General features: G+C 44.4%; 4 protein-coding genes across 12 annotated transcripts in view; 3 read left to right on the top strand and 1 right to left on the bottom strand.

The window, feature by feature from the left end:
• Nucleotides 1-14,168: 14,168 nt before the first annotated feature.
• LOC133126054 (insulin gene enhancer protein isl-2a-like) lies at nucleotides 14,169-18,587 on the bottom strand. Its single transcript, XM_061237855.1, has 5 exons — nucleotides 18,560-18,587; nucleotides 17,596-17,806; nucleotides 16,106-16,348; nucleotides 15,023-15,281; nucleotides 14,169-14,339 (listed from the first exon to the last, which is right to left on the bottom strand). Exons 1-5 carry the CDS (start codon nucleotides 18,585-18,587, stop codon nucleotides 14,169-14,171), a joined length of 912 nt encoding a protein of 303 aa, XP_061093839.1.
• A 6,000-nt stretch (nucleotides 18,588-24,587) lies between these two features.
• Nucleotides 24,588-37,916, top strand: mier2 (mesoderm induction early response 1, family member 2). Of its 3 annotated transcripts, none has more exons than XM_061240017.1 (12): nucleotides 24,588-24,677; nucleotides 26,167-26,315; nucleotides 27,865-27,990; nucleotides 28,735-28,855; nucleotides 30,087-30,181; nucleotides 30,824-30,893; nucleotides 31,420-31,571; nucleotides 32,131-32,212; nucleotides 32,450-32,544; nucleotides 32,941-33,071; nucleotides 33,697-33,833; nucleotides 36,690-37,916. In XM_061240017.1, the coding sequence occupies exons 2-12, from the start codon at nucleotides 26,175-26,177 to the stop codon at nucleotides 37,181-37,183; spliced, it is 1,644 nt and encodes a 547-aa protein (XP_061096001.1). In that variant the 5' UTR covers nucleotides 24,588-24,677; nucleotides 26,167-26,174; the 3' UTR covers nucleotides 37,184-37,916. The 3 variants fall into 3 exon arrangements, with proteins under 3 accessions (XP_061096001.1, XP_061096002.1, XP_061096000.1); XM_061240018.1 differs by lacking the exon at nucleotides 24,588-24,677 and adding an exon at nucleotides 24,937-24,964; XM_061240016.1 differs by lacking the exon at nucleotides 24,588-24,677 and adding an exon at nucleotides 25,015-25,199.
• A 1,680-nt stretch (nucleotides 37,917-39,596) lies between these two features.
• LOC133126442 (interleukin-6 receptor subunit beta) lies at nucleotides 39,597-59,684 on the top strand. 5 transcript variants are annotated; one of them, XM_061238688.1, is made up of 15 exons: nucleotides 39,597-39,702; nucleotides 42,454-42,516; nucleotides 43,487-43,607; nucleotides 45,627-45,784; nucleotides 46,794-46,954; nucleotides 47,572-47,740; nucleotides 50,112-50,194; nucleotides 50,761-50,992; nucleotides 51,237-51,419; nucleotides 52,762-52,863; nucleotides 54,452-54,598; nucleotides 55,528-55,668; nucleotides 56,770-56,863; nucleotides 58,106-58,265; nucleotides 58,604-59,684. In XM_061238688.1, exons 1-15 carry the CDS (start codon nucleotides 39,612-39,614, stop codon nucleotides 58,898-58,900), a joined length of 2,202 nt encoding a protein of 733 aa, XP_061094672.1. In that variant the 5' UTR covers nucleotides 39,597-39,611; the 3' UTR covers nucleotides 58,901-59,684. The 5 variants fall into 5 exon arrangements, with proteins under 5 accessions (XP_061094672.1, XP_061094673.1, XP_061094676.1 ...); XM_061238689.1 differs by having other exon boundaries at nucleotides 58,106-58,205; XM_061238690.1 differs by lacking the exon at nucleotides 39,597-39,702 and adding an exon at nucleotides 39,709-42,340.
• Nucleotides 59,685-63,933: 4,249 nt separating this feature from the next.
• LOC133127563 (phospholipid phosphatase 2-like) overlaps nucleotides 63,934-70,793 on the top strand; it is a 31,784-nt gene continuing 24,924 nt past the window's right edge. For 2 of the 3 annotated variants that reach the window (XR_009708636.1, XM_061240538.1), the window contains exon 1: nucleotides 63,934-64,398. Coding sequence is in view for 1 of the 3 variants with exons in the window: in XM_061240538.1 (XP_061096522.1) it covers nucleotides 64,338-64,398 (61 nt within the window). In the remaining 2 variants the exon portion in view is untranslated. The remainder of the gene's footprint in view (nucleotides 64,399-70,793) is intronic. The other variant, XM_061240539.1, reaches the window with a different exon arrangement.

Here is a 70,793-nt window from a genome sequence, read left to right on the forward strand (position 1 = left end):
CAGGGATGCCCAAACAAAATGGTGGCCTTTCTTTGTGCTAGCCCTGCTATAGTCTCTGGTGTGAAAAGGAACAGCTGACGACAACACATTGTCGCCAAGGTAGACAATAATAACAATGAGGTAGAAACTGAGAGTCTGAAAGCTTGGCAGGCTTATTTCACATCAGAGCGTCCTTCTGGCCGGGCTCATAGTTGCATACGTTTAGGAAACTGAACCTGACAGGCATAGCTAAAGTGAATGGTGACACTGATGGAGTCTGACAGAGAGAATAGAGGGAGAATGGCAACAGGATTAACCCTCTAACTCTTTTCACATTGACACTTATTTATGCATATGCAGTATTTATTATTTGTTTCATTTGTTGAGTTTTGTATTTCAATTGCACAAGTAATTATATGGATTTTTCTTTTTCTTTTTATGTGAACAGAAGCTCGATCCCTCGGTTGAGCTGCCAGTTATAGGGATTTAACAATGGAGATAATCAGGAATACAGTAAAATTGACCCTCTAACGTGTACGTGCGGAAATATGGGATTAGAATGTCCTTAACAAAACATTCTAATGCTGATGTGAAGATCACTGCTGGTAACTGTCTGCAGTGGAGTTCTAGAACACTGGCTTAGAGTTTTGACAAAACATTCCATTCAAAGTGTTGACCAGGAAAACTGGCAGAAATGAAGAAAGTACATCAGAAGAAGTTGGAGAGAGAGCAGAAAAATGGTGCTGAAAGGGAGAGAGAGTGACTGTGGCATTTAGTTGAGGGATGTCTTTGGGATAAGGAACTATTTTTGTAAAGGACAATAAAATTTTATCAGACAAAATTATTAAAGGTCACATTTATTCTGATAACTTCGGAGTGCAGTGCCAATAAAACTACTAAAGTTGTTTTTCTTGTAGAGGGTACTCGATAACAAAAAAATAGACCGTTGTATGCCTTTAATTTATTTTCCTTGTGGTCACTGTTTAATCACTAAATAAAGTTCTAGCCTTTGACTTTCCAAATAACTGAAAAATGTCTTGGATCTCAGTCATGTAAATAGTGCTTTGATTTTTCCAGATTCACTCAGGCTATTTGGCGGACAGCCGAGAGCTTGTATAATCCAGACTCCCATGTGTACTTATGATAATAGAGCCTTATTTGTGTGTTTGTTTGTGTGGGTGTGTGTGTGTGTGTGTGTGTGTGCTCACAGACAAAGGCCATGCATGCTTGTGTTTCTTATGGGTCGTTGAGCTCCTATTGTCTTATCCAAACCGCTGTGAGCTGTTTTCAGTGTGTGTGTGTGTGTGTGTGTGTGTGTGCATGCGTGCCTGTGTGTGTGTGTGTTCCACAGTTTGTGTGTGTTGACAAAAGCAGTGCTTGCTTGCATTTCTTATAGGTCTTTGGGCTGCTTTATCTTACCCAAACCATTATGAGTTGTTTTCACTGTGTGTGTGTGTGTGTGTGTGTCTGTGTGTGTGTGTGTCTGTGTGTGTCTGTGCGTGTGCGTGAGGGCCTGCCAGTGTGTGCTCTACAGTATGTGTGTGTTGACAAAGGCAGTGCATGCTTGCATTTCTTATGGGTCTTTGTGCTGCATTATCTTATCCAAACCATTATGAGTTGTTTTCAGTGTGTGTGTGCACATATGTGTGTGTGGTTGTGTGTGTATATATGCGTGTGTGTGTGCACATATGTGTGTGCATGTGTGTGTGTGTTTGTGTGTGTATATATGTGTGTGTGTGTGTATATATATGTGTGTGTGTGTATATATATGCGTGTGTGTGTTTGTGTGTATATATATGTGTGTGTGTATATATGCGTGTGTGTGTGTGCGTGTGTGTGTTTGTGTGTGTATATATATGCGTGTGTGTGTGTGTTTGTGTGTATATATATGCGTTTGTGTGTGTGTGTGTGTGTATATATATGTGTGTGTGTGTGTGTGCGCGTTTGTGTGTGTGTGTGTGTATATATATATATGCATGTGTGTGTGTGTGTGTGTGTTTGTGTGTGTATATATATGCGTGTGTGTGTGTGTTTGTGTGTGTATATATATGCGTTTGTGTGTGTGTGTGTGTGTGTATATATATGTGTGTGTGTGTGTGTGTGTGTGTGTGTGCGCGTTTGTGTGTGTGTGTGTGTGTATATATATGCGTTTGTGTGTGTGTGTGTGTATATATATGTGTGTGTGTGTGTGTGTGTGTGCGTGTGTGTGCGTGTGTGTGTGTGTGTGTGTGTGCGTTTGTGTGTGTGTGTGTGCGCTCAGGTGGTGATGCCACCTTCCCTCAAACTCGGTTCCCTTCACAGTGAGCACAGCTTCATCGCCCAATAGCACCCTGGGAGAAATGAGCCCAGTCCGAATACATCCGAGCCGGGGGCTGAACATTAGTGTGGAGCGTCCTGAACTGTGAAGTGCTCCTTTGTGCGGGTCCCTGTCTGCTCTCCTTTCTCACGTCTCACCAACCACCACACATCTGGCCACAAGGAGGACCCTCGGAAACATCTGGATTATTTTTTCACGGGCCCGGACCTCCCAGTGTAGACAGACAAGAGAGAGCATCCGCCTACATTCCCCAGCTGCCCCGGGGGCAAGCCCCACCCCCCTGCTCTTCCGCCCCCTACTCAGCGAGCTCCAGCTCTGTGTGATCTGATCAGCCCAGGATCAAAAATGTCATTGCTTTGGATTCAAATATTTTTTCTGCGCTGGATTGATTTTGCCTGGTGCAATTGAGCCAACCAAAAGGACCGGTGTTACACCCCTTGGAGGGAGATGTGGATTTTTGAAGAGTGGCAAAGAAAATCTCCCTGATAGTCCAATAGGGCCTGTGAGTACAGATTTAACACTGAACATTTTACTGTGGCATGTGTGTGTTCTGGTAAAGTTTTTTTATGTCAATTTGCCAAAATGCCAAAAAGGGAGAGAGGTGTTCAGAATAAAGATGGAGTCTTTGTGTCTCTATGATACACAAATTGAAGCTGCCCTCTATGGTACACAAATGGAAGCTGCCCTCTATGGTACACAAATTGAAGCTGCCCTCTATGGTACACAAGTGGAAGCTGGCCTCTATGGTACACAAATGGAAGCTGGCCTCTATGGTACCCAAATGGAAGCTGGCCTCTATAGTACACAAATGGAAGCTGCCCTCTATGGTACACAAATGGAAGCTGCCCTCTATGGTACCCAAATGGAAGCTGGCCTCTATGGTACACATTTAAATGAATGTACAGCTACCAATTTAGACAATAAAGACATTAATTTCAAATGGATTTCTATATGAAAAATCTTTTTTGACATAACCTGACACTGAAGCATAATTAGTATTTCTTACGATCAGGATCTTAAACTGAAATCCCAGAGGCCTGCTGTGCCTGCTGCTTCAGATTTGTTCCTGCACGAAAGTGCTTCATTTAAGTCACTGATTGACTAAAGAGTCTGTATACCTGCTTTCCAAGGCCTACATTGCCTGCTGATTGAATTGAAGTCATAAAACCAGCAGAGACTACAGCCCTCCAGGACTGGTGTTTGACACCCCTGCCTTAAATCAGATCATCATATGCTCCAGCATTATTTTATTTTATTGACCTTTATTTATACAGTGTAGGTTGACTGAGCGTGTATGCTCCCCGCTTGCCTAAACTGCATGTCTTTGGACTGTGGGAGGAAACCGGAGTTTCCAGAGGAAACCCTCACAGACACGGGGAGAACATGCCAACTCCAGCAACTTGGAATAAACCTCGTAATAAGCCATGCACATCACTAGATGTTCAAGACACATGTTACATGACAGTTATTTAGCTCTTTTATCTAAAGTGTCGTACAGTTGTTTTGACGAAACGGGACCAGGAGCAATGTGGGGTTAAGGGCCTTGCTCAAGGGCCCCAACAGCTGCACTGATCTTATTGTGCCTCTACACTGGGGCTTGAACCACCGACCTTCCGGGGCCCAATCGTGCACTTTAGCCTTTAGTGTAGTGAAATGTTCATGATGGAGTGTTCATGACGCTGAATTCCTTCTGGATGTGAGACAAAGTTCTAGTGGGCAGGGGGGGGGCATAGGGGATAGTGGTGGCCAGTAGGAGGGGGGGGGCCATAGGGGATAGTGGTGGCCAGTAGGGGGGGGAGGCATAGGGGATAGTGGTGGCCAGTAGGAGGGGGGGGGCCATAGGGGATAGTGGTGGGCAGTAGGAGGGGGGGGGCCATAGGGGACAGTGGTTGGCAGTAGGAGGGGGGGGGGCATAGGGGATAGTGGTGGGCAGTAGGGGGGGGGGGGGGCATAGGGGATAGTGGTGGCCAGTAGGGGGGGGGGCGGGGGGGCTCACTCTTTCCGGCCCTGTGTCAGTGTCTCCCGCCAGCTGTGCCTCACCTGTGTTCACAGCAGGGGGACGGTGGAAAGTGGGGAGGGGGGGTAATTGTTGAGATTAGAACAGGCTCCTGAGAACCGGGTGGGGGGCATACGCTCCACTGCCGGAGGAGAAAGGGGCGCTCTGAGGCCGGGTTTGTTGACAGAGGCAGAGGCCGGACTCGGAGGGAATGTGCTGTCAAAATAAACGGGCCCCGGGGCCGGAACAATGGGCTTTCACAGCCGGGCCCGTCCTGGCCGGGAGCTCTCTGTAAACAGCTGAATTATCTGTTCCGCTGACTGAACCTCTCCTCCTGCCGGACGACACACACACCAATCCTACGCCCTGCAGCCCTGCGCAGAGAGACTGTCATAGCCCATTAAGGCTGTGAGATCACAATATGTGATTACAGTGTTCTTAACTGCACATTGTAATTATGATGTAACAATCACTACTGGTAACTGAAAGCAACAAAGTCCTATGATGCTGACTTGGGATTCTGGGGATAAAAAAACATTCCAAAAAAACCTACTCTTCCCCGGGTTAAGGTGTGAGATCAGAGTGGCTACTGTACGTTCACACTGTCAGTTCTTGGGGATGATAACAGTATTCATTTTCTAGAATGAATAGCATTGTGCATTGTACACATTGCTGTAGAGCAGCGTGAAATGAGCTCACTGTGTATATATGGTAACAGGAGTCACAATCCTTATCAGATCTTATTAATATCGTCTGTAACCATAACAACGTTTAATTTAACAGAGCACATGAGTCGAATAGGGGCCGGATAGACTCAGTGCTCAGGTCTACCCGCCCCTGGTCTGAGGGGGAAATCAAAAGCAGCAGTACTACTGGCACGGACCAAGGGCCAGATTTGAGTATCCCTGCCCTAAACTGTCGCGATCCCTGTCACTCCAGACACCCCAGTCTAAAAAAGAAAAGGAGGTCGTGGAGTTCCTAAATTCGGCTCCAGAAATGCAGCAGGCGATCAAGGCGATAATGAGACTTCTCTGGGCGTGGGAAACGAACCGACCAGGCCACCATCTCCAGAGTTCACTGTGTCTCATCTTCCAGCGACGGACCAGACCCCTCCACACTGGGATCGTTGGCAGGAATGCCGTGGTTAGTTCGTTTTTTCTGAAGAACTTTCAACTCCGGAGAAGATGATTCATATTCCGGCTTGCCTGGGATAATGTCTGTGCCAAACGTTTACTTGAATAGAGCAGCAGACGTGAGAAAACATGACTAATGATGCTTCTTGAACACTTTTTCAAATGTTTAGCAGACACACTCAACCAGAGCAATGTGCACATATTGCAATTTCATTATTTATTCATTTTCCCACATATACACTCACAGAGCACTTTATTCGGTATTTTTTTGACTTGTTGGTCTTCTGCTGCTGTAGCCTGTCCACTCTTCTAATGTGTGGTTATTTGCGTAACTGCCACCTTCCTGTCAGCTTCAACCAGTTTGGCCCTTCTCCAACCTCTTTCATTAACAACACATTCTTGTGTTGGATGTTTTTTGTTTTTTGCACCATTCTCTGCAAACTCTAGAGACTGCTGTGCGTGAAAATCCCAGGAGATCAGCAGTTTCTGAGATACTCAGACCACCCTGTCTGGTACCAACAATCTTTGGTGTCAAGCTCAAGCTTGGTTTGGAAACAGCTGGTAGCTGGTTGACCAGTTCAGGCCAGCTGCATACTCCCCTGCAGCTGGCCTACATACCTGCCTCTTGGACCCTATGCGTACCCCACTGGTCAAAAACTGCCTGCCAGCTCTATGCCCCCTCCTCGTTCATATTATGAATTTATCTCTTTTTGGTTCTGTTCCTTGCTCACTCAAAACTGCCGCTATCACCCCTGTCCTTAAGAAATCTGGAGTAGCTGTTGATGATCTGAAAAACTATCGACCCATCTCAAATCTCCCATTCATAGCCAAACTCATTGAGCGCATTCATTTCTTCCTAACTCCAAGAACACCTGACACATCACAGCCTATGGGAAGTGTTTCAGTCCGGTTTTAGGGCTAAGCACAGCACTGAGATGGCCCTGGTCAAGGTCGTAAACGACCTGCTCATTGCTGCTGACACAGGCCATGTCAGCATTCTCCTGTTGCTGGACCTCACTGCTGCCTTCGACACGGTCTGTCACAACACACTGCTCACCCAGTTGGAAACACTCTTGGGTATCACTGGCACTCCACTCTCCTGGTTTAGGTCATATCTCACAGCGAGGGAACAGTTTGTCTCCATAGGTAATTTCAGGTCCCCCAGTTCACCCCTCTCACATGGTGTTCCCCAGGGTTCTGTCCTAGGTCCCCTGCTCTTTGTCATTTACATCCTCCCCCTTGGTGACATCTTACGTCAGTATGGTTTAAACTTTCACTGCTATGCTGACGACACACAGATTTATATTCACACTAAGCCCTCCCACACACTCCCTCCCTCCAATCTGGTCACCTGCCTCAATGCCATTAGCACCTGGATGACATAGAATTTTCTCAAACTTAACCATGACAAAACAGAAGCCATGCTCATTGCCACACCAGCTGTATTGAAAAAACTCAAACTATCACATCTATCCATCCCCGGCTATTTCACTACCACTACCTCTGAAGTTAAAAACCTTGGTGTCATTATTGATTCTACCCTCTCATTTGACACTCACATAAAAAACATCACCAAAACCGCTTTCTTCCACCTCAAAAACATTTCCAAACTCCGCCCCTCACTTAACCCCACCGCTGCTGAGACTCTCATCCATGCATTCATAACCTCCAGACTTGATTACTGTAACACCCTTCTCTTTGGTATCTCAGCAAAGAGATTAGACAGACACCAATGCATTCAAAATTCCGCTGCAAGAGTTCTCACTCGCACTAGGCCCTGGCAACACATCACTCCCATCCTCCATCAACTACACTGTGCAATACCGTATTCAATTCAAAATCATTCTACTTGTTTTCAAAGCCCAACATAATCTTGCACCCTCTTATCTTTCAAACCTCCTGACCCCATACCAACCAACCCGCACCCTACGCGCCACCAATACCCACCTCCTGCTCACCCCCACTGCACATCTCCGTTCTATGGGTGACAGGGCGTTTAGTGTAGCTGGCCCCAAACTCTGGAACTCCCTCCCACTTGCACTACGGAAAATCACCTCACTGTCCACCTTCAAATCCAAGCTCAAAACTCACCTTTTCACTCTTGCTTTTCCTCCCTACTCCTAACTGACCCCTCCATCTCACTCTCGCCATGTACCATCCTATTGTTGTTTGTTGTTTTATATACTTTATTTTATTGTCTACATTTTTGTATAGTGTCTTTTAATAAGTGTACAGTGTCTGTCCCTATATGTTGTTTTATGACTGCCACTTGCCACTACTGTACAGTGTCCTTGGGTGACGTGAAAGGCGCTTTAAATAAAATATATTATTATTATTATTATTATACTCAACGTGGTTTGACCAGCTCAAGCTATGTTCTGAAACAGACGGTAGCTGCTAATCTTAAACTGGTTAAAGCTGGATCGTACACCAGGGCAGAGAATAATTAACACCTGCAGGCTCTCTGTATGTTTTGTGATACCTGACTTCTTTTGGGTCTGAGATCGACACATGCTGCCTGGTTCAGAGGCAGTGAAACAAGGGCCTATAACTTAGGAAAGGTCCCAAGAGATTCACGCTGAAGCATGTTCACAGCTCTGATTGTTATTGACTCTGCCGGGATGTTTAATGTAGGCTGTGATCGTTCCCACTTCCTGACGGGCAGAACTTTCTGGTCTGTGAGTTTCGAGGTAACACTGTCAAATAATCGAACATTCTGTTCCTGGCCGGAAAAACTGAATGTGGGTCAGAAGAGATCGAGCAAGGACTCTGACAAGTGAGCGATTGTGTTAAACATGTGTGCTGTGTGCGAATGTATGAGTCCTTTACGTGTGCGTGAAAGCCACGTGTGTCTAAGTTACGGTGTCTTAATGACACTACTTACGGGCTAATTCACACTCGGGTTATGGTGCCAATTTGAAGAAATAACATTGCCATTTTACTAACACAGAATCCGTTGTGTCAAACATGTGGAGGTGAATATTGCATTATGCATGATGAATTTAAGGCTCTTCAACATTCATTAAAATCTTTTTCTCTTCTATAATTTCCTTCTTTTTTTGTGCCACAGGATTACCTTTAACACAACGTGCGTCTTTTTGAAGGATCACAGTTTTACATATTCTTGAAAACATGGCATGCAGCAGACTTTTTATAAAAGAGGAGAAAAACAAGAGAGGGAATAGGGACAGAGAGGCAGAGGATGGCAGGAGGAGGAAGAGGGAGAGAGAGAAGGGAGGAGAGGGAGAACTTAACTGGTCAGGGCTGAACCAGTTTTCTTTTTCCACATGGTTGTTTTTATTTCAGCCGATTGCGGCCACACAGGAAATGCCCAGTAGGATCAGACTTTCCACTGTGGGCTTATAAGGTAAAAGTCCCCTTCCCCTCCAGACCTCCACACCCCACCCCCTCCGTCCCTCCATCCCCCCCCCCATCCCAAACAGTCTATTCATAGATTACTGATATGGAGGAAACAGGCCAGAACCCAACAGAATGTTGCACACCCATTTTAGACCAAGGCCTGGAGATATTGCTACATTCGCCTGTGTTTCTTCTTTCAGTTTCTCAATTCAACAAGGAATGATCTCCCTGAGTCTGTTGTCATTCTGTTCTAGGGCAGCCTGTAGCGTAGTGGTTAAGGTAAATGACTGGGAAACGCAAGGTCTGTGGTTCTAATCCCAGTGTAGCCACCATAAGATCTGCACAGCCGTTGGGCCCTTGAGCAAGGCCCTTAACCCTGCATTGCTCCAGGGGAGGATTGTCTCCTGCTTAGTCTAATCAACAGTACGTCGCTCTGGATAATAGCGTCTGCCAAATGCCAATAATGTAATGTAATAATGTTTGGGATATGCTGCGTGTGTCACACCTGCAAATTAAGGGATTAAAGTCCCGGACAGGGGATGGGGCCTGTCTGGGTGTCTCAGGCCAACACAGTGACCACCCCTACATCCGGGATTCTTTGGCATTGCCTACTGCCTTCATCTTATTCTTTTGCGATCAATTTTTTTGTGTTCTGTTGGACGATGATGGACATACACAGTGCATACACTCAGTGATCACTTTATTAGTTATTTATTAGACTTATTTATTATTAGGTATTTATTAGAAGTACTGCTGTACCCCATCCACTTCAAGGTTCAACATGTGTTGTGTGTTCAGAGATGCTCTTCTGCATACCACTGTTGTAAATCATGGTTATTTCATTTACTGTTGCCTTCCTGTCAGCTTTGACCAGCCTGTCCATTCTCCTTGTGAGTAACAAGGTGTTTTCACCTAAGGAACTACCTCTCACTGGATTTTTTGGGGGGTTTTTTCGCACCATTCTCTGCAAACCCTAGAGACTGTTGTGCATGAAAATCCCAGGAGATATCAGTGTCAGAGATACTCAACCTACCCTCTCTGGCACCGGAAATCATGACTGGGACACGGAAGGTCAGTGGTTCTAATCCCGGTGTAGCCACTATAAGATCTGCACAGCCGTTGGGCCCTTGAGCATGGCCCTTAACCCTGCATTGCTCCAGGGGAGGATTGTCTCCTACTTAGTCTAATCAACTGTACGTTGCTCTGGATAAGAGCGTCTGCCAAATGCCAATAATGTAATGTAATATCTTTGTGTATAATTGCCCTTTCATGTTTCTCACCTGATGTGTATTTGTTAGATCATCCTCACTCGCATGCCCCGCCTAGTTTGTCCTATTCCTGTGTATTTAAACCCCATTCTCAGTAGTTTCCATTGTCAGGATGTTGATCTATATTTTAGAGCCGATTATTTGTGAGCCTGTCATACTAGAGATTCCTGAGACACCCTTTGCCTAATTCTGGGTTTGCCGTACCCTTCTGTTTTGTTTGCCATTCAGATGATGATCTCCTTGCTGCATTGTTCTACTCTCTTGCCCTTCCCCTTTGTACCTCTCCTTTCTGATCATCTGGATTTTTTTTACCCTCACTATTCTTCGGCATTTCGATTTTGGCATTCTGTGTTCGGTATTATCGGACTGAAAACAAACTCTGAATTGTGAATATCCCCTGGTCTGCTTTTGGGTCTCCAGAACAGTACAAAACAACAAGTTTGTCTGCAAAGTTGGTACAGGACTTGGCATTTTGTTTATTGCATTTTGTTTACTAGCCTATTTAAACCCACCAAAATCAGGAAATTAGAAAACTCATACAGTATCAATATGAAAAAAAAGGTTTTTAAGAGAGGCGGCTGGTGCAGTGGGTAGAACTGCTGCCTCACAGCAAGGAGGTCCTGGGTTCGAATCCCCGTCGGCCGGGGCCTCTCTGTGTGGAGTTTGCATGTTCTCCCCGTGTCTGCGTGGGTTTCCTCCGGGTACTCCGGTTTCCTCCCACAGTCCAAAGACATGCAGGTTAGGCTGATTGGAGAGTCTAAATTGCCCATAGGTATGAGTGTGTGAGTGAATGGTGTGTGTGCCCTGCGATGGACTGGCGACCTGTCCAGGGTATATTCCTGCTTTTCGCCCAATGTATGCTGGGATAGGCTCCAGCCCCCCTGCGACCCTGTTCAGGATAAGCTGGTTAAGATAATGGATGGATGGATGGGTTTTTAAGAGATGTCAAACACTGAATGGGGTCAAATATGAAGGTTAAAGGGTTAAGTCTCTCTATGATAAGCATATCTGCTAAATGTAATGCAAATGTAATGTAAGCAATAAGCACAGTATCGTAGTTGATCATATCACATCATAGGTAGGGAAAGTCTTGGCTAGTGGAACATCCCTGGCTTACCACCGCAAACCACAGACAGCTGATCTTACTTGGGGCAGTTATGTCACATGTGGCAAGTGGTTGAAAACAAGGCCTGCCATGTGATTTCTAGTCAGTCAAATGGAGTGATTGCAATGCCATCGTGCCTTGCTGATTGTGGACAATGATGTGCAAAAACATTGGGGTGGTCCTAGGGACCCACATATAGTGCCATTGATGCTGGCTATTTTCCCTGCTGATGAGTTGTAAATAACTGAGTTCGATTGAGCTGAATACCGATTTGAATTCCTATCCGAATTACAACAACGTGCTGACAAACAGACACATAGGTCGAATAAACAACTTTCATGCATTTAAAAAAATTATTTATTCATTTTTCCAGCAGTAAACTTCTGTCACAGAAAGTTACAGCAAATTACATGTTAGTGAGTCAGAATGAATGGGGGAAAAGTTCAGTCAAACCCAGTTATCTAAACTGGAAATAGCTGCGTAAAGGGAATGCTCATTGGATCAGTGCTAGAAACGCTGGCTGAGATTTGACTTCACGGAGCCATTTCCCAGAACTATTTAAATTCTCGCTAACGTGTTTTACTGACGTTACACTCTAACGAAGTCCCAGTCCTCTGTCTTTCCCGGCCCCGCTTCGCATATAGGCTCATTAGGCAATAGCTATGCTTTCTGGGATATAGCATGGAATGTAACATTCAGTGATGCCCGTCAGTTATTTCCGGGGCCGCAGTTTGTTTAGCAAATCCTGGCGTTGGTTACAGTGGCGGGTGCATGAGGTTGGTGCAGAGCCAGTGTGAAAGGGTCGCAGGCCTAAATCATGGGAAACGATTCAGAGGCGGGAGTCTGTAAACGATCTCTCGTGTTGTTTGTAGTTGTTTGGGTGCATGGGCGAGTTTGAAAAGATCAATGCGAAATAGCGCAGGGCAGCAGATCGCTATCTACAGTAAGCTACGCCGTGGCCCCTCGATAGACAGAGCGTACTCCTGCTTCTTCGTCCGTCCCTACACTGTGAGACCATAGCTATGTTTATTTAGCACTGGACAACGTTGGTGTGTTCTTTTAGTTTGTTAAATCGTTGTTAATCGGGTCTGGGCCGGTACGGGGGGGGTTGCGACCTTATCTGATTGTCCGTAAGCTAACGAGGACATAAACATTCTGTTTAAAGGCAAAGAGCAGTAGCGAGTGAGCGAGTTGAGTCGGAACTGAGTGAAAAAAATAGAGGAAATACGACAGAACAGGTGCCATGCCTTTATAATAGGGGTCAGGAAATGTCTCGTTTTATATGGCAGAAAGATCGACCTTTTTACTATCTGTTGCTGAAAGCAAGAGCTTAGGCTGTGTGAAACCTGCTGAACATCTCTCTTTCCTTACAGCCAGAAACCTTTAAAGAGAGGATTGCTGCAACGACGAGTCTGTTCCGGGAATTAATGTCCAGGTGGCTGCGCTCTGGATTTATTCTGAAATCATTGAAGACAACTTGCCGTTTACCTGCTGCTCCCCACAGAACAATGTCGCCTCCTTGTGGGTCACTGTGAATACGGAATGAGTTTCAAAGTATCGGACCCTGCCACCAAGCCTGCTTATCACTGAACACTGAACAATGCTGCCCTATATATTGCTTAATATTCCCACCGAAAAGCACCGTAGAACGTGCAATGAGAAATGATAACAAATAAGGCGAGGAAATATATCAGGGGGATGGATGGCGGAACAGAGAGTGGGTTGTGAAAGAAAAAGGAAATTAATACAGAAAGATTAAATTGAAAACGGGGACGGCTGGTCTGAAGGTAAATGAGAAGCTTAATGATTACACATCATTTCTAGGATTGAATTGAAGTTGATATTTGGGCTTCACTTTCATTCTGATGCAAAATCAATCTCGGGACATGCTGTGACGGGGTAATCATCTGTATTTCTGAATATTATTATTTACAAATAATAACCACAAACCCACAGACCCATGAGTTCCACCAGCCGTCTGATCCCATGTCCTTACATATAATACGGCTCCCGTGACGACCGGTTTCATATGTTCTTTTCCGTGACATGTTTATACTGCTTAGTAAATAGCATTTTTCAAAGGGTTTCCCCCGCTCGGTCATATTATCAGCACTCATTGACGCAACTTCCACTATCGATTCAGAAGCGCGCGGATAAGCATATTATGTGTTCGTTTGTGGCCTCTTGCGCTATTTTTTTCTGTTTATTTATCATATTTTACACCCAGTATAACAATATAGAAAATGAAGAGAATAAGGCCTACATTACAATTAATTTTTCAATTTTACTTCAGATACCAAATCACTTTTGGTTTGAAAACCAAAAGGCTAGGCTAAGTTTGCATGTATGAATTAGCGAGGAAGCGAGTTTATTAAGCTGGTTCATTCCGCTTTCAGTACTTTATAGAGTTTTCAACTGCTTTTCTGCTATGGATGAAAATGCCTGGATCACTGGCCAATGTTTCTCTTCTGTTATTTAAAATTTTAACATTTATCTTATCAATATGAATGCTCTATGATCTGAGAACTTGCATGAACCAAAATGTGCAGTTTGGTTGACGCAACAAAACTGTACCATGACCGTGGACCACTGTGTGCACGAGGGTTAAAAATCCAATATTTCTACATGAATCATTCAGACATAAATATTCAGTGATTAGACATGGCTCCAAGGCCATCTGAGAGGTCAGGGGAGAGGGGATCTTCCTCGTCTGTGGAACACGTGCCCTAAAAGGAAATTAAAGAGCAAGATCACGTAATCATTATGGTTGAAGGCTGAAACCAGTAAGAGGAAATCATGTATCATGCAAAAGTGTTATTATAATGTCATTGCAGCTTTGAAAGTGAAAATATAGAAATATATTAAAAAAGGCATATACAGTGCAGTCCTTAAGTATTTGGACAGTGGTACAAATTTAGTCCAGGACTAGGCCTAATCTGTGTCAGTGAAACCGGCCCATAAAATATAGATACATATTATTATATTATCATGATATTATAATATCATAATTTCATGTGACTCGAAAGTCAAACTCCGGGATCTCTACCGTCTTGGGGAGTGGCCTGTCCTCACGATCTGCTAGTGGTTGCCAAGGCGATTCGAAAATGCAGACCTGAAGGGCGGGGTCGAGTGGCTCGGGGGGCACGACCACCATGGGCCTGGCAGTGGCGTACAGCAGGGTCTGCACACGGAGACAGAGGTGAGCAAAATGTATCTATTTTACTGCATCTGCAGAGCGTGAACACTACATTAGTTATTTTGATGATGCTTTTAGCCAAAGCGACTTACAGTTGATTAGACTAAGATGGGGACAGTCCCCCCCCCCAGGAGCAATGTGGGGTTAAGGGCCTTACTCAAACATAAAGTTCAAGCCAAGTGACAGAATTAAGTTTCAGTACCCAGGTCCATATAGTAACATCCCTTCCACTTCAAACATAAAGAGACAGAAACATTTGTGTTATGAATATGGAACCCGACAATAATTATCAGGTCCATACAGCAACAAAAGCAGTATGATATTGTCATCAAAAGATTCATGATTATAGTCTCTTTCTAAGGAGACCAAACATGAATATTCTAAGAGGTACTCAAGCTCAGTTATTGTATACCTACTAAGAAAGAGTTTCCTTCTTCTAACAATAGAGGTGATACTTGGAGACAAATAATTGTTAAATACAGTCAGTTGCAACCTGCACCTTCAGAAACATGTGTTCCATGTAACAAAACAAAATTGCACCACGGTGGTTTCCACTCAAAGCTGGAATTGCTTCTAAAAATGCAGATTTCAACCAGGATTTAACAACCATTAACAACCTTCACCATAGAGTTGCGTTTCGGGTCCTCACCATCCCCCCCCCCCCTCACCGTGGATCCCAGCTCTCCTGCATTTCGGGTCCTCAGGCTGCTTCTCTTGTCCTTGCAGCGTTTGTTCTGGAACCAGACGCGGATGACGCGCGGGCTGAGGCCGGTCAGCTGACCCAGGCGCAGTTTCACTCGCGCGTCGGGCCGGGGCGTCTGGGAGTAGCAGGAGCGCAGCGCCCTCAGCTGGCCGTCGCTCAGCACGGTGCGTACCCTCACCCCCCCGACCCTGCTCCGCGTCCTGTCCCAGGGTGCACCTCTCCCGCTGTCCCGGGACGCCGGCTCTGCTGGGGCGAGGGGTGAGGTCAGATCAGCCATGTGCAGGACAAAGAGCTGCACGTATAACTATGTAGAAACGGCTCAGGACTATTTTCACTGTTAAAGATTTCGTTAAGCTGTTAAACCTTTGTCAATATTTCCATTTACCTTTGTAAAAATGTGCTATAAAACTGTATAATGGTTATAACAAGCCTAATATTTCTATAATGCTTTTTTCTAATGTCAGAGCTCTGACAAAGGCCTAATAATTAGCCGCAGCCAAAAATAAAAAGGTGTCTATGAGGTGACGCCTCTTTTTTTATATTTAAATGTGGTGTGCCACCATTTTGTTGTGGCAGAGCACCCAGCCAGTAGGCATTGCAAGGAAGCATACCTGTTATTAATATTTAGTGCTCCATGATAAGTAGTGTTCACAATCAGACATCCACCCGCGCACCCATACACTCAGTTTATTAGGTATTTATTAGACTCATTTTTGGGACTTATCGTGCTGTGGCTCATCCACTTCATGGTTTGTCGTGTATACATGCAGATAAGGTTTGATTTGACACACTGTCCTATTCACACACACGCACACACATGCACACACAAAGTTAGGTTTGAATTGGCCTGTTTGCTGATAAACTACAGATAACTACCAACACCATGCAGGCTAGCCTCCTTCTCTATGTGTTATTGTACCCTGTTTTATGTGTTTTTGTTTACCTCGATTGCTGGTACTTTGGATGCTTAGAAAAACATTCAGGCCGTGCCTCTATAAAATGTTCTGTAGAAATAAAATGGAGTTGAGTTGAATTGAACTGAATGAACTCACCACATCCCTTCCATCTCATAGGCTTATCCCCTGCACAGATCCGGGGCTCTTGCATCGCATGCTCTGCCTGGCAGCACAGGCCCTGGGACCCCAGTGTGAAGTGATCCCCAGGCATTAGCAGCCGATTGCAGAGCGAGCAGCACAGACAGTTGGGGTGGTAGACGTGTCCCCCGGCCTTCAGAATCAGGTCAGAGGGCAGGACTGCCCCCTTGCAGCCTGCACACTTCACTGCAAACATCCTGTCTCACAGACAGAAGCCAACGATTGTCAAGACAACTCTGGCAATATGTTACCAAATTACTTCAAGTGAAGGTTTAATATGTAAAGCATGTTGGATATAAGGTATAATAAGCCTTTAGATTAATTGAATGAATAAATGACCTAACTCTCAAGAAATTAATTTTTAAAAGCTGCAGTTGTATCACCTGAATGCATACAAGGAGAACTGTCTCACAGACAGAAGCCAACGATCGTCAAAACAACTCTGGCAATACGTTACCAAATTACTTCAAGTGAAGGTTTAATATGTAAAACACGTTGGATATAAGGTATAATAAGCCTTTAGATTAATTGAATGAATAAATGACCTAGCTCTCAAGAAATTAATTTTTAAAAGCTGCAGTTGTATCACCTGCATGCATACAAGGAGAACTGTCTCACAGACAGAAGCCAATGATCATCAAAACAACTCTGCCAATATCTTAACTAATTACTTCAAGTGAAGGTTTAATATGTAAAGCGCGTTTGATATAAGGTATAATAAGCCTTTAGATTAATTGAATGAATAAATGACCTAACTCTCAAGAAATTAATTTTTAAAAGCTGCTGTTGTATCACCTGCATACATACAAGGAGAACTGCAGAAAAATTACACACATACACGCACACACACACACTCACACACACAATTATTTTCTGCAGTCACAAGAGATCTGGTGCCAACTGTTGCATGGTCATACAGTCCGGTCTGTAAATATTTGGACAGTGACACAGTTTTAAAGGACAGTAATTCCTTAGAACATGATTCACTCCATATGAATGAATACTCCCTCAAGTTAAAGTGCAGAACTATGTATGAATTGCAGCCCTTTAAATTTTTGTCACTGTCCAAATACTTACGAACCTCACTGTATCTCACACTGTGAATAACTTGGGACCGTGGGCATGAAATGGACTGTGGTTTGCCTAGCCTAGGCTGAGAGGCCCTAACTGAAACACACCCTAGCCTGAGGGGCCCTAACTGAAACAGATTCTACTCTCAGGGGCCCTAACTGAAACTGATTCTACTCTCAGGGGCCCTAACTCAAACACACCCTAACCTCAAGGGCCCTAACTGAAACACCCTACTATGAGGGCTCCTAACTGAAACAGATTCTGCTCTCAGGGGCCCTAACTGAAACACACCCTACTCTCAGGGGCCCTAACTGAACCACCGATCCCCCGGTCATCCTGCTGCGTGTCTCCCCCTCCCTGGCCGCTCCCTTACCTGGTGTAGTCGCCCCTGCACAGAGTCCTCCCGTCTCTCAGGAAGCAGCTGACGCTGCCCTCTAGTGGACAGTGGCACTCGGCGCAGCGCAGACACCCGGCGTGCCACTGCTGCTCAGACCCCACGCACAGCACCACCGGGTCCCTGATGGCCCCTCCACAGCCGGCACACACCCACAGCGCCCCCGCTGGATGGTCCCCGTCACTGCAGCCTGGGTGACGCATGCACACGTCGAGCATGTCAAATCGCGCTGCGCGGTCCCTGTCGGGACCCGGAGCCCACCGGTCGTTTCCCTCTCTCCCGCGTCGCGCCGTGTTCGGTTACCGCGACGCACTACCTTTTCCATACAACTTTAATATGTTAATATGTATTCTTACAGTATACCGGCGGAATACATGGACCTTGACTGGATGAATAAAACATTACTTAGCAATACTGCTCAAGTCATTTCTAGCTCAAAAATGGAAAAGTAACACATCAATAGCCCTGAACCCAAAATGGAAAAAAACACATTTTGCACAGCGGTGCATCTTATTTGAAGTTTTGTTATGCCGTTCAACTCAGATTTTTATTTGTTCAAAGGCACCTTGGCAAAAGCATAGGTTTAGCTAAAATATACAATACTGATATTTCACATCTGTACTCTTACTGGCTTAAAGTGGAACAGAGAAATATGACTGAAATGATATATATTCATGTGTGACATCCATTGTCTTAACATAACAATGAGTTGAGCCAACATCAGCAATCAAAGTAAAAATCAAATAAATATTGTTTCATATAATGTGTTCATTATGCAGTGACAGACCCAGTTCTGCTTACATAACCTATTGTCAAAGTCTGCAAACTAGCATCAAGATAACAAATAATACATGCACGGTAAGTCGAATAGGACAACATTTTATATAAAGAAAAACAAATCGTGCTGTTGAAATGGAGAGTTTGAAATGGATTGTCAGCTCACGTTTGTCAGAATCCCTCAGGTCCCCCATGGCTGCCTTGCAGGAGTTCTGAATGGAAATCACCATAAGAAATCTCAGGTACCGGCGAGTGTGGGCTTCAAAAGTCTGCAGCCGGGATGAATCTCCCTCCTTTCCTCCCGGTATCTGTGTCCGTTCGGTTGGGAAAGTGAAGCCGACGGCATTCACTGGTGGAGGATCCAGTGTGAGAATAAAGACCTGAGACAAGCGTGACTTTTATACACTCATAATCCCCCGTCGTATAATACACACACACACACACACACGCACACACACACGCACACTCACTCACTCACCCAATCTATTAAATTAACTCAACAGCTAACACCACTCCTTCTCATTAGGAAAATAATGCAAAACGCTCCGCCTCCACTGTAATCAAAATGAAAACTAATTTGTACAAGGATAAAAAAAAAAAAGGAAAAGGCAAATGAGCTGGGATGGAGGGGCTGGGCCAGGGACTGGGGAAAGCCAGACACCAATGACAGCCCCTCCAGGTCCCTAAACGCCGACGCCTTCTCTACGCCTTTCACCCCAGGGTGTATTTCCCAGCTCAATATCTTTAGATAAATCATTAGCGACAACTGTGTTAATAAGCCAGGAAGACATCGGCTTTTCTTCAGTACTTGTATGTCACGTATCAATTAACCTTGCATAATGCTATCACTTGTATGAGCAGGATTTTTCACCCTAAAATGTCTCCTATCCTTGGAGGTTTGAGACAGAGTTTTCCTTGAATGACCAGGGTTCTAGCTGGTGACGGTTGTTCACTGCTCGAAGCAGGATGCTATTATCAGCTCTCTGTTTTACCTTACTTTGATAGTAATATCATTTATTTATTAATACATTTCTCTGCCATTTTAATTACATCTGCTTGTAGCACATTGAGAGCACTGTATGAAATACACTGTATAAATGAAGTTATTATTATTCTTATTTTTAGTACCCAATAAAGTATTAAATCTCCAGTTGAACATTAATTTGTAATTGAGGACTGGTCATCTTAAAGGATAAACCAAATTAATCACCGTTTTTAATAACCAAAGAAACAAATCCGCTCTGGATAAAAGCATCTGCTAAATAGAATGTAATGTAAAAATCTTTACACAATAGTTTGTCTCAAAGTTACATGATGGTCAATATGTAAGACATTAACATACTATTAAAAAATTAACCTTACCTTTCAATTTCACAAATGAAATATATTTTACATACAGTATCATAAAGCAAATACATTGTTCAGTATATTACCAGAATGCTGTCCATCTACAAGTTATAAAGTTTTAAACATATTACATACGAGGGGATATGGCATTCCTTGATATTTTATTTAATTAACCAAGCCATGGACATTTTTATGCCTAGTCTACATGTATGAACATGTATTATTGACATCAATACTTATTACTAGGTCGACATGTAGGCCTGATGCAGTAACATTTGGTTGCATTGGACATTGGCCCCCATACATTCTCTCCTGCTGGTTAATCAATGACCAAATACCACCTGTATCAAACGGATGATTTTGTGCTACTGTTGTACCCTGGAGGTCATGTCTATAAGAAACGGAGTAAGAAGATAGTAATTCATCTGTTGCAACCGCTCCAAATGAACTGAAATCAAATACACTGGCAGACAGTGAATAATGTTCCAATATGCCTTGTTGAAAGTCATTACATCACACCCCTCTAGCATTGGGTTGGTCTCTATTGTTAGGTCAGAGTACTGACCTCCAAAAAAAATCCCCGTCCGTAACAACTTCCTGTCTGCGGCACAGGACCTGATGCCTTGTTGAGACACAGCTGTTGGGCAATTTTCTCCCCAAATTCGGTCAATACTCAAACCCTGACAAGTAGATCCTATGACCACCCCCCCCTCCACAGCCCAATCCCACAAACCCCACACCCCCCCTTTTGCCAAAAAAGGAAATTGCTCCCAAAAGACAGAGCCCGTCCCTATCTTCACACACACAGGCTGTAATGAAACCAAATTAATTAAGGACTCCCGGCAAAGCATAGGACAGCCCGCACTGTGTCCCACCCGCCCCAAACCTCCCTCACTGGCAGTAATTAAAAGGCACTGGGTGGGGGGGGGGGCCGGGGTGGAGAACAGCGCTGATGAACACGACATGCTGATCAGCCCCCCGGGAAACGCCCACTAATTTAACACGGCCGCGGTCGCCGCATATCCGACGCCCCTCCCCCTTTTTCCCCGCCGACGCTCCATCTCGCCGGGAACGCCGGGAGCCGCCCCCCACCGGCTCGTAATTTGCATGCCACATAAAAACCTGGAATTAGGTATGTATATTAATCAGGACAGCGGATGTTTGGCTGTAGAGCGTCTCTCTCTCTCTCTCTCTCTCTCTCTGTTCATTAGCGTTCTCCAAAGACACCGGGAAGGATGACAGCAGGGAGGAGAGGGAAGGAGCGTTGGGGGGGGGTTGAGCGCCGTGATTTATTTACTTGCGCGTCCTCCGCAATTTTGCAAAACAGTTTAATTTGTGGCTGTCTTCTGCACAAAAACAAAGTAACACAATAAAACCGGCATGCAAATCTCTCACTCAGCCTGATTAATTAACTCCTTCACTTCCCGGTCTGGTAATGAGCGTAGCTGCCAGTGCCTGGGTGTGTGTGTGTGTGTTGGGACAGACAGAGGTCATCCAGTTTAGAGCAGGATTGTGCTGGTGTTTCCTCATGGTAAGCCTGAATGAATGGACAGAAGACAAGGGCATCAGCCTTCCTGTCTACAGCCACATGTTTCATTTAATATTTCATTTAACACACACAGTTGAGCCCCAGTTAAGACCCAGTTGAGACTCATGTGAGACTTAGTTGAGAGTGAGACCCAGCTAAGTCCCAGTTGAGATGGAGTTAATAGTAATTTGAGATCCAGTTGAGACTAATTTCAGACTCAATTGAGACCCAGTTGAGACTTTGTTAAGACTAGGTTAAGACCCAGTAGGGATTTGGTTAAGACCCAGTTCAGTCTTGTTTAAGACCCAGTTGAGACTCATTTGAGACTTGAGGCTGGCAGTTCACCGAGACGTGGGTGATGCTGCTCATTAAATCATTCTCAGCGATGTTCCCTTAAACCCAACTAACCAGTGTGTATTTGTAGAAGCACACTGGTTAGTTGGTTACATTACATTACATTAATGGCATTTGGCAGATGCTCTTATCCAAAGCGACGTACAACAAAGTGCATACCCATAACCAGGGATAAGTGTGCTGAAAGACCCTAGAGGGAAGTACAATTTCAACTGCTACCAGTACAACAAAGATAAGGACCAGGGCCAATTTGAATTTTGTTTGAACAAACAAACAAACAAACAAATGCGAAAGTATGACCTAACCCCTTAACTAGCCAAACACTGCTTACCTAGCCAAACAAAAATACTGATACACAAAAAAGTAAATCACAGAAAGACAACAATTAAGGATCACAGGGAGGTAGGGAGGGACGGGGAGAGGTGCTGCTTGAAGAGGTGCGTCTTCAGTTTGCGCTTGAAGGTGGGAAGAGATTCTACAGTTCTGACCTCAACGGGAAGTTTGTTCCACCACCGTGGAGCCAGAACAGACAGTAGTCGTGAGCATGAGGTGGAGGGGGAGGTGTCAAGCAGCCTGTGGATGCTGAACGAAGAGGTCTGGCAGGGGTGTAGGGTCTGATGATTTTTTTTAGGTAAGTTGGGGAAGGCTAGCACCAATGTTTTGAATTTGATGCGAGCCATGACAGGCAGCCAGTGGAGGGAAGTAAGCATGGGGGTGACATGTGAGTATTTGGGAAGGTTGAAGACCAGATGAGCTGCTGCATTCTGGATAAGCTGGAGGGGTCTGATGGCGGATGCTGGGAGGCCAGCCAAGAGGGAATTGCAGTAGTCCAGGCGGGACAGAACCATCGCTTGGACCAGGAGCTGGGTCGAGTAGGGGGTGAGAAAGGGGCGGATTCTCTGTGGTTAGATTTTTCTTTAGCACATTAGTGCTATTACAGCATACCTATGAAACTCCTATTAAAGCAATTTGCAGGAGTTTACATTTCAGTTGACTCAGTCCAGTTCTATGTGTTAAATATTCTTGACCCTTTGAACAATAGTCAGTGTCAGTTTTCTAGAACTCAATAATTTAATTTACCAGTCATGATTGTGACATCAGCATTATAAGGTTCAGTTAAGACAAAATCTATGATATGTGTATCATAACCCTATAAATGCCGCCCCCTTGTGGTTTGTAATTCTGTAATAATATAACCTGTGACATCATAAAACTGCATAAGGATGATGCCAGATTGTTAGTGAGAACAGTAGTTTATATGCTTATCAGCCTCTAGTTTGAAAAACAGGGCGATAAAACTCTAGCCTCCCCCTCTCCATGCTCTCCGGGTTACAACCCTCACAGAGTTACACCCCTACTATGTAAAATGCAAAGGTTGTGTACGTAGCTCTGGATAAGAGCATCTGCTAAATGCCTATAAAGTAATGATAAATTAACAAATGTGTTCAAAACAAGCTTTGTGTACAAAGTGAAGAAACAGTTTCACTTCCAGGCTCATCAGCTGATTAACAACAGCCAACGCAGACCACAAACAGTTGGCTCGATGAGGAAAACAAACCACACATTGATTTTAACTTTTTTTTTGATGTGGCTGCAAAAATAGTGTGTCATAGCTTGTAAGATCGAATCCAAGAAACCTTTTTGATATTCCTGTGATTGTGGTACTACTATCTCCAACTATTGACAATTCCTAAGAGTTCAAATACAGGTGGCCCTGATGAAGTTCTTGTGAATTCGAACAGCTCGACTGTGCCTTGTTATTGACCTTTCCTCCCATTTCTACAGCTTGCCATTTTAGTTTGTGTTTGTTAAATATCCGTGGTGTCATATCAACAAAAAGAAAACCTGGCTATACGGTGATGTGTAATTTTTCATCACTTTTTATTGGTAAAAGATAGAACAACATTTCCTGTGTGCTTGGGCTGTGCTTTGATCAGAAGCCCTGTCTGCCCAGTGGCCTTTGATTTAAGGCTTTTAATGATAGCTTTCTGGGCCAGGTGATGGGTGGGCACATAGAAATGGCACATTTGAGTCAGAAAGGGGGAGGGGGTAGGGGCACACAGGAGATGGAAAACTCCACCTACCTGTCGACAACCAGACAGGACACCCACCTTCCTCTGCATCATCACCCCTCCTCTCTCTTTCTCTCTGTCTGTGTGTCTCTCACTCTCTTCTTCTTGCCACATGAGAAAGAGAAGGCAATGTCCCTCCCAGCCTTGCTTGCCCTCTTCCTGCTGGTGTACTGAGCAGTGCCCCCCACTGGAGGTTTTTTTGTCACCTTTCCCATTCTATTCTTTGACATTTTAAACATAAAAAGAAAAAATCTTTTTCACAAATTTTCACTGCCTTGATTATTTTCATACCTCTTTCCCCCCTGCTTTGTAGGCTCAATGGGAATAAGCACATGGAAGTGCACATTCCTCAACGCCAGTTTGAATCTGTCAATGATAATACCAATTGTTGTCACAAAAATGGATGGCGACAGACAGTGAGTTACAATGTCATTCAATTCAACCTCTGCACTTTATTTCTGTGTGTAATTTGAGGCAAAGCCACACTGTATTGTAAATGTCTAATTTAGGGATTTATATTTGCTACATTGAGGGGTTACAGTATTGCTTTCTGGTCTTGAAATTGCTTTTGATCTCCCACAGACATTTTAGTTGCCATACACCTCGTTTAAGAAATGTGTGGGGGCACGATTACTTTTTGTAACAAAAAAGAGAAAAAAAAAACTCATTAGTACATTTAATACATAATTTAAAAATAGTATTAGTACTAAAAAGTTTTGCATGTAGGAAAAACCTGCCTTCATATCTGTTTCCGTATGTAGAAAGATGTATGCCCTCATGTAGCCATTTATGACAGTATACAGTTCGATACTCCTGAATACGTTTGCGCATTATACTCGTCATTGTTCGTATAAAGTTTTGTTGTCGTCGCGTTGTTGCTGTATCGCAGTATACAGCATTAAACTAGGCGGTTCGTAGAGTAGGCTAGACCTCCACCACATCCGGGCATTCCACTCAGCCTGCGCAGAAACGGAATGGCGGAGGTAAGAGCAAAAAAAGGTTGGGGAGGAATATAATTACTGAATTATTTTTAAAACAGCGCTACGTTTGAGATCGTGTGACAAACGTAGCTGTCGATTACATTTCAATCAATCGTACCGGCTCGCTACAACGAAGCGTGTAAACCCGTTCTTATGATATCGGAAGGAGTAAAGATGGGTGTATTTGCTCTTTTTCTCGCCTGTCGGCGTTCGTCACGTTAAAGAACCATCCCCTGTCTGCCAGATAGTGCTCTATTGGAAACAATGCGAGGTGCAGAATAGTGTCCCAGGTGCGCACAGATAAGCATGCGTGTTGGTTATATCGCCTGTTAAGCGAGCATCCGACGGGCAGTGGAAAACTGCTAGCATCCGTCTTTAGTTGTAGGAATCTTTGTTTCGCTGAAAAGAATGATTTAGGAAACTCGTTCAGCACCCAATGATTTAGGAAAGCGACTTGGATAACACTTGCTTGTGTTGTGAGCAAGAGGTGCGGGGCAAACCGTATCAGTCTAAGTTCCAGTGGAGGTTAGCGAGTCGTTGCTACATATTTCTGGATAAAAAGTATCTTCCTCGATCCTATGGTGTTGCCCTTCCCGTGGTTCACTTATGTGGCTTGATCTTATTATTGCTTTTGAAATGCATAAACAATACTTTATTCAGTTCAGTGGCTTCGCGTCGTTTTTGTTTTGCTGATTGCCGTTATAAAGTTTTATCCCCGTCAGAATAGTGGTAATTATCTTTTAAGTCTTGTATTTCTGTACTGTATGTTTTAGACTCGTAGAAAGTTGTAGCCTACTATTCTTTGTACAGTCCGAGTCAGCGTCTCTCCAGTCATGAGGTTTGGACGTGTAGCCAAGACTTCCATTTACAGACTGCAGTTCAGTGTGTGTACACAATTTTCCACATTTGTCATTTTCGGCAAATTTGTGTAATTTTGGATTAGACATGCAGCAAATGTATACTTTATTACTTGAAAAAGTTACAAGCCATATAATGAAAGTATTACTTCTTCCTTGACATAAGTTTTGTAATATGAAAGGACTGTGTACATTTTTCAAATAATAAATAAGAAAATGGTATGTGCCCTGTGATGGACTGGCGACCTGTCCAGGGTGTATTCCTGCCTTTCGCCCAATGTATGCTGGGATAGGCTCCAGCCCCCCTGTGACCCTGTTCAGGATAAGCGGGTTCAGATAATGGATGGATGGATGGATGGTATTATTAATGGTATTCCTACCTTTTCTGTTTAAGTTCGATGTGTACATTTTACACTAGACTAAAAGTTGGCCTAAACAGTAGAAGCTGGAACAAATAAAATATTGTTTGGGATGGACAAAGAATTGCCTGCTCACTGGCCCTGATATGAAAGGCAAAAAAGGAAAGGAAGTACCAGGCAAAGCAAGCTAATGGTCAGGAGCTAATGGGATAAAAAGACATAAAGCCCTCCCTGATCCAGTGCCCTGAATAGCGTCTCTCTGTGACTGTGTCCCAGCTGGATCAATGGGCTCAGGGGAACACCGATTGGGCCTAGTGGAGATCCTCAGGCATGCGTACGAACTGCAGGAGGAGGAGGAGGAGGAGGAGTCTCCCCCGGGGGCCAAGTCCCTGACAGAGCTGGAGAGGAGCGGGGGCCCCACACAGGTACGCGTATCCCGATTCCCCCCAAATCCTCCCCCCGTGAGCCGGTCTCACACACCCAGACCCGGTCTCACACACCCAGACCTGGTCTCACACACCCTGACCTGGTCTCACACACCCAGACCTGGTCTCACATACCCAGACCTGGTCTCACACACCCAGACCTGGTCTCACACACCCAGACCTGGTCTCACACCCAGAGCCGGTCTCACACACCCAGACCTGGTCTCACACACCCACCCAGACCTGGTCTCACACACCCAGACCTGGTCTCACACACCCAGACCCGGTCTCACACCCAGAGCCAGTCTCTCACACCCAGACCTGGTCTCACACACCCAGACCCGGTCTCACACCCAGACCTGGTCTCACACACCCAGACCTGGTCTCACACTCCCTGACCTGGTCTCACACACCCAGAGCCGATCTCACACCCAGAGCCATCCCCCACACTAGGCAGATCAGGCATCGTGCCTAGGGCCCCGCCGTCTTGCCTTCCTTTGAAGCAGAACAATCAGATGTTTGTAACAAACAATCTTATGTTTTGAAGGGGCTCCCAAGTTATTTTTAGCCTACACTCTCAGAAATGAAATGACAATGGAGGTACATTTTTGTTCTTCAAGGATGAAATTTCCCAAATGTACCAAATGAAAGTACAGTAATGTTCTCTTTGAGTACAAATGAGTACATTTTCCAATCAAAACAGTTACAAATTATGCTGTATATTTCACTTTCATACCTTTATTTCTGAGAGGCCCCCAAAAGTCTTGGGACGCTTCTGCACACACCATACCCAAAACTGAATCCTAAATTGTTTTAGGACAAAAAGCCTCTGCACATCAAGATTTACATTTTATAAGAATTAATTAAACTTCATTCCACAGGGATTTCATTGAAGTCTCTGTAAGTTTATTTTGTTCAGTCTGACCAGTGATCCTTTTAATGAGCAAATGGTCGATTCTGCAATCCACTGCTCAAAAACTTTGTCCATGGCCAGGATAGTTAATGGTGAAATTGATTTATTCATTAATCAAATTAGTGTTTTTTGTCTGTAGTATATTTAACATCAAAGATGCAACCTGGAAAACATTAATGCGGGAATGAGGCAGAAAAGGAACATGGCCTGCATGCATTTCTCAGTACTGTGTATTTACAGGGAAGTGGTCACTCGCATTCCTTTTTCATTTCCTAAGAATTGCTCAAGTGTTACAAACTATTGTCTGCCATATCCGTAGATGCATCACACTTGCTATACTGGAATGGATGACGTGTGTTCCTGGAATTAATAGATAAATAGATTATAAATATAGATTATAAATAGATTCTTGTACCTCTGACAGGAAAAACACGCCTTAGTAATCTTTTTCCCGAAATCCATTCCAGTCTATGTTCCTTCCTGCATTCCAATCTGCTGCATAATCACTTCAACACCTCTGGACATTAAAAGCCGGGTGCTGCGCAGTCCAGGCCAGTTTACATCCAAAACTGAGGATTTGTGAGGGTACCCAGGACTGACCCCTGTGGAACCCCTACCTTCTTCCGCTCTCTATAGGGCGGTGAGATGCCCCTGGAGGAGCTGCTTGTGTTGTATGGGTACGAGGTGTCAGACCCCACTGTAGAGCACAGCCGGCAGCCCAGTGAGCCACCAGCCTGCCTGCCGGACATGACCCTGGACAAGGTGAGAGTGTAGTACACTCCCAGTTCTCCGGTTTCCTCCCACAATCCAAAGACATGCAAGCGTTAAAAGAGCATGTGTGATCAGTCATCCTACCCTCTATGAACACAGATTCATAATTAATACAGGGCCTTTGTCAATTCTTCTGACAGCCTGTATGACAGTTCCCTTCTTTATCATTAACTTCTTATAATGGAACAGTGAGTTAAAAACTTCATGAACTTTTGACTGATAAGCAGGAGGTTTATACCTTTAAAAAAAAAATTTTTTCAGTTAATTTGAGCATGAGAGAGGTTACGTGACACTTAACCCAATGTAAAACTCTTGAAGAATTGTTGTTTAGATTACTGTAACCGCAACAGTTAATAGTGTGTAAAATTAGTTTGAGGCTATTTATGGAGACTGCAGTCAATGCCATGGGTGTTTCTAGCCCCAGAAAATGGGAAGTGTAGCTTGTTGAGGAAGTAGCAATAAAGGGGCGATTTGGACAGCTGTTTTTTGTGTGAAATATTAGCAGTGTAAGCAATGCTGGTGCACCACTGGTATATTTCTCACAACCTAATGTCATTGCCCACCACTGATGTAGTATAAGAGATGGTCTAATGTTCATCTTGGAAAGATGGGTTGATTGGATGTCTTCACTGCATGTATGGTTAAATATGCTCCAACATATGCTGATTGGAAATTTTGGCTGCCTATATATTTTACAAATCTGTTCTGTTTGGATATCTATTCTATTCTCAACAGGATCAGATTGCGAAAGATCTGCTCTCGGGGGAGGAGGAAGACGAGACGCCTTCATCAGCTGATGACCTCACGCCCTCTGTCACTTCGCACACATCAGATCTCTTCGACCGCCATCTACACAGTATGACACATCCGACAACTTCTACTGCCATCTACACTGTATGACACATCCGACAACTTCTACTGCCATCTACACTGTATGACACATCCGACAACTTCTACTGCCATCTACACAGTATGACACATCCGACAACTTCTACTGCCATCTACACAGTATGACACATCTGACAACTTCTACTGCCATCTACACAGTATGACACATCCGACAACTTCAACTGCCATCTACACTGTATGACACATCTGACAACTTCTACTGCCATCTACACAGTATGACACATCCGACAACTTCTACTGCCATCTACACTGTATGACACATCCGACAACTTCTACAGCCAGCTACACTGTATGACATGCCCTGACACCTTCCACCACCTCACAATGACACTTCCGACTGCACTCAGCCCCTTAATACTGTAGTCCATGGAAACTAAAATATGGCCCCTAAGGACAGTACTACTGCTGGTTTTCATTGTTAACCTCTAATCAGGTGTAACCTGGAACAAGATGTGAGTTAAATCTCTGACCAGTCAGTGGCTCTAATGGATCAATTAACTGTCAGGTAGAGAAGAATCTATGCCATATGACACACCCAACACACCTTCCACCGACATATACACCCTACAACACAGAACACCTTCCACCAACATCTACACCCTACGACACAGAACACCTTCCACCAACATCTACACCCTACGACACAAAACACCTTCCACCAACATCTACACCCTACGACACAGAACACCTTCCACCAACATCTACACCCTACGACACAAAACACCTTCCACCAACATCTACACCCTACGACACAGAACACCTTCCACCAACATCTACACCATACAACACAGAACACCTTCCACCGACATATACACCCTATGACACACCTACTGTGCTTTAATAGTGTAGTCAGGTAGAGAAAAAAACCTGCAGTAGTGTTTTCATAAAAGTATTTCAGATATGCATTTGACCTTTGACCCGAGTCTAGAACAAAGCTTAACATAGAAAATGGGTTTGGGTTATAGAGTAAAATGTACACCTCATTTCCTAGAAATGTTCAAAACATTTCTTTTCAATTTTAGCAAGGTTTGTGGGCACTTTTGTTTGCTTGGAGATGACAGACATTATCTTGTTGCCTCTTGCCGAAAATGGAACTTAGATATCTAGAATATCAGTCGAGTCGTCTGTGTGCGCTGCGGTCGTGCGTCGTGTCTAAGCGATACCGCTCCCTCTCTCAGCCCGCCCGCTGGCAGATGGAGAGAAGCACTCCACGGGAAGTGCTTCGGAGGAGGACTCTGACGGCTGCTCCGTCCAGTCCAACGACGACAGCAAGGTGAGTGCTGGGGAAGGGCCCAGAACCCGGTCATCACCGATGACAGAACAATGTTTTAGTCCCCTGTAGCGGACATGAGTCTCTGGTCTTAATCTCATGGACAGTCAATAGAAACACTGTGTTTGGTCATCTACGACCCTTGTGTAATGCCAAAAATGTAAATGGTAAATTTTCTTTCTGCTGAAGCTCAGGAGGATATGACTCCATTTTGGGGGCAGGGTAGGACAGGGGAATTTATAGCAGGGGCCCAGTCTCTGCAGGGTTAGTATGTATGTTGGTTTTTGTTTCAGACCGTTTAGTCATATCTATGTCAGACCACGATACGCTTACGTCATAAAGAAGCAGTCTGCGACTGTAGCTCATGGTTTTATTAAAGAATGTCAGATCATATCAATAATCTTAGCATGGAATCTTGAAATGGATCACCCCTTATGGTTCACAGTACAACTTTATTATCCCCTTTGGGAAATTTCTTTCAGGCCACATCAGTAATTCACATTACATATAATACTGTGTAACAGTAGATGTTTAACATGTGTCAGACATAAAAAGGCAGGCTTTATAGGGGAAAAAAAGAGAAGACATTATTTTTGTCTTACTGGAGGGTTGAGTTAAAGTGGTCCTGTGACCTGTGATTTTTAGGGCATCATGGTGGGCCTCCAGTACCAGGCCTTGATACCCCCCCTCAGTGCTTACTCCCACCAGGAGAGAGGTAACCCCCCTTTTTCACCTTCTCGTCTCACCAGTTCCATGTCCTTTTTCTGTGTTCTCCCAAAATATCTGCCATCTCCTTCCCATGCCATTAGAGATGCGTTCCTCCTCTCTCTGTGTTTCACCACTCCACTCCACTCTCTCTCTCTCTCTCTCTCTCTCTCTCTCTCTCTCTCCTGGTTCTCCAGGCTTGAGGTCGAGTCGATTTCAAGTCAGTCAGTCAGTTTCGGAACTTAACTCAAAACCCATCAACTGAAACCTATCTCTGACCGAGGCTGGAGCCAATTACATGTCACCAAGAAGACGTGTATGATGTCTGGTTAGGTACACCTCCTGCCATTGTCCTTGACCAAGGCACTGGTCTCAGAACTGGAGTTGAAATTAAATTGACCTCAAGTGTGGACCTGCCCTCCACCACTGTCTCCATGCTGTTTGCCCTCCCATCCTTCCTTGGGACTCACTTTCCCATGATCCCACGGTCCCATCTGTTTGCCCCTCTCCCCCCCCCCCCCCACTCCCATCCCCAGCCTATGAGAATGAGGACCAGCTGCTGTGGACGCCGGATAGGCTGTCGGGAGAGGCCGTGGAGGAGTTCCTGCTGCAGGCTCAGAGGCGTGGGGGCGAGGAGGGGGGTGCGGAGACCCCCACTTCTGGGGACATTATCAAGGACAATGAGCAGGTATGTCGGTGTGTTCACTCCACTTTACCTACCGTCCAGCTTGGGTAGAGGGCAGGAAGGCAAAGACAGGTGGTGTTTTAAGAGAACTGTTTGGGTTAGCAGACTTCTTTGGTGTCCTGAGCAACTTACTGGGATTTGATAACTGGGATCCATGTTTTCTCTCTCTCTCTCACTCTCTCTAACCCCGTCTCTCTGTCAATTCCATTCAATTCAATGTGTTTTGTTGGCATGAAATACATTGAGTAAAAACGCCAAAGCATCACATAAAATAAACAGACACAAATACAGCAATTCCAGAAAAAGAAAACAAGTATAAGGCCATTGAGGGATTTAGTTGTTTAGTATAATTATATATACAAGTTAAAAAGGTAATGCATTGTATTTTATTTGGGTGGTTTCTCACTGTCCCTCTGGTTGTAACAGGCTGAAACATATTCTGCTGTGAGTGGGGCTGTTGACCCTTCTCCCAGAATGACTTTAAGCTTTTCAGTGTTTATCAGGGAAGGAAATTAGTTTATACATTTATTTATCAATGTGTTTGCCTCTCTCTCTCTCCCAGGCTCTGTATGAACTGGTCAAATGTAGCTTCAATGCAGAAGAGGCCCTGAGAAGATTGCGCTTTAACATAAAGGTGTTCAGCGGTAAGATTTGTATTAATCTTTTTTTCCCCCCTTCATTCTAATACTCAGGGATTGACCGCACACTGCAGCTTCACAATCCACGTTTGCAATTTTTGGAACTTGCCCCCAAACTGGGGATTAATTTTTTTCCCAAATATGTTTTCTTTTTTTGCATGTACTGTGCTCACATTTAAAACAGGAATGCTAACTGGTTTCTAACTGGAATTGGGCGTTCTAACTGTGCTCCTACTTGTTCAGAGGAACTGTGTGCCTGGAGTGAAGAGGAATGCCGGAATTTTGAACACGGATACCGGGTCCACGGGAAGAACTTCCACCTCATCCAGGCCAACAAGGTGAGAGCCCACGCACTACAGAACCCGAGTCCGTCTCCATGGTGCAGTGTTGGTACTGGTTCCTGCACATGCTTGATTGTATTGGACCTAGAAATGACTAGGGCTGGTTGATTGCATAAGATCTCCTTTGGCTTCTCTTACGTGTTCAAGTCTGTGTGCTGGTCACACATTTTGTAATGTAGTGTAAATTTGGTAAGAAAAAAAAAATAAAAATGGTTCAAACATTAAATATACTTTGGTGTGTAATTCCTGCATCTTGCCCAATGCATCCCCTCCCCCAGGACCCTGACCAGGAATAAGCGGGTCAGAAAAGGGATGAATGGAGGGAGGGAGGGATGGATGGATGGATGAGTGTGCTGATGCGTTTCCTCTCCCTCTCCTCCCCCCTTCTCTCAGGTCCGCACGCGCTCAGTGGGTGAGTGTGTGGAGTACTACTACATGTGGAAGAAGTCCGACCGGCACGAGTACTTCACCCAGCAAACCACCAAACTGGGCCGCAAAAAGCACAGCCTGCAGTCGGAGCCCATGTGAGTACGAGCACACGCTAACACACGCTAATCCCATGCTAATCACATGCTAACACACGCTAATCACACGCTAACACGTGGAAATCACACACGAACACATGGAAATCACACGGCATACACACGCTAACACATGCTAATCACACGCTAACACGTGCTAATCACACGCTAATCACACGCTAACACATGGAAATCACACGGCAGACACACGCTAACACATGCTAATCACACGCTAAGCACACGGCAAGCACACACTAAGCACATGCTAATCATACCCTAGGCCCGCGGTGCGTGTGTCTCTTTCTGTTTTGATCATCATGAAAAGCCGCTTCAAAGGTCACCTGATCAGACTGAACTGAACCGAACCGTCGTGTAAATGGCCTGGTTACTCAATGAGCAGTGAATTTTCATATGTTTTTGACGTGTGAATTAAAACCGATTGAAATGTATTAAATGCTTGTTTGTCTTAGAAATAAGATTTAAGTCTCAGTATAAGACTAAAATAATTAGTTTTTGGTGTTTGCAGAGTGTGTGTATTGCTGTGTTCTTGCGTCCCGTGTAGTCGTTCCTCAGTCCTGAGTAAGCAGGAAGTGATGCTGGTTTTGGGGGGGGTGTGTGTGTTTTTCAGGGAGGACGGAGAGCAGGACGGTGAAGGAGTGGACCTGGAGGGTGGGGGTCTCTCTCACGGCTCCCCCTGCGGCCCCCCAACGCCCCAGGACCCTCCCTCCCCTCCCGACGCTGACGTCTTTCGCCTCGAAGAGCAAGGTACCCACGTACAGCGCGCGCGTTCATACGCCCTGCCGCGCTACGGCTACGTCAGGTATCAGCAGTCTGGGTGACACAGCGTAGGATTTCTCAGCGTCGTCATTCGACCTTGGACTCATCGCTGTTCACTGTCAGAGTTGTTTTTTTCACCTGCGTCCTGCTGTATTCATTCTGCACCTGCCTGCGTGCCCTTTTGGTTCATTCTTGTTGTCATGTACGACTCATTTTGATTGTTGAACATTATTTGACGCATGTTTTTGTGGCTGCATCCGTTTCTTCATCTCACTGTTTTACCCACTTGTTTGTCTTTATTTTTGTGTTTGTGTTTGTGTGTGTGTGTGTGTCTGTCTGTGTGCATCTGTGTGTGTGTGTGTGTGTGCATGTATTTCCGTGTGTGGGCGTGCATGTCTCTGTGTGTATTTCTGTGTGTGTGTGTGTGTGTGTGTGTGTGCGTGCATGTACATACATGTGCGTGCGTGCGTTGTTTGTGTGTGTGTGCATGTGTGTGTGTGTGTGTGCGCATGTGTGTTTGTGTGTGTGTGTGCATGTACATACGTGTGCGTGTGTGCGTGCATTGTTTGTGTGTGTGTGCATGTGTGTGTGTGCATGTGTGTTTGTGTGTGTGTGTGTATGTGTGTGTGTGTGCATGTGTGTGTGTGTGTGTGTGTGTTTATGTGTGTGCGTGTGTGTGTGTGTGTGCACGTGTGTGTGTGTGTGTACGTGTGTGTGTGTGTGTGTGTGTGTGCACGTGTGTGTGTGTGTGTGTGTGTGTGTGTGTGTGTGCACGTGTGTGTGTGTGTGTGTGTGTTTGTGTTTATGTGTGTGTGCGTATGTGCGTCTGTGTGTGTGCGTGCGTGCGTGCGTGCGTGCGTGCGTGTACGTGTGTGTACGTGTGTGTACGTGTGTGTGTGTGTGTGTGTGTGTGTGTGTGTGTACGTGTGTACGTGTGTGTGTGTGTGTACGTGTGTGTGTGTGTGTGTGTGTACGTGTGTGTGTGTGTGTGTACATGTGTGTGTGTGTGTGTGGGCGCGTGTGTGTGTGTGTGTGTGTGTGTACTGATTGTTAAGGAGAGGACGGGCTGAGGTTTGCGGGTCAGTTGCAGGGCCGGCCGCGTCGGGAGCGAACCCCGCGCTTTCTGTTAAAGCCCTGAGCTCACAGCACACACACAGCAGGCCGGTCCCCAAAGGTAAAGAAGAAGAAACAGCGAAACTCACTAACCCACACCCTCTAGACCAGAGCGCTAACCCTGCTGCAGACCTGAGTGTACAGAGCAAGGGGCCTTCATTAGGCTGCGATCACACCAAAAACGCTTTAAAGACCGGCCGAAATAGCTTCCGCAATATGACGTATACGAGAGTGGAACTAATCTTTCAGGGGAAGTCGATTTGACGTGATGTAAAATGAGGAGGGGGAAGAATGCGCACCACTGCGTGAAAAGGACCTTGATTGGTGGGGAAGTGGATGGAAAAAAAGCTTTGGTGTGAAAATACACTAGTAGCTATACATATTACAGCTAGTTTATTATTTTTATGGAATATATACTTAAATTTGTCAATTTGGCATTAATTTGTGATTTTGATTTCAGCTTGTCTTTAAACTGAAATCAAAGCTTATAGGCGCTTTTTAGATACTGGTTTTGAGCACCAGGTGCCTCGCGTATTATCTGCTCCGGGCACCTCGCTGTTGTGGAGCTGGAAAGGAAACTTTTGATCTCCGAGAAAAACCGACCATGCTTCACTCTCATTATTTTCTCTGTCTCATCGCATGGAAATTGATGTGGACCTTGACATTATGAAAAAAGAAGATGGCCCACCCACAGTTATATGATTTCCAGAATCTTGAATGACCGTGTTTTGTTTTTCAACTTTGTCGCTCTCTCTCTCTCCAAAATGCAAATGTGCTGTCCGCTTATCCATTGTTCACAGAAAAATGAATCACAAATCAAACTTTCCAGTAAGAGTAGCCGCTAATTGCGTTCGAACAAGAGCGGGGTGAGGTTGCCCAGCAACAGCAGGAAAGACGTCCACCATTTTCTACCGACTTCATAAAATCCATTCAGGTAGTTGTCACACCTACAAAGCATATATGGTGTGATCGCAGGCTTAATTCTCCGGTCAGCATCAGTTCAGATCCTCAAATTCTCCTTTTCCACTGTACAGCTGTGCGCCAGCTGTGAATTTAGCCTAGCCTATTTTATCTGCCCTCTGACACAGTAACATGCTCGGTGTCCAATCAACTTTTACTGAGTGGGCCTACATGTGGTCCCTATTGGTCTCGTATGTACTCTGATAGTCTTTAATCAAAACACATGCTACATTTTACTATGTATATTACAATTTCAGTTGTATTGACGTCAGTGACATACGCATTTCCCAGTGATTCAGACATGTCGTAACAGGCAGCGTAGTGTAAACAGCCCGGTCATACTGGATTGGCTGCCTTTGGCATTCAGTGTGTGGCAGCTTGGTGTCAGCTTTGCAGTGGACAATAGGCATGGTGGTGTTCCGCCAACAGGGGGCGGTGAGCATTGTTATGGTAATGGCGATGCCTGTTGCACATGTCTGAATGCAGGGGGAGTGCTTTAGCACTGAAAGGTCGCGATACACTTCTGACCAGGGCTTTATTCCCTTTCATACAAATGAAATTGAATTTAGGCAGGCTATAACAATAAGCTGTGTTTTGAGGCAGTTTAAAGTGTCTATCTGTAAATTTTCATTGAGTTTCTGTGGTCGCTGGTGGTCACAAAAGTTATTTTTAAGATGGAAAAATTACAGATTGACAATTGATTCACAACAATGAAAAATACATAGCAACATTCTAATAACATATTTGTGATGTCACACCTGTTTTGTGCAGCTGCCGTGTCTCCTGGCTGTTGTGAAGGGGCGGAGCTAGGAGGGGCGGTGTCAAGCCTACGGATGCACCCCACCACCACGGCTCCCCAGGCTCTGCCAATCAAACAGCCCCCCCCTCCGCCCACCCAGGAGGACCATCGAGAGCCTGTTACAAACTGCCCCCAAGGCCCCTGCTGCCCCGGCCCTCTGTCTGCCCCCCAGGCTCAGTTTTGCCCCTTGCAGGGCCCCTGCGACGCCCCTCCAGGCCCCCAGCTCCTGGGCCCCGGGTTCTACCGGCTGCAGCTGGGGCCCTTTGTGGCAGACGGGGCGCCGGGGGCCCCCGGACACGAACGCGAGCACGGCCCCCCCAGGAGGCTGCAGGTGGGCTTCTCCCTGCCGGCCCCGGCCCCGCCCTCGCCCGCCGTGGCCCCCGCCGCTTCCGCCACCGCAGAGTTCGGGGCCCTCAGCAGCTTCCTGCGGCCCCCCGTCCAGCACTCGCGCTCCCTCACGCAGTGAAGGGGGCCGGCATCCTGGGGTGCCGTCTGGGGAACGGACCTTTCAGAAGCCAGTGAAGGCACTTTACCGAGGGAAAGCCTGGAGGCTTGCCGTGGGCCTGGATGTGTGTTTGAGGGGGGCTGGGGAGGGCGTGAACAGAGCAGGGTCCTGTCTGCTATGGGGGGGCGGGCGACACCCGTCCTCAAGTCATCGCTGGATCGGGTCACACTCCAGACGAACAGGACTAGACCCCCAAAAACACGGTTAAACCGTCCACGGTGGAACCAGGAGCTGCGATTCCAGCGGCCTCTCAGTTCTGCCGTGACTTCCTGGAGCAGCGGCTCGCCTTGTGGATCGAGTGATCGCCTCGCCAGAGTGCGTTTCCTCTGGAGTGAGACGTTTCTTCTCATATTGGACGTGTGTGTCTGTCACTGGGTTTGCTGTACAGTGGAACCCAGTGAGAAATCCTTCCTTTCCCGGTCATGTTTTTATTACGCAGTGCGGTCCCTTAGCCAGAGAGTGCACCCTATCCTAATGGGGTCCGGATAAGTTTCCGTCCTTCCGCGGTTATTTTGGTCTGCCTTTCCTTCGCTAAAGTGGTTTCCGATCCTCAGCCATGGGCAGCGTGAAATATTTTGATTAAAACTTGACCAAAAAAAAAACAAAACAATTTTTTTATTAAACTTCGGGAAAACGTTGCCCCTTCGGAAGGTTAGAGAGCAAGGTCTCAGATTATCCTCATGAAAAGGTTTTTATTTTTTATTTTACATTATGCGTTCTAGGAACCTCTTCACTCAATACACGACTGCATAAGCTGTGCACTACCTCAACGATAGAAGATGTATACTGTAGGTACCATACGTTCCAGATCAGTTTCTCTCTGTTGTGTATCTTTAGTATTTGTACAGTATTTTCCACTTTTCCAGTCCTTGTGCCTATTTTCCACCTTTTCATCCTCCCCATTAAAACGACTTCATAGGACTTAGGGCATTGGCATCTTTACATTTCCTCTAAGTCCTTATTCCACGTTTGAAGACTGCTTGAATCAGACCTATCAGACGTATTTGTTTTTGGATTCAAATATTTTTCTGCACTCAGTTGATCTTGCCTGGTGCAATTGAGCTTGCCAAGAGGAGCAGAAGGCGGAGTTTGCACGTTTTGTGGGTAGTTAATTGATTCCAGTACGCCAGACAAGCTCAGTAAAATGTGTAGAAAGGTACGTATTTACGTATTTGACCCAGGTCTGGTTTGAGTCAGATGATCATTGGAGTGTAGGAACTGTTGGAGGTCAGCCTTCTGCAGTCTCTCAGCCTGGTTCATGCTGAAGTTAAATGCATGGATTTTAAAATAATAATAATACTTATTATTATTATCATTATTATTATGAAATTGACCTCAGCAGACGGGTAAGCTGTGGGCTCATTCCAATAATTTATTTTTCTCCACTTTTTTCCTTTCCTTGCTTCTAAATGGCAGTTGCTTTGTTCCCTTGGTGTCCTGCATGGGTCCATATCTCCATTTGTGTGAGGAAGTGAGGTATTTCTGAACAGGAAGTGTGTAGACGCTTAGTCCCTGAAAGCATCCAAAGATATTCAAAGAGGCCAAGATTGTGCCACAGTACAGGTGCCATGGACATTGTGTCTGTCCGCCACTAGGCAAGCTGTTAGCTATTATAAGTCACTGTCAGGTCCCCCCTCACAGCTTTAGTTGTTTTTAGTGTTTTTACTTCTTCTATGGTGGGGCCAGAGGTTCAGTCCAACAGCCTTCGTACGAGGTACCCTATTTATTTGCTGGCTTTCTGTTGGTGTTTGTTTTTTATTTGAAAGTCTTCCAGAATATTTTTAAGTAATTGTTTTTTAGTTTTCACAGGAGGATTTTGAGTGAGGGAAAGAGGGGAAACGCTGACTTTCTGTTATCCTTTTTTTCAACTTTTCTTGTTTTACCTCCATTATAATTACTATATTTTATCACAAAAAATATAAACATTGAGCCAATTCTGAACACTGGACACACACACACACACACACAAACACACACACTCATACTTCAACCGTTTCCATAAGACTGCTTATGCCTACATATGGCACACAGTGGAGTGTTGACAGTGTTACACATTTCTGTCACTGGTCGAAAATAAACATACTTTTTTTGTTGTTCAAATCAGATTGGTGATTGGTATTTTAAATCCTCTTTGAAGAAATGCAAGCAACCGCCACTTGATAAAACTTAAAGCCTTTATTTATTTAACATTCTCGGTGACTCATTTTTAATGTTGCCAAGGTGCGGTAAAATGCACAAAGTAATTGTGCAAAAATATGAAAATACAGGTATCCGTTGAACAGCAGGAGAAAAAAGGGGTTATATACCCTTTTGACCTGTAGGTGGCAGCAACAGCAGTCGTGAAAGTTTGCGTGTCATGTAGATTTCTGTTAAGATTGGCGATTGGCCAATGAGTCGCTTCATTTCCTCAGGATCGCTGGCTGGCGACACATTTCTTACAGCTGTAGAACAACCCCAACAGACCCACAACTCTGCCCAAGGTAAGGTTCTGTTCATGGGAGACTGGAAAGTGAGGAGGCTAGCTGTTGTGTAAACATTTGAACTACAGTTAGTTCAGTGAACTATTTTAAATGCTCAAAATAATGAAATGGTATTTTTTCTAAACAAAAATATTGCTGTCTGTAACCATGCTGATTTGAAAGTAAGTCTAACTTAAGTGCAACTGGAATCTATTGTGTCTCAAGTTCATCTGTAACATTAGTTTTCATGCTCAAAGTACTTTTTCAGAGCATTGTTAAATTATTCAGAACACTTTCATTTTCAGCTACTGAGTGTTTGCATTGTTCAGAATTGTATTGGCTATAAAAAAAAATGACAAATGGCAAAAACTTATTGCAGGTGCTTGAGCTACACAGATGGATTCTCAGATATACTTTTAGAAATGTTTTATCTTACTGATTCACAGTGTCAAAAGTGCTGCAGCATATTTAAACTGTTAACTGATCTATAATCGCAATATGGTATTGTCCCTATTTACATTTTTTTACATTTGACTGAGCTGCGGATTTATTGGTCAAGAAAAGAGAGGTTGGAAACTTGATTGATGGTTGGGTTTCAAGCACATTGGGGTTTCTAATAAGTAAAAATCCAACTGGCTAATGGTAATGAATAGACTCTGAATTGCGTGTTCCTCTTTGGGAGGAAAATAGGGGTAAGGTATAAATGATAATCAAAACAATATCCACACTCCAATCGGCAATGGGAATCGTGCATGAAAACGCTGTGGTTGTCAAAGATAATTGGACATTTCAGATTAGGCTAGGAACTAGATAGATAGATAGATAGATAGATAGATAGATAGATACTTTATTCATCCCGAGGGAAATTTTAGGCATTCAGTAGCTTATACATACACATATATACACACATATCTCACACACATAAAGATCAAAAGTAAAAAAATCTGAAATAAGGTGCTATGGAACTGAGCGTCTGCCAAATGCTAATAATAACTGGGCTCCGTCGTATGTTGGCCACCAATAATTATTTTTAAAATAATAATGATAAAAAAATAAAATTAAAATAAATAGTATCCCTTTGAATGATAATGATATGTGTTTTTGAATGAGAATGTAGCCTAAAAGGAAATGATAAAAATGTGCTATGACTTATAACAAGAAACCCTTGGGTACTATTTATTAATTATATCAATATTTCAGATTTTACATAAAGAAACACGCATGGAATGTTATATTTGCAATGTCAACCATTGATTAATTTTTTAAAAATTATTTAACTAGGGGTTCTTTTTCTACCAATGCTCATATTTTCATTCTGGAAGAGTTGATTTACTGTATATTAAGGCTTTATGTAGCCATAGGGACGACACACATATTTTTCAACACCTTCAAGATCCATGTATTCCATTATAATAACATTATGAAGAAGCGGAATGAATGATATTCACAAATACTCTATACCCACTGGAATACAGTATATGACAGAAATATTTCTGTGGACACGAGTTCCTTCACCCCACACAACTACCAGCAACAAACTGATAACAAACTCAGTCCTTTTAAAGAGACAGTAGTATTTAGCAATGCCAAAATGGCTGGGAAATTCAAGTGGACCTTTCATGAAACTTACTCTACCTCTGTCATTTCAGTGTTTTGTGCTTTCAAACACACACACACACACACACACACACAGTCAGTGTAGCAGATTCTGAGGATTCAAATGACTCTATTAAGCGGCGCAGTATTGTGTGTGTGTGTGTGTGTTACCAGTTCAATTCACTGCTATAGTACCCAGGAGCAACATATTTAACCTAGGGCGGCCTGTAGCGTAGTGGTTAAGGTAAAGGACTGGGACACGCAAGGTTGATGGTTCTAATCCTGGTGTAGCCACAATAAAAAAAAAAAAATCCGCACAGCCGTTGGGCACTTGAGCAAGGCCCTTAACCCTGCATTGCTCCAGGGGAGGATTGTCTCCTGCTTAGTCTAATCAACTGTACGTCGCTCTGGATAAGAGCGTCTGCCAAATGCCAATAATGTAATGTAATGTAATGTAATGTAAGTCTTTAACCCTGTTCTTGGAGATCCTTTCAACATTAATTTTGCACTCACGGTAAATGGTTGCCATTCATTTAGTGCCTTTGTCCAAAGTGTTGTGAAATTGATGCTTCTCATTCACCCATTCATACACGCACTCGCACACCAATGCCGATTGGCTGCCAACCAGCTGATCAGGAGCATTTGAGGGTTAGGTGTCTTGCTCGGGGACACTTCGACTCACCCAGGGTAGGACCGAACCGGCAACCCTCTGACCGCCAGACGACTGCTCTTACTGCCTGGGCCAATGTCGCTCATGATTCTTCAAATTAGCAGCTTAACAAGATCTCTAGCTTAATGAGGTGTGCTTTGTTAGAGTTGGAGTGAAAACCTACAGGACAGTAGATCTCCAGGAACAGGGTTTGGGCAGCCCTGCTCTAGCTGTTGAATGAGGAGTGCTTTGTTAGGTTTGGAGCGAAAAACCTGCAGGACGGTAGATCTCCAGGAGCAGTGACGCAGATTATTTGCGTCAGTGAATATGATCTCCATCTGAATGAATGGATCATCCATAGGGGAAGAAGGAGTTATGTGCTCTGCTCTGAACTGGAGTGGTAAGAAGCAAGTGGTAAGTGGTATTTCACAGGCCCAGTGCTCGTTAACAACACTTCTGTAAAGGTGCAGAGATAGGGAGGCTAATCTGTTGTTGGATCATCAACCTGGGTTTCCCCCTGACTGCAGGGAGGATGAGCTGTATCAAGGCCGCCCTCCTGGCTCTTGCTGTGGGAGTCTGCATCTCTGCAGGTAGGACGTGTTCATTCTTCATCTGTCTACCAATCTATGTGTACGTTTGTTCAGCAAGTCTACAGTGAACCATAGGTTTTGCTGGTTTAATTCTGAATGTAAGGTGAAATTGGACCCTGAGTGGGAAGTGGGAGGAGGTTGGGGTGCAGATAGATTTTGGACCAGGGTGGTGTGAATGATACTTTTCCAGTTGCCCTGTGATGACTTTCTGAGTGTTAGCCAGAGGGATACTGCTAAAAGGGTGGAAAGTGGCCTTGATTCAGGGCAGTTCAAGATGGATGGGGCCCAGAATGACCAGTTTGATAGGGTGGAGTAATACCATACTATTGGTACAGACAGTAACATAGTTAAGAAATTTTAATCAATGCCGCTATTTGAAGACACCTTTAGCAGGCAATTGAGCATTGTTTCAGACTTGGGTTGTTGGAACTGTGAAGATCAAGCCTTGGCAAAACACCCCAGTAAGCAAAAGCCAGAAACTACAGTAGATGACTATGCCAAGGGGTGGAAGTGGAAATCTAGGTTGGGAGACATAAACATTAACCTCAATATAACTGAGTATTTGCCCTGGATGTAACCTGGTTATGTCCTAGTCGACTATAAAACTTTTACTTGTAGCAAGGTTTTCCCTGGAACAACTAGATGGTGTTTCACCAAATTTTCACCAACGTTTTGCCCAAGTTCACTAGACCTGTCTGTCTCCACAGTTGAGAAGTGGCAGACATGTCAATACACTCTTGTCATCCTTGAACCATACAAAAATGAGAGGCCCTGAAGACTTAGGGTTCTTAGAATGTTTCTTTTTATTTTTTTCTAAATTCTAAGTCAGTGTTCTAGAACACCAGTAGTGATTGTTACGTCGGCATTAGAATGTTCAGTTTAGGTCATTCTAATCATAACTTTATGACCTCACACCTTAGATAATGACCTAAAGAATGAGAGTCTAATCTCTTGTCCCCTCCCTCCACAGATCCGGGGCTAACTCCCAGCGTGCCGCGGTGCGTGTTTATGTCGTTCGCAAACGTCACCTGCCAATGGGAGCCCGGCGTGAACACACCCCCAGGCACCCGTTACGTCCTGCATGTCAACGAGTAAGACACCATTTCCACCAACCACCTGCTTGTGCTCAGACTGTAGTTAATGGTCCCCTTGGCTGTCTTGACCCTGGGCAGCCACTTTGAGTTGAGCCAAAGTCAGTCTTAGGCAGTAAGGCTGACTGCTTTTCTGCCTTTTGTTACCTGACATAGGTTATTCCCCTGTTTATGTAATGCAGGGAAATGAGATCACATGGTATCATTGCATACAATATGTCGCACCTGACCACTCCCCCCCCCCCCCCCCCCCCCCCCCCCCCCCATGTCATTTGTGTGTATGTCTCAGTTCAAGTCAAAGTCAATACTCACGTGGCTTTTTGTTTTGTAGTTATCAACAGAACCCAGAATGGAAAAAACTCACATTTCCTGTCCCTTTTTGACTAGAACACTTTGAAATCGATTGTGGTCGACTGTTTGAGCAGAGGCACAGGATATCACAGCAGGATGGCACAGATAGTGTGGGAGATTAGATAGAGATTCTCTCAAAACATGCCTCGCTGGCATGTCTAGATGAGTAGATATGAGCACTGATGGAGCTTGTGAACATGTCCATGGTAAAGTTCTCAGAAAAACATTTTACGCCTCCACTATGAGTCACCTTGGAGTCCGTGGAAAAAAGTTATGATAATAATAATATATTTTATTTATATAGCACCCAAATTTATTTATCTCAAACCCAATAATACTTTACAGGGCAGAAGATAGAGAACCGCAGGCAAAGCACAAAATGTTGGTTTCAGTATCTCAGAAACTACATGGAAATGGAGTGGAATGGAAAAAACAAAAAACATCCAGTGAGCAGTAGTTCTGCGGGCAGAAACGCCTTGTTAATGAGAGATGTCAGAGGAAAAGGGCCAGACTGGTCGAAGCTGACAGTAATGCAAATAACCACGCATTACAACAGTGGTATGCAGAAGAGCATCTCAGAACACACAACGCGGCAAACCTATAAGTGGATAGGCTACAGCGTCAGAAGGCCAATAAGTCTAATAAATACCTAAGAAAGTGCTCACTGAGTGTACATTTAAAGTGTCTTCAGCCTCTTCAAAATGTAAGGCCACGGCTAATTTTGCTTGATTTCCTATTGCAAAATAAAAAAGATAATCCCATATTCCTGACCAGTACAAACTTGTAGTTTTAGCACATTTTCCATAGATCCGCCAGATCCTAAGTTCTGTATTTTTAACACTGAAAGTTCCGCCTTCCTACCACTGAGGCCAAAACATTCCAGTTACTTTGTAAAATCTGTTAACGGTCATTACCAAAGGCAATTCCGTGGTAGTCACGATTTAAGCCCTGTCATACATCACACAAAGGCCGCTGAACCACATACTGCAGTCAGGGACTCGACACGCTACTTTCACGCTCTGAACATTTCCCAAGAGCCGCCTCCCAATGTATACTGCCTGTGCGTTAAGGCATATGGAAAGAGATACCAACTTATACGACTTATTAGAGTTATTTTCTGCTGTGCTATAACCAAAGAGGTTTGACGTGCTGTGTGTTCAGAGATGCTCTTCTGCATACCACTGTTGTAATGCGTGGTTATTTGCGTTACTGTCACCTTCCTGTCAGCTTCCACCAGTCTGGCCCTTCTCCTCTGACCGCTCTCATTAACAACACTTTCACCCGCAGAACTGCTGCTCACTGGACGTTTTTTGTTTTTCACACCATTCTCTGCAAACTTCCAGAGACTGTTCTGTGTGACAATCCCAGGAGATCAGCAGTTTCTGAGATGCTCAATCCACCCTGTCTGGCGCCGACAATCATTCCACGTTCAAAGTTACTTAAATCGCATTTCTTTTGTTTTTCAGACATTTGGCTGAAAAACGGCCGAACCTCTTCACCACGTCTGCACGCTTTCATGCATTTAGTTGCTGCCACACGATTGGCTGGTGAATTATTTGCATTAACAAGCTGGTTTACCTGATGCGGCGCTCAGTGAGTGCGTGCTTCAGCGTACGTTAACGTGCGTCTGCGCATGCGCCTGGCTGAAGGACGCGTCTCTGCTTGCAGGAACGGTTTCGAGCAGCGCCTGTGTCAGACTCAGTTGGAGACTCGGTGCTCTGTGCCAATAGACAGTTTGAATTGGTACTACTGCATATGGGTGACGGCGAAGAGCGCCCATGCAGAAGCAAGCTCCCCCCACCTCTGCATCAAAGCCCTCCATGCAGGTAATCCGGTCACACTGCACAATAAGGTTCATCAATTGGCGCTCACTAATGCAGCCGTTAACATGAAGGAATGAATGATGGACAAATACATTAATTAATTGAGCATGAAATTAACTTTTCATTAGTTAAGAAGTAACTAACTATGCATATTTGTACAATATCAAACAGTACATGAGTTGATGACGTGAATTAATGATAGGCAGTGCATTATGACTGAGCTGTACAGATTAACTTCCCAGTAGGAGTTAGTTAACAACTACATTAGTTCATGCCAATTCATGGAATCTTTTTGTAAAGTGTTACCGTTTTTTTTTTTTTTTAAACATGTTGTCAACTTTAAACAGACAACAAACAAATAAAGTGAATCCTTGCATCTCTTTATTTTCGTATGTAAGTAGAAAACTGGAATCATCAGTTATTTAGTACAATAATTGCATGGCTCCTCGAATAATAATGTTTATTTAGAACACCGTATGACTACAATGTCTCCAGGCTGTGTCAGACACCACAGGGTGTGTTTGGGATGTGTTTTGCACTCATTTTGTGATGAAAATTGGTTTGCTAAATAATCTGCACACCTCGTAGATGTTGGTTGCTCTCAAATACTCTAAAAATGCATCCTCCTTTACTCAATTCAATTCAGTTAAGTTCTATTTGTTTAGTGCTTTTTCACAGCAGACTGTCCCAAAGATGTTTTAGTGAGTAGCATAAGGAAGGGGAAAATGGGAAATGCCAGCCCTGAGCCCCCAAATACTATGTGAGAAAATGACTCCCTAGTAGGAGAAAACCCTCAAACAGAGGCAAGAAAAAAACTCCCCGAAGAAATCATGTGAGGAACCCGGCTATTGGGGGATGCCCATTCTCAGCTGGCATATAGGTTAAGATGGATGGCACAGTGTCTCTCAGTCATCCTCTCCATCCGCCCCTTTCTCCCTTCCTTTCCGTCTATTGTCTTTTATTCTCCTCTATCCTCCTTCCTTCCTGCTCTTTGTGTCCGTTTTGTTCTCAGCGAAGCTCTATGCTCCGAATTTCACTGGACTGACGGCCATTTCGGGGAACGGCACGTGCCTGGAATTCCGGTGGTCTGAGCCGGAATACTTCCCCCTGACAAAGGGGCATGTGGCAGCAGGGTTGCTGGCCTACCAGCTGGAGTACAGTACAGAGGAACAGGTCAGCATCTGCCACCTCCATCTTGGCTCCAATCTCCCTCAGACTCACACATGCTTCCTGTGTGTGACATACATCATACACATATGTATACTTCCTGTGTGACATACTACATCATACACATATGTATACTTCCTGTGTGACATACTACATCATACACATAGGTACATATGTACAAAAACATCTTAAAGCTGGGATGAGCAGTGAACTAAACCGCTGTTTTTCCACACCACACTAGTATCCCATATTTCCTTTTTCATAAATGTCATTACTCTACTTCCTTTTTTCATGCCTGAAATGCTGACCACTTCCTGTTGGTGATCTATTTAAGGCACTCCAGGACTGTGAAACATTCTATCACTGCAAATAGGCATATGGCGTGTTATGTCAACGTTGATGCAGCAAGTGACATTATCATGACATACCGAGTGAAATGACACAAGGAAATGTCACTTGCTGCATCAATGTTGACATAACACTCGATTAGCCTATTTGCGATTATTGATATCAGCACTGATGAGTGCTTGTGCAGTGCTTATGGAGTAGTTATATACAGTAGCTCTTAGTGTCGCCCGTTATTTTGACCTGATATTATTGTAAAATCTCTCTCTTTACCGCAGTCCCACCCGCGTATCCTGGAGCTGGACCTGAGACGGAAAGTGCATTGTCGGTTTTCCCCGTTCACGCTCTACACCGCGCGAATCCGCTATCGTTACCACAATGACACACCGCCCCTTAGCCACTGGAGCGACTGGAGCGGCCGGCTCCAGGCTCGGACAGAGGAGGGAGGTGAGTCTGTGATACGCCGCGTAAAATGGCCGACGTCGCAGACAGGGGCCCGAACGAACGGAGAAAAGCAGAGAGGACGGAGACAGGGAAGGGAGCGCGGTGAAGAAATCGCCATGGCGGTGTGATCAAAACCACGACTCTTCGATCTTTGGCTGGGTTGCGGGTCCGAGTTTGTGCCCTGTGCCACAAGTCTAACCTGAAAACGAAAACCTGCTCCACACTGGCCCTTTTTCAGAGAAGATTGGATAACTCCTGTCGTAGGCAAAGGGGGGATCATGAATTAATAAAATATTTTATCTGATTCTTTTTCAATTACTACTCTATTCTGCATCCATTGGTCACCATGCTGTCCCATACAGCCTTCTGACACAGACTGAAAACTGAGAAAACCCCTTCTTTGAAAAGTTGGTGTTGTACACCTCTAGTCTTGATTCCAGACTTTTGATTGCCTTTGGAGTGTGGTGTTGACGTTTGTCAATATTAGGACCAGAACAGTGGCAATAACAGTCAAGAAAGACTGTTTCTTGACACCCAGCATCATCGGTTGGGGGTGTTATAGTTTGGGCATGTATGGTTGCCACAGATACTGGCAAACTGAAGTGTACAGAAGCATCTTATCAGTGAAATCAAATGCCTCCAAACTCATAGAATGACGCTTAATCTCCCAGCACTTTAAATCACTCTACTGTACCTTTATTACCTTTTCTTATTTTCAAAATCAAATCAAATCTTTATTGTCCCACAAGGAGAAATTCAACTGGAGCCAGTCACCACAGTATAATATTATTACAATAATATTCCAAAACAATAATCTAAAAACCATAAAAGAATAACCAGAAATTCATAAAAACCCAACATCCACTAAATGCCTCATGCTATACAGATCACAGGGCATAAGCCATACAGAAAAAGCAAGAACACATAAATGAAGACGAGCAGATTGTCACGGACTGAAGTGCTTTAAATGAAAGATCGCATGTACAGTCAGTTCAGCATACTAATCGCTATATGAATCAGATGTTTGCACTTGTGTTTGTGTTGTAAAGCATTCTGGATGAGTGGATCACTGTGTTCTGCCTCCTTCCTGTGCAGATCAGAGACGATCCTTTTTTTTCTTTAAGATATGTTTTTGTTTATTGCATGTTGTTTCTTGTGTATTGTATATGATTTGGCAACAGAGAAGCAGACGGATAGGAAAGAGAGAGAGAGAAATCTGTAAACTGAGAATTTAATTTATTACCACAAACGAGGCAAACGAGAGGGGGGCAGGCAGGGTGTGACAAAAGCCGACCGCCAATGATTGCAGCAAGTTTCCGTTAGGGAGGCATTTGTGCCACATTTATTTGCTTTTCCTCTTATTGGAAGCAAACTATGAAATGCCATTGAGGTTTCGTATTTGTTTGATCATCACCCTGATGCATCACAGGTCAGGGAATTGTGGGAACGTACACTACTCATTTACATACACATATTTATATGTCACTTTCGCATTAGACTCAGAATCAAGATAAGGGACTTCCTGTTCAGTTCTGGAGGACTGAAAATGGAAACCAAACGCAGCTGAAGTTTGTTTTTTTTGTTTTTTGTTTTTTTGGGGGGGTTTTTTTTTTTTTACCTCCTTGCTCATACTATATATTATGTGACCCGACAGTATATGAATAATGAAACATGACAAATTGTTTTTATGTACTGAGACCGTCTCATAGCAATCTGGCCGCAGCTGTGTTTGTCTTATACACATGGGACGCGCTACCACAATATTGCTTCCGGTGATAGCGTAACTTGGTAGCACAAGGGAACAGTGGAGTGCCGTGCGTAATATCATGCTCTATGCACTACTTTTCATCATCATACTTGTCATATTTTACCGCTGGCGTTTATTGCATTTCTGGAACTGTGACGGGCAGCGGATGAGCTCCGGCATCCTGCATTTCTCGAGTAGTAGTAGTAGTCTAGTCGCTACTCAGACACTAGCCAAAGCGACTTACAAAAGAGCGTTAGAGCTGCGGACAGGCATAACAATAAAAGTCTTTGCCCCCTGACCTGTGAGGTAATGGGAAAGAGGGGATAGCTGTAGTAGTATTTGTTTTAGCGGGTTGGAGGTGGCAGGAATGCTGTTATTAAACCAAGGGGCTGTTATTCAGCCAGGGGCAGCCTGTAGCACAGTGGCTAAGGTGCATGACTGGCATCTGGAGGGTTTGTTCCCCACTGTAGCTGCAGTAAGATCCATGCAGCTGTTGGCCCCTTGAGCAAGGCCTTGTGACCCCGCTATCCCTGCATAAATGACACCCTTGGTTCAAACGCACGCTGTGCTGTCAGTGTAATTAGAGGGTTTGTACGTGATGTCCGTGTGTGTCTCGTTCTCTCTCAGCTCCCTCTATCCAACCGCAGCTCTGGAGGCTGATAGAGAGAGTGCGGGTAAAGGACCGGAGACAAGTCACTTTGCTTTGGAAGGTGAGATGGCAATGGCTGCTTCCCCCCGACAATTATTTTATTGAATTAATAAATTGATAATGTTCAACTTGAGGTCATGGCAACACTTTTGTCTCCTGCTACTGAGAATTGGAACCACTTTTGATGCATATTCTTTTTTAATTCTGTACTTTGGTTTCCTCTGATATTTTGGCAAAAGCCAGAATCTTCTTAGTAAATAAGGCTCATTCAGAATACAGACCTTAATGCTCAGTTCCGATTTTTTGTACCGATCTAACAGACTGTTCAAGAGCAACCCAACAATTTTGGTCTCGTGATAAGACTTAAGATTTTTTTTCTCTCAAGTAGAAAATATTAGCTTGTTTTAAGTAGAGAATTGAGAAGATACAACTTGTTGTGGGTTTATTTTTTCTGTTCATGCTGTTCTGTTAACATCCAAACTATGTCACATATAAGGGATCAGCACTAATGGACCGCCAGAATGGTAGACCAGTTGCCAAACCCAACAGAGGCTCAAAGGCTGCTGATTTGTCGGGGTGTTAAGAATAGGAAATCAGTCTTTTTTTGTTTTTTTTCCTGCGGTGCAGCCGTTGCCGAAGAGCCAGGCGAACGGCGTAATTTCAGGCTACCGCGTGTGGTGCTGGAAAGAGCCGGCCCAAACCGAGCTGGACCCCGGGGGGTGCCGTGACCTGCTCCCCTCGCAGACGTCCTGCCAGCTACTCCTCCCGCCCCAGCGCTGCTCCTGCGCTCTGTCCGCCGGCAACTCCGCAGGCCAGTCCCCCGCCGCGGTCGTGACCATTCCCAGCGCCACGCACAAAGGTAAGCTCCGCCCCTTCCTGCCGCCTCATCAGAACGACGAGTCAGAAACTACGTCATGAAACGGTCTCCTTGGGTCTTTTTTTTTTCTTTTTTTTTTGGAATGTTTTTCTCAACATTCTAAGTCGGTGTTCTAGAACACAGTGTTCCAAAAGAGCATCGGGCGGTCGTGGTTTCGCAACACTTACGAGAGCGGCAGATGTTCTCGCTGGTTGAGGTGCGGCGGCGTTTCGTTGCTCTCCCGCAGAGACGCGGAGCCCGGTGGCCTTCCGCGTGGGCGCGCTGGACGACTTCACGCTGACGGTGCTCTGGGACCCCGTCCCGTCGGCCAGCGGGTTCGTGGTGGAGTGGAGAGCGGCGTCCGATCCCCCGCCCCGCTGGCCTCGCTGGAGGAAGCTGGGACCTCACTGCAGCGGCGTGAACGTCTCCGGTGAGAACGTCCTTCCTGTTCGCCACTTCTTGTTCACCACTTCCTGTCACGCCTCAGCTGCTCTCACTAACGATCACACTTCAGCAATTGGCAATTGAAAAGCTATATACATAACGCCATCCCCTGGTCAATGGTGACATAATCCCACCCACAACAACAGCATGTCGTCAGTCACAAGGAAATGTTGGCGCCCCAACTGACCAGATCCTCCATGTGGAGGACTGCACACAAAATACGAACCCGTTCTGCCATTAGAACAGCATACATGCATGGTTGTTCATCTGCCTTTAGGTTACAAGCAAGTGTTGAACAGTACAAATAATAGTTGTGTCGTGGATTATATTCATGAAGGTTTTATGTTCTGTTCTTTCTAGAAGGTCACACATGTACGTGTAAACTATAATTTCGGCGAATATCAGTGACTCACTCCTGACTTCTGCAAAGTGGGGTGTGCATCGTTTTGTGGTTTCATATTTCCTGAAAGGCGTCGTCATAGCGATGGCATTATCATGAGAATGGATCCCACGGTACTGTGGCTGAAGAAGCATGTGACGTGATATTCAATGTGTTGATCGACTTTGGTGGCAAAACAAATACATGATCTATTTATTCACACAACTTTCAAAAAAATAAGTGTTGTGTCCTTGTTTTGTCTCAGTATTAATCTATTCAACATGTCAAAACTTGGTTTCACATCGAAAAAAACAAAGACCAGCCTGACGGGAATTGAAAAGGTTTTTTAGTCATGTCTTCGATAAAGGAACAATTTTTTTGTTTGAGGTTTTGATTCCTCGTGGGTTTATTCATTTATTTTTAAACTGACTACTTCTGGATAGGTGATTGTTTGTCATTCTGGTCAAAGGTTACTTCTCTTAATTGAGTGTCACATCCCCCAAGAGGTAAGATGAAAACACACATAGCCGCGTTCCATCATCTTCATCATCATCATCATTGGCATTTGGCAGACGCTCTTATCCAGAGCGACGTACAGTTGATTAGACTAAGTAGGAGACAATCCTGGAGCAATGCAGGGTTAAGGGCCTTGCTCAAGGGCCCCACGGCTGTGCAGATCTTATTGTGGCTACACCGGGATTAGAACCACCGACCTTGCGTGTCCCAATCATTTACCTTAATGCAGAGGCTACGACGTGTAGTTACATTTCTGGGGAGGTGCGCATCAGAGGCTACGCTGTAGGGAAAGCGGCTATGCGTAGGCTAGGCCTGCATTTTTAACCCTTTTTTCATTCTCTGCGGCATGCACTTTTTCTGGAAAGAGCCTCGAATAAGTATTTATGTCTGGAGCGTAAGAGTGGGTGGGCATGACTTCCTATCCCTGTTTCAGAGGGGGTGAGGCCGAAGGAGGGCTACGCCGTGTCTGTGAGGGCGGAGTTTGGCGCGGAGGCGGGGCCAGGATGGTCAGTACTGGTGTACACCAGGCAGGGAGGTGAGAGTCTCCTCTTTCCTGTCTCCTTTCCCACCCGTTCCAGCATATTCTCCTCTTTCCAGCTCCCAGAGTTTTATCCGGCTTAGTTTTGGGGCAGGGGTGCACAACCGCCGTCCACCGAATTTCAGGATTCCGCCCATAATTATTTACCCCTTTAAAGAGCACATGTTTTTCGAATGTTTGTTTTCTTGAACTTTATTGTCTTCATTGGCCAGTAGTGATTGTTACCGCTAAGAACATTCTAATCCAATGTTTGTGAACGCAGACTTTAAAATGTTAATTGGCCCATTTATTTGAATTGGGCATGCAGAATTTCCTTGTTGAGAATGTTTTACTCTGGCCTGACGTAAGTGAATAGGACAGCGCATACAGCTGTTTGGAAAATTAAACCTGAATAACTGGATACACACTGGAGCTCCAGGACTGGAGTTGTGTGTCTTGGCTCTATACACTCATGCCAATGAACGCGACATGCCTGGATATTTTACTACATGAAATATATTGCCACCTACAGACTTTAAGATAACTTTTTGAAATGACAACAGAAAATGTTAAGAGAGATAAGATATCTAAATACACCAGAGATAAATGTCAAACTTTTCCAGCTTTATTGGTGCGGATATCGCTGGAATGAATGTGTGTGGTTTCTGCCGAACTCAGAAAAACACTTGAATTCCTGGTTACCCACACAAAGTAAATACCACAACAACGGATCAACTGATTGATCAATGTTTGCTTAATTAAGCCAAATACATATGTCCCCTATTCCATATCTATATATATATATATACGGTATACCTAAATGTGTATGTGCGTGTGTTTGAGTATGTATATGCAAATGTGTGGCTATGTAAATATCTATGGCTATGAATGTGTGGGTTCATGTTTGCAAATATATAAATGTTTGTTTCTGCATGCACAGTACTGTATCCCTGATGATACAAAAATAAAACCTGTGGCCCTGCAAATTTTGTGGCCGGCATGATAAATTTCCATAATTCTGCCCCCTTTTGTGTCTTTGCGTGTTACGTCTGCGCCTCGGATGCATTTTGATTTTATTTTTTGTAAAATAGATTTTCACTCTTTTCATTCTTTGTATATTTGTGTTTTTGCTCTTGAACGCCTCTGTAGCATAAGAATGTCTGACTACTATTGAGTATACAAGCTGTATACAAGTTGTGTAGTAGGCGAGTGTGGATTCTATCACGGCCTAAGTTCTTCAAGCAGCGCCTCTCCCCGTCCCTCCCTACCTCCCTGTGAACCTTAATTGTTGTCTCTGTGATGTGCTTTGTGTATCGGTATTTTTAGTTGGCTAGGTAAGCAGTGTTTGGATAGTTCACTTTGGTCACTTTTGCTCTGTTTGTTTGTTTATTTGTTCTCAAAAAAAAAAAAAAAAAAAAAAAGGCCCTGGTCCTTATCTTTGTTGTATAGGTAGCAGTTGAAATTGTGAAATTGTACTTCCCTCTAGGGTCTTTCAGCGCACTTATCCCTGGTTATGGGTATGCACTTTGTTGTACGTCGCTCTGGATAAGAGCGTCTGCCAAATGCCAATAATGTAATGTAATGTAAAGTCTCCCGTGCTCGTCAGCACCCTCTGCTGGCCCGAGGCTGCATGTGGCAGAGCTCGGGAGCAGGAGTGTGTTTCTGCAGTGGGATCCCATACCCCTGGAGCAGAGGCACGGATTTGTACGCAACTACACCCTCTACTGTGAGAGCAACGACCACGACTCCAGGCGTGAGTGTGCCTCCCCCCTTCCCCTCTCCCTGTCGTAGCGGGGTGTTTGTGTTTGTGCAGTGGGATCTTCTACCAGTACCACACATATATCATCCTCTTTTTCTTGTGTGTGTGTGTGTGTGTTTATGTGTGTATGTATGCATGTGTCTGTGCGTGCGCGTGCACTATGTGCATGTGTATGTGTGTGTACGTACACGCGCACTGTCTGTGTGTGTGTGTGTGTGTTTGTGTATGCACTGTGTATGTGCGGGCCTGTGTGTGTGTGTGTGTGTGTGTGTGTGTGTGTGTGTGTGTGTGTATGTGTATGTGCTGTGTATGTTTGGGCCTGCGTGTGTGTGTGTGTGTGTGTGTGTATGCACTGTGTATGTGCGGGTGTGTGTGTGTGTGTGTGTGTGTGTATGTGCTGTGTATGTTTGGGCCTGCGTGTGTGTGTGTGTGTGTGTGTGTGTGTATGCACTGTGTATGTGTGTGTGTGCGTGTGTGCGTGTGTGTGTGTGTGTGTGTGTGTGTGTGTGTGTGTGTGTATGCACTGTGTATGTGCGTGTGTGCGTGTGTGCGTGTGTGCGTGTGTGTGTGTGTGTGTGTGTGTGTGTATGCACTGTGTATGTGCGTGTGTGCGTGTGCGTGTGCGTGTGTGTGTGTGTGTGTGTGTGTGTGTATGTGTGTGTATGTGTATGTGCTGTGTATGTTTGGGCCTGCGTGTGTGTGTGTGTGTATGCACTGTGTATGTGCGGGTGTGTGTGTGTGTGTGTGTGTGTGTGTGTGTGTGTGTGTGTGTATGTGCTGTGTATGTTTGAGCCTGCGTGCGTGCGTGCGTGCGTGCGTGTGTGTGTGTGCGTGTGTCTATGCGCTGTGTACGTGCGGGCCTGCGTGTGTGCTCTTTGCGTGTGTCCTTGTGCGTGTTTGCATGTGCACGTGTACGTGCGCAGGGTGCAGACCCACGGTAGTCCCAGAACACCAGCGGCAGTGCCAGCTGAGCGATCTCTCCGGGGTGTACAGTCTCTACATGACGGCCAGCACCGACGCAGGGCAGGGGGCTGCCGGCCCTCCGCTGTCTGTGGTCGTCAAAGGTGAGAGCCGACGGGAAGCCCCCCCACTCCTCACAACTACTATCTGATTCAGATTCCAGTCCTACTTAGATACGCTGCAGTCCATAAGTATTTGGACAGTGACACTGTAAAAAAAAAAAAAAAATTTAAAAAGGTTTTCACTCTGTACTCCAGTGAACAGTTGAAATTAAATGATCACTTTGCGGTTGAAGTGCATTTAGTTTCAGGGTTTTTACATTGATATTGGCTGATCTGTGTAGGAATTATAGCCCTTTTTCATTGTCAGTATAATAACATTAATATACCACATGGTCTCAGATCTCCAGGAACAGGGTTGGGCAGCCCTGCTCTTGCTGTTGAATGAGGTGTGTTTTGTTAGGTTTTGGAGTGAAAACCTACAGGATGGTAGATCTTCATGAACAGGGTTGGGCAGCCCTGCTCTTGCTGTTGAATGAGGTGTGTTTTATTAGGGTTGGAGTGAAAACCTACAGGACTGTAGATCTCCGGGAACAGGGCATGATAAAGAGTGTGCTGTTCCTTGCGATGCTGTCGATATACCAAATTCCCATGCACCTAATTCAAAAGACCTGATTCAACTAATACAGTAGTCATTGCCTTTTATTAAGACGTTGATTCGCTGAATCCGGTGTTTTGGTGCTGGGCTGGCCCTAAAGGCAGCACAAGTCCCGTCCTACTCAGAATAATGTGGGAACCCCTGATGCAAGCCATATAAACTGCCCAGTGAAAACAGCTCGAAAGTGCAATTAGTGACTTCATCCATAGTTTTCAGTATTAATTGCTTGCTAATGGTATGTTGAATGCATACCAATGTGGACTTGTTTTGTTTGTGTTTGTTTGTTTTGTGTGTGTGTGTGCACATGCGTGCATATATGTGTGTGTGTGTTTATGTCTGTGCATGTGTGAGCGTGTGTGTGCGCATGTGTGTGTGTGTGTGTGTGTGTGTGTGTGTGTGTGTGTGTGTGTGTATGCACTGTGTATGTGCGGGCCTGTGTGTGTGTGTGTGTGTGTGTGTGTGTGTGTCTGTTTGCATATACGTGTGCGTCCTTGTGGGTTTGTGTGTGTCTGTGCGTGTGCGTGCGTGTGCGTGTGCGTGTATTCCAGGATACACCGTTTCAGCGGGGACCATTCTCAGCTGCAGTATCCTTCCCCTCCTGACTGGGATGGTCCTTTTCTTCTGTCTGAGATGGAGACAGAGGTGAGACGCCCAGCAGTGGTGAGACCACAAACTCTACAGCAATGGTAACCAACCCTGGAGATCTACTGTACCAATCCTGTAGGTTTTCACCCCAAACATAACAGAGACCATCTCATTCAACAGCTGCAGATCGGATTGGCTGAGTCAGTAGAGTGAAGTTAGGGTTGAAATGAAAACGGTAGATCTGAAATGAAAACAGGGTTGGGCAGCCCCGCTCTAGTTGTTGAGTGGGGTGTGCTTTGTTTGGGTTGGAGCGAAAACCTACAAGGACGGTAGATCTCCAGGAACAGGGCTGCTCTACAGGGACACTGAATGCTGGGGGCCTGTTCATCACACTTAATCATCACACAAAACTCACTCATTCATTACATTACATTACATTACATTACATTACATTATATTATTGCGATTTGGCAGACGCTCTCATCCAGAGCGACGTACAGTTGATTTGACTAAGCAGGAGACAATCCTCCCCTGGACCAATGCAGGGTTAAGGGCCTTGCTCAAGGGCCCAACGGCTGTGCGGATCTTAATGTGGCTACACCGGGATTAGAACCATCGACCATCCCAGTCTTTTACCTTAACCGCTACGCTACAGGCCGTCCCACTCACTACACTATCACACAGTACTCACTCACTTAGTCACTTGTGTTTTTAGCCCATGTTTATGTGGAACAGCAGGTCAAGACTTGCATGCTAACGTTGCTCAATGTTTTCTCATGAGTTCCCCCATCCCCCTGTATGGGAACCAGCTTAGACCAGTGTGTTGGAGGACATGTAACTTAGTCAGCCAGCTGTGCTGTAGCCTGAAGTGTTTTGACTGCATAAAACAGTGGGATTAATAACAGACCTGAAATAACGATGAAGAACGCATCACACACACTCAGAGGAAAAGGCTCCTCTATGTCTCTATGTCTCTGTAGGGGAACTCTATCTAGTTCAAGGGTTCTTTGTTTGTTTTTTAATACCGTTTTATTTTATTTACATATAGTTTTCAATATTTCATTTCTGCAAGAGGGGTGTTTGTGTTTCATGTATTGTAGGATAAAACACAATTTCCTTCATTTCTCCTGCAGGTTAAAGCATACTTTCTGGTGTGTGTGTGCGTGCGTGCGTGCGTGCGTGCGTGCGTGCGTGTGGAATAAAGCACACTTTCTGCAGTGTGTGTGTTTGTGTTTATTTGTCCTGTAGAATAAAGCACACTTTCTGGAGTGTGTGTGTTTGTGTTTATTTCTCCTGTAGAATAAAGTACACTTTCTGGCCGTGGGTGCCAGACCCCTCCCAGAGCAGCCTCTCTCTGTGGATCAGTGGTAAGGCACCAGTGGACAAGATGGAGGCCAAGGTGAGAATGGGCCCTGGGGAAGATGCCTATCCTTCTTCTTCTTCTTCTCAGCAAGAAAAGGTCAGCGCATTTTTTTCGGAAAGCCTGACATAGTGTATGGATGGACATATGGGTCCACCTCTCCCTATCTACCCCGTCTGTAACTGATGTGGCTTCGAACTGACGTTTGAAGGAGAAAGGGCATTCCATTTGCCTCATTCACGTTTTCCTGTTTAATTTGTTTTAGCCTTTTCTAGCTTCTCCCGATGGGTGGAGCTAAGAGTAGAAAAAAGAGGAGAAAAATCTCTCTATCTATCTATCAATCATTCTGTCTCTGTCTCTTTTTTATTTTGGTAATTAAAAAATGCATACACTTATATACAGAAACTTATATACTCTTGATATGTTTCTGCAACCAGGAATCAAAAGATCCACATGCTTGGAGCTCCACCAATAAGGAGCTGCTGTTCGACTCTGAGCCCCACCTCAGTGTTTTAGACTCTGTGAAGCTTCCCATTGGCCTCCACGACCCTCCGTGGCCCGGCTCAGGCCAATCGGTGAGCGGGAATGCTCAGGCCCTCCCTCTTCTCGGCCAGTACGTGAGGCATGCGTTTGTACGGGATGGGGCGTGGCCCGCTCCCCCTCCATCCTCAGCAGACACCCCGTACACCTTTCTGGTTGCCACGGAAACCCAGGAACAGGGAACTGGGTTTTAAATCGCTAACATGAAGAAGCTCTGTATATATACACTCACTGAGCACTTTATTAGGTATTTATTAGGCTTATTTTTTTACACTTCTACTGCTGTAGCCTATCCACTTAGAGTTATTATGCGTTGCATGTTCAGAGATGCTCTTCTGCATACCACTGTTGTAATGTGTGGTTATTTGCGCGATTGATAGAGTAAAAATGTTCCTAATAAAGTGGTCTGTGAGAGTGTATATATACTGTGGAGCGAGGTAATATTTCATTCAAATATGTTTTCAGTGTATTCCGCTTCCATAGGGAACCGCAGCGTTGAATCCCATTTAGTTGTAAGGCAGGTGTTCTCGTGTGTTCCGTCCTCGGGCAGAGTGTGATGCAGTAGCCATGTACAGCCTGGCTTTGCACAGCAGATGTGGAGCAGGTCAAATTATAATTCATTGAATGTAATGTCACTTTTGGTCACTGAAAGCAATGGAGTTCACTGAAATACGACTGACTTTGTACATGAAAAAATAATTCCAAAAAACCCATTTTCCAGGTTTTAAATATATTTATTTATGTATGCTATTGGAAAACATGTAGGTTACCTTATTGTTTTCAGTGTAAATATGTGAATTCATTCATTTCCTTCAGTTGTCTATATTTTTTCCAAATAATGAATTCATGAAATTGTTTTTCTTTTCTTGTTATTGAGGTGTGTTTTTGTTTTAGTTTGGAAAAATAAAATATGTTGTTTTGGTTTTGACAGGCAGCTTTTCTGTAAAAAGAAATAAAATGGAATTGAATTGAACTGAATTATGTTTTGCTCTGCCAATTCATTAACCTACAGTATTAACTACATTATTAGCAACTACCCTCGTCATGACTACCTTCAGGCACTAGAGAGCGCCATTCGATCTGTCAAAAATACTGACCTATTGCAAAGCGACCCTAGGTGGAGAGTGCACTAAATATTTCAGTACCACTGTCAGATACTTATGTTTTTAATCAACACGTCATCACAAGCATTAGCTATGGTGAAAAGCTGAAATATTCTTCCATAAAGTCATAGATCCTCCCTTTCCGGGGGGGGGGGGGGGTTCAATATTGAATATTGCACAATATTCAACAATACTTTCTCAACTCAGCCCATTTGTTAGTGCAGAATCCCATAAAAAAAAGTGCAGAGAAAAGCACTGGCAGCACTCTAGAAAAGAGTAAAACATGGACTGCACTCTGGAAAAGAGTTAAAACACGGACTGAACTCTCTAGAAAAGAGTAAAACGTGGACTGAACTCTCTTGAAAAGAGTAAAACATGGACTGCACTCTCTTGAAAAGAGTAAAACATGGACTGCACTCTCGAAAAGAGTAAAACATGGACTGAACTCTCTTGAAAAGAGTAAAACATGGACTGCACTCTCTCGAAAAGAGTAAAACATGGACTGCACTCTCTAGAAAAGGGTAAAAAACGGACTGAACTCTCTAGAAAAGAGTAAAACACGGACTTGAGCCGGTCACTGTTAGGACCACGGCCCGGTTTGCAGTATTAACAGCGATTGTCCCCTGTTGGGAGTCTCAGGCCCCCGTCGGGGTCAGAGTTCAATGTTGCAAGGCCTTCGGAATCCCTGACAAAGGCCAGCTTTGTCTCCACAGAGACAGGCTGCGCAGTGTCACGGCAGCCCCGCGCTCCCTCCTCCGTGAAACAAAAACACCGAAGAGACGCTGGCCGAGAGCCAGGGATGAGCGCACAGCGGGAGCAGAGCAGAGACACGGAGAGCGGCGCTGATGCAGAGCGTTTAGAGGACAGACCCGGGTCACGTGCGTCAGCGCTTTCGGGTTCAAACCGTCTTTCCGCGCTCGGTTGATCTCGCCCGGTACAGACGAGCCAACCGAGAGGACCAGAAGGCAGGGTCTGCGCATTCCGGGAGAGTATTTCATAGGTTCCAATACACCCGGCACAGACAAGTGTTTGAATGCAAAGCGATTACGCATTTGAACCCGGGTCTGATCCGGAACGTCGCGGAAGATTCCGGTTAGATTCCCGTTCGGTTGTGAGATAACCCTACGGTGAGAATGTTGACAGTCACAGGATATTTCATATTTCAAAGTCATAAAAAGATGATGTTTCAGGCATGTCTTGTACACACTTACTGTCATCATCCCCAGATGGTTTTAATAATAATAATAATAATATACTTTATTTAAACTCAATAGCATCATAGGTCAAGACATTGAAATGAAAAGAAAACATTAAAATGACAGACCTCTTTTCATGATGGTCGAGTTGAATGCACTCATAAAACACATAAGTGTCAAAAATAAAGAGCACTCTGAATGAACGTGCTGATAACATGAACACTGCCAACATTCCTGATCAAATTAACACAAATAACCATCCACATTTAATTTTTTACTTGATTAGCTAAATTGAGTGTTTCTCCCTGTGAGTCACAGTTAAGGGGACTTCCAGAGAAAATTCCCAGTTGACATTCCAGCTAGCTATTTTTGATTCTCAGAACATTCCCTGAACATGAGGGGGAAAATGGATTCACAGCACAAAGCACACCGTATCCAATTAGTGCTGGGAATCCATCTTTCCCAAAAATAGCTGGATTGGCAGCGGGGAATTTTCTCTCTGCCCTTACCTCAGTTCTTCTCCACGTCTGGAATGACAGGTATCCCATCACTCACTCGTCTCCTTCGCTAGCCAAAATTGAGGAGCTGCATTATATTTCATATTTACATTGCCCTCCATTACATTTGCTCTGTACTCCACAATTTGTGATTTGTAATTTTAAAAAATAATTAAAGAAAATCATTATTTCTCCTGACAAATATTGCTGGTGAAACCAATGGAAAAAAATATTCAGGAGAAACAATTGTTTTTGTATCTACTGCATATCTGGCAGCAGCAACGGTGGCTTGCAAATATATATGAAATATATTTGGAAATTTCAATGCTTGTTTCATCTAATTCCGGTCGGTAACATAAGGGAACATTTGGATTGCTTTATTTACCTCCCTGTGATTTAGCAGTATGTATCATTCTGGCCAGGGAAGATACGTGCTAGAGGGGGAACATGTATTTCCAATGGAGACAGACTCAACTTGTCATCTACCCTATTGAACATGATCGCGTTCTCCAACAAGAACAACAATAAGTAACAATGAGCATTAAACTATTGCAAACGAACAGCAGTAAAGAGCCATATGGTCTGAAACAAAACAGAGAGGCTACATCTAACCAGAGGGTTTTGTCTGGGCTGAACTTTCCCCAGGTGCGTGAGGTAGAGAGGGTGGGGAGAAACGTCCCAGGCGTGGCGATCAGGTATGGTTTAAGGCCTGTGCGGCGGCTCCGAATGATTTTAATACTAAGTGAAGATTCTGTTGTCAAGCTTTTCACTCGGTTTCTAAACGCTGGGATCATAACCAAGCGCAAAACCGGCATTCCATTTATCTGCAGGATTCTTTGTGTTCTGTAAGCGACCGTAACTCCATCTGCAGAAATACAGCAGGGTTTCGGATTTCTCCTTTCCGTCTATAGAAAAGCTCAGATTGGTACAGTAGAGCTTTAGACGGAGCTGTGTCAACAGCAGGACGGTTCAGTTCTCATCTTACACCAGGGGCCATCAGACCGCAGTCCTCCAGGGCTGGGAACTGCTGGTTTTCCAAACTCCCTTTACCTGCGAGTCAGGTGTGAAGACAGTCTGATCAGACACCCAATCAGGTGTGCTAAGTGCTAAGTTCATTATCCAGGGGGAAAGAAAACCAGGGCCGGATTTCTTAAGTACTTAACAAATCGGTGGGTTTTGTTGACATGCTGAGATCCCATTTCAGCTGAATAAAATTACGACTGGCAGAGTCTCTTAAGTCGGTATTCTTTACCAGATTTATCGCCATAAAATCACCTTTAAACTGCCAAAATTCAGCTGAAGTAATTCGAATTACACTGATCAAGGACATCGGGATTATCAAGATAATGCTAAATGAGGAGCGCTTCTACTACAATAAACATTTAGAGTTTACTACTAACAGGTTTAGCCTACAGCAAGACGTACAATGTAACTTACTAACAATGAATAAATAAAAAAACATTCGGCTTCCAGGCATCACACTGGCTTGTGGCCATACTAATTCGATACTCCCTGCAGCCTTTTTGAAAACTCTTTCAGGTTTTGAAACAGTTGGGAGTACTTTTCACTTGGTATGTTTTAGTTTAAAACTTGCACCACTCAGCATTGGTCTACCTCCTCTGTGAGATCTCTCCGTAGAGTTTCTCTGATTAATGTCGCCAATTAATGTCACGTTAAGAGCCATAATACTGTGTAGTGTAATATCAACCAGCCGACCGCCGTTATGAGTGACTCAGCATCCCAAGGGCTCGTGACTAACGGCAGGCGCCCAGGAGAGTTGTAGTAACTTTACACATCGCTGTTTTACTTCAACAAAAAGCACAGTATTTGGATGTGATTTCACAAGTCAAACGGCTCAGGGAAAGGCACAACTCTGTAGCTACGGACCAGGATTTTTAAAGATATGTGCGAAATTGTTGCTATTTCGGGGTTATGCCTTTTTGATGCTCTCCCTGATGTGTGCAGAAGAATCGGAGAGTTTGAACTTTTGTTTTACAGGGACCTCTGAGTAGGCGCCGCAAAAACGGGTCAGGGAAAAGTCAAGCGCCTGCTCTAATAGGCTACTTTTACATTTTAAATAATCTACCAATAACGTAAACCATTATATCTATTTATAACTCACACAAGTTCTCGTTTGTAGTAGCTAATTCAATATCCATTCTGAAACATCAACTCTGAAACATCAAAAGCGTTTATCAATCTGTTGTCCAAATAAAAAAATGCTCCCAACTTTCCTCGTATAACCAAACTGTCAGACACTCTGGCATAGCCTACTATCGAAATATAAGAACTATAATTGAACCCGTTAATTAGTTACGATGCGTTTTACAGTGAGATACTGCACATACTAGTTATTATTGTGGTGTGTAGCTCTCTTCACTTTCTTAACTTGGCACATGAAACCACTTTGACGTCACCTTTGGGAGTGGGGATTGCGAAGACGGGAATGAATCGCTAGCTGGCGTGGTGTACGGAAAGAAGTGTTTTTTCTCTCTTTCTCGCTTACACAGCTCGTTTGCTATAAAACAATTTTCTCCACGTAGCGCGGACAAGATATGCACGCAACTGGATACGGCAACATTGTCAGCCAGTAAACAAACGGGACTTTTTTGTATTTTCCGGGGGAGTTTTTGGAAGTACGAGCACACCTGAAGTGAAGTAAAGCCGGAAGAACGTGCAATTCGAGGAGACGAATTTGCATAATGATTTATTAAGATCACAACTGTTTACAGTCCCCCCCCCCCCCTTAAGTGTGCGTTAACCAAGTGTACACACTTCTACAAGTGCACAGGGAAAGAAGTTTCAAACTCCCTCAACTATCGAAAAGAAGAAACCATGACGGAACTGGGGAAAAAGAAGATATTCGTCATAGTGGACGTGCTGTGCGTCGTGGTAGGTGAGTACAATAAACGCAAATACTGTAAATTCTCGGTTGATTTATTGGCAATGCGTTCAGAATCCACGATAGCATATGAGGAGTCTAAGCTACTTAATATTCGTTCCTTTAATATTCGCTTTTATAGGCTAACAGTGCACGCTTGCGGTAAGTACTATATGTAAAAGTATAATCTTAAGCCCCCTCCTAAATAAATAAATAAATAAATCATCAAGGGTGCGCAGTCTGCGCACATAATGTAGTATGACGCTCATCACAAAGTCGAGACAATGAGCGTTATCACTCCAAAAGTGCAACAGATCTGCACAGTCTTTTGTTGGGTTTTTTTCTTCTCCTTTTTTTTCTTCTTTTTTTCTTACAGTTGAAGAAGCATACCTGTCAAAAGGTACGCATACAGTTCAGCTCAACCGATTCCAATAAAGTTGAATTCAGTTAGTATGTGCGTGAAACTAAGTGAATAAGAACCCGTTGAGCTTCAGAACGTGGCCTGTGTAACCGATATTCAAGATCCTTTGTGACATTTGGACCTGTAAACACGTGCAAAGTACACCTGGGAACAGGAAGTTCCCTCGGGGGCAATAACTGATCTGTATACACTTGCAAATCTGATAATTGGTCCATTACTCTTTGAATCTTTTACTTGTACTGTTTTACTATTAGAGTACTTTTTTTTCATCAAGAATTCAGATAAATGCATCTGCAAGGACAAAAACATGCCTTCGATGACCTTTTCTTTTTCCAGATCAGTATTTATGGAAAGAAACTCATTGAATGCAAAACGTTTTACAAAGTTTTAATTCTTGCCAAAAAAAGTAGTTATTTGTACATCATCTGCCATATGTAGATGTGTGCCTTTTTGGGTGAGAGGCAGGCAGACCATTTAGACTCATCTGTCCTGTTCCCACGTGTGTTTGGCTGCCCGATATGATTTTATTGTTGATTTATGATAAACATAACAAACTATTTCCATGAGTTTGTCATTTGTACTCTACCAAAGACACTGTGCTGCAAAACTCTATAGGAAAAGTGTGATGTGCAAACATTGGGCATTGTCTAAGTACTGCTAATGCGTCGAATCTCTGGAGCATCTCGGTTGCATATATAAAGGCATTAAATGCACCTGTGTCTTAAATGATACCAAACAGAATGCGAATACGAATATTGTAAAATAATAACGGGAAGAATAATCATACACGTTTGATTTCTAGAGTGCTTTCCGCGCAGAACCTCAAAGTGCTGAACAAAAAAACGGGTCTCTCTGTGCACGGCCTGAAACATTCCCTGCTAATCCTAGTGGAAAAGCTTTATTTTGAAGCGTATGAAGTATTTTGGGGAATAATAATTTGGAGTAATAATGTGACCCGTAGGCCTGTTTCCACTCTGTCGTCGTACAGAACGTCCTGCCTACTGCCCCTGGTCTGCTTTGTTTGGCTGTGCTTTTGGAAACTCCGAATTTCTTATATGCGCTCGCTGTCATTGTTTTGGGTTTTATATACTGTATTATATTAGGTTCCTGTGCCTAAAACTGTCATTTGTCATTAACTCTGTGATGTATCATCATTTATTTCGCTATTTCTTTGCAGTTGTATTGTATGTTTATATTGCACACATTATGTAGTGGTGTGCGAAAATGTGGGCACCCCTGGTGAAAAAACCTTTTTACGATTAATATCTAAGTGATCAGACGTGAACCTGACCTCTAAATGGTACAACATTAAACATGACACAGAGCTCACTATATATGCACACTTTATTAGGAACATTTTTACTTCATTACACGTACTTATTCATGCGATTATCTAATCGGCCAATTGTGTGGCAGCAGTGCAATATATATAAGAGCATCTGGTAAATTTCCGTAATGTAATGTGGATGGTAAGGCTAGATTTTCAGGCAAGCTTCAAATGAAATTGTTTCAATGTAGGCTCTGCCATTGTCATGAAATCTCGCAGAAATCTCATATGTGAAAAATGCCATGGCAACGAATGAAATTTCAGACTAGATCCAGTTCAGAATGGGTTTACTGGCTGGCCTCCTTCCACCTTGGCCAGGCAGGGCGCTAATGCTAATGCTAACACACACCCGTCGTAACGCTGTTGTGCGCTCTCTCTCTCTCGCCCGCGGCTGTGCATTCTTGCGTTGTTGCCACACAGCGAGGCGGCAGGAGAGTACACACGGCCCGGGGCAGGTCCTAACAGGCCGTATCTGTGCTCTGAATACCACCACCGCACGTTTTACAGAGGCTTTCAAACCCAATAACCAACAACCCACCCTCCCCCGACTTATGATACGATACAGCGGGGATCAGCAACTCACGGCCTTTCCACCCTCCCTTTACCTGGGAGTCAGGTGCGGAAATAGTCTGGCCGACCGGTAGCGCTAATTACCCGGGAGAAAGAAAAACCAGGTAGCATTACATTATAGGCATTTGGCTGATGCTCTTATCCAGAGCGACACTCAACAGAGTGCAAAGTGCATTGCCGTAACCAGGGACTAGTGCGCTGAAAGACCCGAGAGGAAAGTACAGTCTCAAGTGCTAGGAATGACCACAGAGACACGGACTTGGGCCTTGTAGCAATTCAATATACTTTATTTGGCAAACTTTTCTTGGACCGTAAGTGTGACTGTCCCACAGTGACTACTCATGTAACACATTAAAACAGAAAAGCTTGGCTGGTGCTCTATTGAACACACTGTAGGTCAGTTCCTTGCCATCTTGACGCATTAAAAATAAAGTCTTGTACATGGTCATTTTATTTTGGTAAACAAAATAAAAAACACTTTCACTCAGGAAAGCCAAGGAATATATTTTCAGTGCAATAATATTGGCCTAATTGTAATAAATGATTATGCCAGTGGAATTATTGATGGTCAGACAATAAAGACCATCTCTGTTGGTGGTCAATCTGTTTTGATGTAGTCCTGGGATACAATAGTGTGTAAATTAGCATATGCACACCAGAATACTGTTTCTCTTTGTCTTTGCTGGACTTTCTTTGGCCCATGTTGTCTTGGTATGTGTATAGCATCGAGATGTATAAGAACTGGAGACTGCTTATGCTTATCGTTTCCATGGATTCCTATGGGAGCGGCTGTGTACCTAAATGGGATGGGATAGGATAGTGGATAGGAATGAAAAAAAAAATCTTATATACTTTTTTTTTTTTTTTCAGAATTAGAAGCAAAGAGTAATTAGTTCAGTGTGAAGGAATTTTAAAAGGTAAAAGTACTGTCCAAAATAGTATAAGTTTGCCAGGATAAAACTTCAATGGGGAAATCAGCTTCTTGGTGCCAGAGGCTTAATAAGCTGCAATACCTCCGGTAACCACTGGGGTTTGCAAGCCTCTGGGAGAAGGAATGTCAGTCCCTGGTTCCCTGGGTGCATACAAATGACTGGGGATGTAATTGGATATCTGAGTATTTGGATTCCCCTTTCACTTGTAAAGCTAGCTTAGATAAGGAGTATTTCATTCCTTTACAAAGAAGGCTTCTTCACATGGAACTCTTTCCAGCCCCTTCCCCCTCCCAAAAAAAAGGCAAGTTGACAAACACAATTCAAGTAGAGAATGTGAGTATCCGATTACCAGGGTATTAGGTGTTTACATGGTCTAATACCTCTATACACATAACTGCAGGCTTTCCATCGGGAAACTGTGGAGCTCAAAGTGTTTGGTTAAGGTAGTGTAGTGTTGTTCTTTGGGTGTGGTTTGCTGAATTCGACACCATGTAGACTAGAGAAAGACTGAATGGCACTTGTTGCTTTTGAACTGCACATCGACACAATTACAGACGCTCGCTTCCCTAAGATTGGTGACTATGGATGGATGCTGTACAGCCCATAATAATGTTGCGCACCAAGGAACGCCTTGTTAAATTCAGCCCTGCGATCTCAGGCCTGGTCTCTTATCCTGGGAAATGTGTTTTTGGGAAACGGTGTAGAAGTGTACATTGCATACTCATTGAATAGCAACAGACACTTACAGCATGTCACAAATGGTAAAATGGTAAATGGTTGGCATGTATATAGCGCCTTTATCCAAAGCGCTGTACAATTGATGCTTCTCATTCACCCATTGACACACACACTCACACCAACGGCAAATGGCTGCCATGCAGAGCACCAACCAAATGGACAAACACTGTTAAAACACTCAATGGAGGGCCTGCAGTGCATTGTGGGAAAGCCTTTCCGACTCATTGAGGATATCCTAAAATGGCACACTGTACGTACAGAAATGATTGTATTCGCTGCTTGCCCCCCCCCCCCCTCCCCCCTCTTTAAAAGAGGGCAGTATTAGACCTTGGAATAAATTGCCCTTTCGGTTGTTGCTCAGAAGCGCTTGCTGCTAGGCAACAGTAACGCTCTCCTATCTGTGTCCCCCTGGGCCATAAACCCTGAAGCCTGAGCCGCTCCCTGCTGACCTGGATCATCTTCATTAGCAGGGCCTCTTCTCCTGCGGCCAGGACCGCGCTGCAATAACATCGATGAGTACCTGGAGCACCTACTCAGGCCCTAATCTTCACTTTGAACTTCTCGTCCTTGCTAACCGTGTGGTAAATGACTCCAGGGCGTTTCTCTTTTCTAGCTCTTTTGCTGCAGTGTCTGCCATTGGGAGCTAAACCTGCTGATACTTTGTCTCAGCTGTTGGGCCCTTGAGCCAAGGCCCTTAACCCCACATTGCTCCAGGGGGGATTGTCCTCTGCTTAGTCTAATCAACTATAAATCGCTTTGGATTTGGATAAAAATGCCATTGTACCCTTCTGCTTCACCTGAATAACCTGAGTAAAATACCCAGATCTAGAAATTGTATACAATTTAAAAATGAGTTGTGTAGGTTACTCTGAATAACATTCAGCGTTTTCTACATGCCTGTAATGTAACGTATAAAGGCTGGACTGTAGTTTGTGCTGTTGTTGTGTTCGTGTTCTGTGTGCCGAGCCACGCACTGTATGAATTATGCTGCCAACTGGCCGGGTGGGTAATGGATTAGCGCATGCTCGCTTGGGAATATGTTGAAAATCTTTTTACTAAATTTCCTTTCTTCAAGATATTGTAGCCAGCAGAAAATTCTAAGAAGATGAGGGCTTTTACCAGATGTCATCCTACTCACATCAGATCACACGCACGCACACACACACACTCCATGCAGACATGCACACTCACACACCATGAACACATGTGTACACACATACCATGCACACACAAACACACCCAGCACACACACACACACACACACACTCCATGAACACATGCACACTCACACACCATGAACACATGTGTACACACATACCATGCACACACAAACACACCCAGCACACACACACACACACACACCATGCAGACATGCACACAGGCACACACACACAACTCCGAATACGGTCCCCAGTACACTCAGTGTCCTCACACAGGATATGGGGACCCGGTCGACAGTTGTTGGGGGTCTGTTTTTATGTCTCGATGAATAAATCTTTTTCCTCTATAAACATCCCTTTGTTTTCCAAGCGAAGCGCTCGCAAGAAGCATGTGAACAGGAAGCACTGGTTTATCTGAGCAGGAAGTCAGTTACTCATTGATGTACTGTATGGAATAACAAGTGATAGACAGGAATGTTGATTTCACTGCCCTCTCTCTTCCCTCTAAGCGTCTCGGCGCTGGTGTTTTTGTAGCCGGAGCGAGCTGGCCCGCTCTTGGGTTACTCTGTGGGAGAGTTCGTTTTTTACATTTTGGCCCTCTCTAATAAGGTTGCCGTTTTTGTCATTTCCCTCATAAACATAGTTTGTATCTCGTGGGAGACAAATTCCCACTCCATTTTGTTTGGGAATTGTCTCTGGAATGGTTTCCCAAACGGTTCCTCTCTCTAGAATGTGATGATGATGGTGATGCGGGCAAGTTTCTCTTCTGCCCCCTCTTTTCACATCACAGCGTAACCCGATACATACGTAATCGTAACGGACGTCGTTAATCCTGCAGCCCAACTTCCAGACACTTTTGTTCAACTTTGGAGCAAAATCTAATTTGCCCCCGCAGATGAATGTACACTTGCCATTGACTGGTTGAAGTGTGTCATAATCAAGACCTTTATTGAGCTGTTGTGAGATTGGATAACAGTTCTGCTGAAAAGGGCTGCCAGGGTGATCCTAGGTTCCCAGGAAATGTCTAGCTAGGATTGTTGCCATGGTGCTTTAAGACTCATTTTGCTGTCTGTTTTTCATAATCCCCTTCACCCTGCGACAACGTTTCCTCTTTCTCAGTATAAGTAGCACAATTAAATGTGTATTTTCCTTCACTCGTAGTAAAAAAAACAAAAAAAACAATTATGAATGAGTTGACGTGTCTCTAGGAAACCAGACTGTGTGTATGTCTGCGTCTGTGCTAGGCAGTGCACTCTCGGAAG

This window comes from Conger conger, chromosome 4 (genome assembly GCF_963514075.1).
Source record: "Conger conger chromosome 4, fConCon1.1, whole genome shotgun sequence".
Lineage (NCBI taxonomy): Eukaryota > Metazoa > Chordata > Actinopteri > Anguilliformes > Congridae > Conger > Conger conger.

What these genes read in the sequence shown, in the direction of transcription:
- LOC133126442 (XM_061238688.1), top strand. Translation starts at nt 39,612, where the DNA reads ATGAGTCGCTTCATTTCCTCAGGATCGCTGGCTGGCGACACATTTCTT. An exon ending in CAACGACCACGACTCCAGGC is followed by an intron (nt 54,599 to 55,527) that starts GTGAGTGTGCCT and finishes GTACGTGCGCAG; the next exon opens with GGTGCAGACCCACGGTAGTC. An exon ending in CTTCTTCTCAGCAAGAAAAG is followed by an intron (nt 58,266 to 58,603) that starts GTCAGCGCATTT and finishes TTCTGCAACCAG; the next exon opens with GAATCAAAAGATCCACATGC.
- LOC133126054 (XM_061237855.1), bottom strand. Translation starts at nt 18,587, where the DNA reads ATGGGGGACCTGAGGGATTCTGACAAAC. An exon ending in AGATGGAAGGGATGTGGTGA is followed by an intron (nt 15,282 to 16,105) that starts GTTCATTCAGTT and finishes GTCCCGGGACAG; the next exon opens with CGGGAGAGGTGCACCCTGGG. An exon ending in CAGGAGAGCTGGGATCCACG is followed by an intron (nt 14,340 to 15,022) that starts GTGAGGGGGGGG and finishes CTCCGTGTGCAG; the next exon opens with ACCCTGCTGTACGCCACTGC.
- mier2 (XM_061240017.1), top strand. Translation starts at nt 26,175, where the DNA reads ATGGGCTCAGGGGAACACCGATTGGGCCTAGTGGAGATCCTCAGGCAT. An exon ending in GGAGCGGGGGCCCCACACAG is followed by an intron (nt 26,316 to 27,864) that starts GTACGCGTATCC and finishes CGCTCTCTATAG; the next exon opens with GGCGGTGAGATGCCCCTGGA. An exon ending in ACCTCATCCAGGCCAACAAG is followed by an intron (nt 32,545 to 32,940) that starts GTGAGAGCCCAC and finishes CCCTTCTCTCAG; the next exon opens with GTCCGCACGCGCTCAGTGGG.